Source organism: Diplotaxodon limnothrissa, linkage group LG3 (assembly GCF_057381915.1).
Source record: "Diplotaxodon limnothrissa isolate DT_005_m linkage group LG3, D_limnothrissa_male_GT1.1, whole genome shotgun sequence".
NCBI lineage: Eukaryota > Metazoa > Chordata > Actinopteri > Cichliformes > Cichlidae > Diplotaxodon > Diplotaxodon limnothrissa.
Window position 1 is genome coordinate 29387583 of NC_140598.1, and position 72089 is coordinate 29459671.

General features: G+C 40.5%; 4 protein-coding genes across 4 annotated transcripts; 2 read left to right on the forward strand and 2 right to left on the reverse strand.

The window, feature by feature from the left end:
- Positions 1-6630: 6630 nt before the first annotated feature.
- Positions 6631-17240, forward strand: LOC146635269 (antiviral innate immune response effector IFIT1-like). The gene is made up of 10 exons (XM_085350072.1): positions 6631-6671; positions 6754-6930; positions 7704-7893; positions 7967-8158; positions 8339-8566; positions 14616-14757; positions 14827-14953; positions 15035-15188; positions 16586-16633; positions 17043-17240. Exons 1-10 carry the CDS (start codon positions 6631-6633, stop codon positions 17238-17240), a joined length of 1497 nt encoding a protein of 498 aa, XP_085206198.1.
- A 10871-nt stretch (positions 17241-28111) lies between these two features.
- On the reverse strand, positions 28112-32440 carry LOC146635270 (uncharacterized). Its single transcript, XM_085346646.1, has 3 exons — positions 32264-32440; positions 28959-29315; positions 28112-28720 (listed from the first exon to the last, which is right to left on the reverse strand). The coding sequence occupies exons 1-3, from the start codon at positions 32358-32360 to the stop codon at positions 28299-28301; spliced, it is 876 nt and encodes a 291-aa protein (XP_085202772.1). The 5' UTR covers positions 32361-32440; the 3' UTR covers positions 28112-28298.
- Positions 32441-38649: 6209 nt separating this feature from the next.
- LOC146635271 (coxsackievirus and adenovirus receptor-like) lies at positions 38650-47083 on the reverse strand. Its single transcript, XM_085346335.1, has 3 exons — positions 46988-47083; positions 40488-40826; positions 38650-39325 (listed from the first exon to the last, which is right to left on the reverse strand). Exons 1-3 carry the CDS (start codon positions 47043-47045, stop codon positions 39165-39167), a joined length of 558 nt encoding a protein of 185 aa, XP_085202461.1. The 5' UTR covers positions 47046-47083; the 3' UTR covers positions 38650-39164.
- A 9378-nt stretch (positions 47084-56461) lies between these two features.
- On the forward strand, positions 56462-59961 carry LOC146635272 (uncharacterized). The gene is made up of 3 exons (XM_085346053.1): positions 56462-56649; positions 58380-58727; positions 58966-59961. The coding sequence occupies exons 1-3, from the start codon at positions 56577-56579 to the stop codon at positions 59193-59195; spliced, it is 651 nt and encodes a 216-aa protein (XP_085202179.1). The 5' UTR covers positions 56462-56576; the 3' UTR covers positions 59196-59961.
- The last annotated feature ends 12128 nt before the right edge of the window (positions 59962-72089 follow it).

Consider the following 72089-nt stretch of genomic DNA (forward strand, 5'->3'; position numbering starts at 1 on the left):
GTCCATCGGCGGTGGAGCTGGCCATCCTGGAGTCCCTGAAGAGGCCACACCAGTCTCCAATGGAGCATTTCCTCCTCAGCCTTGTTCCTGCTCTGGAGAGCAGCTGGTCCTTTTTATTCCTGTCTCTCTGTAAATTCTTATATTTTATATATTTATGTTTAATGTTTTTCTGTTTGAGACTTTTAATATTATTTCAAATAAATGTTTATAATGACTAATGTCTCAGTTCTACTACACAGCAAATGTTGGCACACAACTTGACACATGTAGAATTTATTTCATATTATACTAATGACAAAATATACTGATACAGTGGGATGCAGAAGTTTGGGCAACCTTGTTAATAGACATCATTTTCCTGTATAAATCGTTGGTTGTTACAATAAAAAAATGTCAGTTAAATATATCATACAGGAGACACACACAGTGATATTTGAGAAGTGAAAAGAAGTTTACTGGATTTACAGAAAGTGTGCAATAATTGTTTAAACAAAATCAAGCAGGTGCATAAATTTGGGCACCACAAAAAAGAAATGAAATGAATATTTAGTGTATATCAATGTGTGTGTCTCCTATATGATATATGGGGTGCCTTTGTCTGGATGTGCTTCCCATCCAGAGCTGCACAGCACAGAGGAAAGTTCCAGCGCTCCTGGAATCCCTCTGTGATGGACCGCCAGTCTCCAGGTGAAGGCACAGCCATGAAGTCGTCCACTAGACAGTCCCAGATGGACGTCGCTGCCTGGGGGGTGATCTGGCTCACCGTGGACACACCGACTCTGAAACTGAACGCGATGGTCCTGAAGGAGTCCCCGGTGACAAGGAACCTGGACAAAATTGTTCAAAATCAGTATTATGTGTACTGCAGTTACAAAATACATTATTCAAATTCCAAAATACTTTTGTGATGTCAGATATAAATCACAAAACTTAAATCTTACATAAAACATTTTGTAATTATAAGGATAATTACAAAATGTATATTAGATAATATCTAAAACAGTTGTGTTTTGTTTTAACTTTAACATATCATAATTTGATTGGTAGCAACTTTCACAACTACAGTGAGCCAATCACTCATAATTCCTAAACATGTCAATCAGGTAGGAATGAAGTAAAACATTAATAGAAATAAAGAGTTGTGTGTTGACATGTAGCCCTTTCCTTGCTTAAATCATTAATATTTTTGAAAAATTAATCTGTGATAAGATTGCTTATCAAGATAGAACCATGTAACTAGAGATGAACCAAACTGTTCACAGTTTTATCTAACTCTGTTTTAATAAAGGCTGTGACCCCTGCTATAGAGTCTGACAGCTGCAGGGATTATATACAAATATTCAACTATCCCAGAATTAAACCAGGTCTAAATAAAAAGGAGTGAGTATCACTACAAAGGTTAACTCAGTGGTCCTAATGCTACAGTTTGATATCAGCAAACACCGAGCGCATACATTGATGTGACACCACAGCCATGCTATCATTCAAACACTGATAACAGCATAAATCGAATTAAATCGGGACTTGATGAGAGCTTCTGAGTATCACTAGAAATATTATAAAGAGTCGTCTCTGTACCACAGTTTGCTTTCAGTAAACACCGACAGCATTCACTGTTAGCATAGCACATCCATGTTAGCAGTGTATAACTGGATGGATTAGCATATTAGCACAGATATCAATAAAGGACTACCGTATTAAATAGTTTTACTAACCTCAGGCAGACGGACAGGCGCTCTGCAGGTGGGATTGAGCGTCTGTAGTTGGTGTCTAGGCGGGCGATGCTGGGACCGACGAGGGAAAGCAGGTCCTCAAACTGGCCGACGGTTATAGCGCTGGAATCGGCCGTCATCCAGGCGCAGCTCCTGGAGCAAGTGGTGAAACTCACCAAACTGCTCATGCCTCTGTAGGACCTGATGGACCCAGGTACGGCGAGGACGTCTTTTACGCTGCTGCTCTGCTCTCCACAGTACATAGAGAAGGGAGACTCTCTCTTCAAGCGCTAGCTCGATAGCTGCCATCTTGCAAAGATACCGGTCTGGCACAACTCCCCCCCACATTCCTCCCACATTTCCGGTTGACGCGCGATGGATTTTTCTTGGACACGCGTTGAGACGCGAATGTGCACGCGTCAAATTAGGGGCGTTTGGGGCGTTTTATTCGCGTCCATCGCGTTCGGTGTGAACACACCGTTACACAGATGCCAGAAGATGCCAGATGCCTTTCACTTCATGAGGCTCTCAAAGTTGTTAATTAGAACATTTTCAAAGTCTCTGCACATTGGGCAAAAGAAACCTTAATCATATTTAGAGTCTTTTCTCTGCCTAATTAGCCAAATTTCTTTTATTCTGCTCAACTAAAGAAGTGGACGGTACACTTCTGAGATGGGTGAGGTGACTTTTTGTTTGTGTTACATGGTCTCATTGGTCCATTCAGTCCCAGCTGTCACTTGTCCCTTCTTACTTGTCACAGGTTGCACTAACACTTTAACCTCAGGACTCTCACCCTTCAGTTCTTGTGCAGTCAACCTTTTATTTGTTGTTTCACAATCATGCATAGAATCATGCAAAGATAAAAGATGGCGCCGGTCACGACTGCTCCGACCACTTTTTCTTTGTCTTTGTTTTTTAAGTTAGTTTTCAGCATTTCTAAATCGGCAAAATCATCTCCATTGGGTACATTAGGTATGACAGTGACACTCTTGTTTCTATTGGTATACAATGTACTCACAATTCGAAGTTTTTAACTCCGGACCCGAGCTGGCCGAGTGAGATCTTGAGGGAGAACAAAGGGAAGCGGCGGCGGCCTAGAGGGAAGCGAGCCGGCGTCAGGAACAGGCTGAGAGCTTGTGCACACCGCACACCTCTGCCTAGCATCCTGCTCGCCAACGTCCAGTCACTGGAGAACAAGCTTGACGACCTCAGGGCCAGGGTAAAGTTCCAGAGAGACATTCGGGACTGCAATCTCCTCTGCTTCACCGAGACATGGCTGAGCCCAGCGGTGCCGGACCACGCCATCCAGCCGGCCGAGTTCTTCTCGGTTCACCGCATGGACAGGACACGGGACTCGGGGAAGTCAAGGAGAGGCGGCGTGTGTTTAATGGTGAACAACAACTGGTGCAACAGTGCGAACGTTGTTCCTCTCACACGCTCCTGCACACCAAATCTGGAACTACTGTCCATCATGTGTCGTCCTTTTTATCTACCTCGGGAATTTACATCGGTCATTATAAGTGCCGTTTATATTCCACCACAAGCAGACACGGTCACCGCCTTATGCGAGCTGCATGAGGCACTCACACAGCACCAGACACAACACCGGGACGCGGCGCTTATTGTGACGGGGGACTTTAATAGCGCCAACCTCAAACGCGCAGCGCCGAACTTTTATCAACACATCACCTGCCCCACCAGAGGTGAAAGGACACTGGACCACTGCTACACTACGGTCAAGGACGGCTACAAGGCACAATCCCGCCCTCCGTTTGGCAAATCTGATCACGCCGCCATCTTCCTCATGCCAAAATGCAAACAAAGGCTGAAACAGGAAGTTCCGGTTCAGAGGAAGGTCGCGCGCTGGACGGATCAATCGGTGGCCGCGTTACAGGACGCACTCGATGACGCAGACTGGGGCATGTTCAGGAACAGCTCCGATGATGATGTCAACGTGTTTACGGAAGCGGTTGTGGGATTCATCGGGAAACTAGCGGATGATACCGTGGAGACAAAGACTATCACAACGTTTCCCAACCAGAAGCCGTGGGTGGATAAAACCATCCGCGACGCTCTGAGATCCCGCACCGCTGCCTACAACACGGGACTCACGACGGGGGACATGGACCCGTACAAAGCCGCGTCATATAACGTGCGGAGGGCGGTGAAAGAGGCAAAGCAGCGCTACGGGAGGAAACTAGAGTCACAACTCCAACAGAGTGACTCTAGGAGCCTGTGGCGGGGACTAAGGACAATAACGGATTATAAAGCACCAACAACCGGTATGACGAACGCGGCCGTGACTCTGGCAGACGAGCTGAACACTTTCTATGCTCGCTTCGAGGCTGCAGCTAAGGACTCCAACAATGCTAGTGCTAGCGGCGCTAACGGCTGCAGACAGGAAGATACTGCCAGCACCGGAAACGTGCTCGTCATCTCCGAGCATGAAGTAAGGAGAGCCTTCAAGAGAGTGAACACCAGGAAAGCAGCAGGACCAGACGGCATCCCAGGTCGTATCCTAAGAGACTGCGCATACCAGCTAGCTCCTGTGTTCACGGAGATATTCAACATCTCTTTATCTCAGTCGGTGATCCCCACATGCTTCAAAGAGTCCATCATTGTTCCTGTCCCGAAGAAACCCCACCCTGCTTCTCTCAATGACTATCGCCCTGTAGCCCTCACCTCAGTAGTGATGAAGTGCTTTGAACGCCTGGTCAGAGACTTCATCATTTCTTCACTACCAGACACACTGGACCCACTACAGTTCGCTTACCGTCCAAATCGTTCCACAGACGATGCCATCTCTCATCTCCTCCACACATCACTCACTCACTTGGACGCTAGAAGGGGGAATTATGTTAAAATGCTCTTCATAGACTACAGCTCTGCATTTAACACCATAATTCCCTCCACACTCACCACCAAGCTGGAGCATCTGGGACTCAGCTCATCTATGTGTCAGTGGATCTCCAACTTCCTAACTGGCAGACCACAGGCAGTAAGGATGGGTCGACATATCTCAGCCTCCACCACTCTCAGCACTGGAGCCCCCCAGGGGTGTGTTCTGAGCCCCCTGCTGTACTCTTTGTACACATATGACTGTGTGGCCACTACCAGCTCCACCACCATCATCAAGTTTGCTGACGACACCGTCGTGGTGGGCCTGATCTCTGATAACAACGAGACAGCCTACCTGAAGGAGATTAGGAATCTGGAGAACTGGTGCCAGAGGAACAACCTCCTTCTAAACGTCAGTAAGACAAAGGAGCTGATAGTGGACTTCAGCACTAAGCAGGAGAGGAACTACCAGACCCCTGTCATCAACGAGTGCCCAGTGGAGAGAGTGGACAGCTTCAAATACCTCGGAGTTCACATCACGCAGGACCTGTCATGGTCCTGTCACATCAACACCGTGGTGAAAAAGGCCCGTCAGCGTCTCTACCACCTCAGACGCTTGAGAGACTTCCAACTGCCCTCCAAGGTGCTCAGGAACTTTTACTCGTGCACCATAGAGAGCATCCTGACGGGAAACATCTTAACCTGGTTCGGGAACAGCACCATGCAGGACAGACGAGCTCTACAGAGGGTTGTGCGATCAGCTGAGCGCACCATCCGCTCCGAGCTCCCTGACCTGCACTCAATCTACAGCAGGCGGTGCTGGACCAAGGCCAGGAAGATGGTGAAGGACCTCAGCCATCCCAACAACAGACTGTTCTCTCTGTTGAGGTCAGGAAAGCGATTCCGCTCCCTGAAGACCAACACAGAGAGACTGAGGAGGAGCTTCTTCCCGCAGGCGATACGGTCTCTCAATCACACCACCACACAGTACTGACCCACACATACAGTTCTTACACACACTGGACATTCTGGACTTTGTTTTCACTTCATCACTTAAATCACTGCTGCTGTTATTGTGTATATGCTGCTGTTATTGTGTATATATTTATTTATACTTCTTGTGTATTTTGTTCATACATTCTTATATAGTTCTATATTGTGTATTTTGTTGTACAGTTATTTTATTTTCAATTTAATTTATATATTTTATCTTATTCTTTCCCAGTGTGTTGTACAGTTATTTCATTTTTAACCTTAATTTATATTTTATTCCTTCCTAGTTAAATTTACCCTTTTTAATTTTTCATATTTATTTCCTATCTTATTCATAGCCTTTTCCTTTTTGTTTTCTTTAGGTCACGAGCAGTTGTCCAAACATTTCACTACATATCGTACTGTGTATGACTGTGTACGTGACAAATAAAATTTGAATTTGATTTGATTTGATTTGATTTGTACAGTGACTGAACAGTGTCAAGCAAACAATCTCAGTTCCTGGAGAGCAATGCATGGCACTGCACTGAGGAGTGCACAGAGTGCTGCACACTTAGTGCTGCTTGGAATGCACTTCATTCATTCTACTATTGATCCAGCCTAAACCTCCCATCCTTGAGTATCAAAATCCACACAATTTAGCCCTGATTGCTCACAACTACCTGATTGCTCACAACTTGAGTCCGCGTTCATGCTTGCCTTCTTCAGTGCTCACCTCTTCAACAATATTAATTCCAGATCATGAACACTGGTAACTGATGCATCTTCCATCAATAACTAGACATTTTAACACTGGAATGTGATCAAATGAATTGAACAAAAACAAATTGTGTGGTCTCATATCCAAAAATATTTAACAGAACAATATCAAAAATATTCCACAAGTACTAAGTATAGTACTTAGCTGTCCCCCTGTGTTTGTGTCTCACTCCACATCTAAGGTTTCTTCTGGTTCCTCAGTGTGAGATTCAAACCACAGATCTACTTCACATCACTGATTTCATTGGTTGATCACACAAACTGAATTTTTGTCAAGGAGAGGAGCTGGGAGGTGTGGGTGAACTGTCATGAGAGTTTCTGAGTGAGGATGTTTGATCATGTGCTGGTTGTAGTGTGTCAGAGCACTGAGTGAGCCTCGGTTCAGCCAGTCCTGGTTTGATGCTCTCCCTCTGATGCTCCTCACAGCGTTTTCTTTGTGACTCTCTTACAGTGAAGATAGCAGCGCTCTGCTCAGCAGGCTGCAACAGTTGCAGTGTCACTTCACCTGGGATCTGAAGCTGGACGTGGACCTGGAAACCCTGAGCACTCGACTACAGATCGACATAGATTTTCATCAGAGTCAGCATGAGGGAGAGAGTTGCACCTACAGCCTCTTGGCTTATGTCAGGTACAGTTTCTGTAGCTGTCTGATGAAAGAAAAGCTAAAGTGGATTTATTCTGCTCATTCAAATCTCAACACTTTTATTTCTGGGACTCTGCTACAGAAGAGAAGAGCTAACATTAGCCAGAGGACTTCTCACTGAAGTCCGTCTGACCAAAGAGAAATTTGACTGTCAAAGGAAACAGTGGTCAGCATCAGCAGGATTTATATTTGAATGATAGAGAGATAGTTTTGTTTTCAGGATCAGATCCAACCCTGAGCTGTGTTTCTTCTGCTAATGTTACCTATCAGCAGTGCTCCTGCTGCTAACACAGATGAATTTTATTTTATTTAATAACATAACATATTGTCTGGAGTAGATATCGTTCGCTGATTTTCAACTCACTCAGTTAATATTATAAATAAACAATCACCAGATTTATGCAGTTTAGCAAAGCTACAGCTAGAAGAAAAACGTCAGCTTGCTTTAAGTTTACCTCATTATTTCAACCTTAATACAAACATGTAATATGAAGAGAAACATTATTTGAGTATTGGAATAGAGTTTCTGATTCTTTACAAAGCTGGTACTATCTTGATATAATCTGCCTCCTAAAGCTTGTTTGGACTCTTGTTTTTCTGGTGGAAATGCAGTAATTATCTAACCCTGGAGTCATGAACCTCAGATAAAAGCCTTAATGAATCATCAACAAGTGTTAGTTGAACTCTCAGGTCAGTTTCTTGTCAGGTGTTGTAAACACCAGATGTGGAACAGCTGTTGATGACCTGTTGGTCCTCAGGTATCTTCAGGATCAACGAGAGGAAGCGCTGTCACTTTTAAACCAATCAGAGAAGACCATCAGGGAGAGTTACGGTGATGAGAGTGAGAAGCGGCTGATTGTGACATATGGAGACATGGCCTGGCTGAAATATCACGACGGAGACTTTGCACAGTCACAAAGCTACTGTCAGAGAGTCGAGGACATACTGGTATGTAAACCAATCAGATCAAACATGATGATCACTGCTGTTGAACATCTGACGCTTCCTTCTCCCTGTGCAGGTGAAGTATCCCACTGGTTCATCAGGAAGTCTCCTCCCAGAGGTGTATGGCGCTCAAGCCTGGACCTATTTCAAGGTGTCATGGTCTTCTCTCTCCAAAGCCATCGACTGTTTTCATAAAGCACTTGAGGTACAGCGTCATGACACCGAGTGGAACGCCGGCTATGCCATCACTCTCTTTTGCAGAGAACAGGTCAGTTTTATGATAAGAATGAAGAGTATTAACTTATATGGATATTCCTCTATAAAGCACCAAATGATGAGAGTAAACCTTATGGCTCCTCCAGTGTCAGTATGATTCTTAGAAGTTTCACTGGCTAATTCTTTTATTCAAGCGAAATAAACTGCAGACTAACCAGTTTCTCATCTGCAGTGGTTTTTAGGAAATAAACAGGAAGATGAGGAATCCCAGGCCACCAAACAGCTTCGCTTTGCATTGGAGATCAACCCAAATAACGCTGTTCTGCAGTGCATGCTGGCCTTGAAGCTGACGGCTTATAAGAAATACGAAGAGGCTGATGGTTTGGTGAAGAAAGCACTAGAAAATGATCCCGATAACCCTCATGTCATCCGGCACTCGGGAAATTACTTACATAATCGGGTAAGTCTGCAACCTTATGAATGCTATTTCTTCCTACTGGGTCTTTGGCTTAGTAACAACAGATCAAAGCAAAAGTGAAGAAATCCATCTGTAGAGACTCCTTGGTTTCATTTTTCATTTTCTTCATAGAAAATATTGTAACAATATTTACAGTATATCAAGGTACCTGCAGTGTTATACTTAGAAATTCATTCAATGTTAACAACCTGGTAACAGTGGGGAGAGGAGAACGCCAACAGACTCCAACTCAAGGAGAATGGCTGCCTGTCCTGAGGGTAAAGGTACCAGATAATTGAAGTCCAAGATTGTAGTCTGGAAATCTATCTGGAACCGTCCTTTGTGCCATTAGCTTCTGTTTTTACATGTAAAAAACAGAGTAACTGAAGGCACATGACCCAGTACTGTGACAGTAGTAAATAAACAAGCTTTCATTGTAGCTGCTCTCTCTGGTAGAACAACAAAACAAGCTGTTACCACAGCAGGGCCCGTTCTTCGTACCTCGCTAAGTAAGTTAGCTGGATTTGATTGTTGACGATTTCGCGTGATCCTGGATCGTTCGGTTCCCCGAAGCTCATCCGGGACTTGCTGCCATAGCAACAGAGCCGTAAGCGTAAACCTGCTCGGGAGCAGGTTTACTTTATGTAAACAGGATTAGATCGCGGCCACGCAGGTATGTCCGCTTCATTTATACGAAAGCAACAGCGATATTCCACCACTGTTTCACCATAAATAAATAACATCAATGTAACTAAAGATAATGCAGCACTTGATCCTTTTATTGATTTCACACAGATACATACAGGTCATTTCCTAAAAAAGGGAAATGTACTATTAACATTCTATTACATGTATGTGATTATTACAGATGTAATTCATATTTCAGAGTAGTAATTGCAAATTACTTTGTGTAATCAAGATGAGAGACCATGGCTATAAAAGCGAAGGTGGATTTGGGAAGCCTGTCGCAGCCATGTCCTGTCCGTATACGCGAGCAACCCATTGCGGAAGGTGCAAGATTGATAAGGAGAGTCCTCAGAATCCAGCGTATATTGCGGGACAGACAGGATCCTTTAGCTCAGCGCGACAGTGTGCTCATAGAGAGATATCAATATTCCCGTGAGGGTATTATTTACTTAACCAACTTGTTGACGAGGGGGTGCAGGACCACCACCTGTCTTTTTTTGCTCTGCCCTTTTCTTGGTTGCTGTTATGAACAAACAAACAGATTATTTCAGGGTCTCTGTCCAAGAGACTAAAAGCAATATAAGTGATAAATATTACCATTCTGTAGAATATTCTTATATTTCACTTTTACTTGTTCCCATGTTCTAGTGGGTCTAGTGGGTGTTGTGGCTCTAATGTGTAAGGGGATATAATATAACATAATATAATATAATGTAATATAATATTGGATAATATAGTGTAATATAATAAACTTACCCTGCCGCCTACTGGTGTTGGCCAGAGGGGCCGATGGCGCGATATGGCAGCCTGGCTTCTGTCAGTCTGTCCCAGGGCAGCTGTGGCTACAACCGTAGCTGCCTCCACCAGTGTGTGAATGTGAGAGTGACTGAATAGTGGCATTGTCATGCGCTTTGGGTGCCTTGAAAAGCGTTATATAAATCCACTCCATTATTATTGTTATTATTAAATTACTTACGAGTTTAATTTGTCAGCAACTTTCTGCCAGCCCTCTCTCCTTGCTTTTGCAGCCTTTGCAGTGTTCCCTTGCGTTTTAATTAAACTCTGAAACTCCTGAAATCCCTCACTCAAGAGTTCTTGCTCTGCTGCCAAAAAATACCGAGCGCGCTCCTTCGACATTTTCGCCGACCAATCAGAGGGTTGCCGATCAATGTTTCTACTATCGATGCGTAGCCCCTGTTAAGCCACCCAGTGATCTCACATTACTTCATCCAGCTGTACTAATCGTCAACAGCAGGTGTGTTCGGAGAACCGGATTAGCGAGCTCACGGTTAGCGCGATGATTTGGTCTTGGATGTGTCATTTGATCTTGGATGTAGTAAGCAACGTACGAAGAACGGGCCCCTGCAGGAGACATGTTGAGTACATTTCAGATTTGTTCTGTAAACACTGTGTGTAAGAATACCTGCCTTTGCTTCAAGAACAGCAAAAATGGAAAATGAAAAGAGAAGTTTGAATCCATGAGTTAATTTTCTAGTACTGGAATCTGCTGCTCCTATTGGCTCTCGGTTGTTGAGTGGGATACGTGAGTGGTCTTGTATAGTCTTTGTTCGTTGTAATACACAGTACAATCAGACAGAAAGACCTATGACAAAACTTTACTTTCCAGCAATCACATTACGTTAACATTTAGATTTCTGTACTGCTCAGCCTGATTTTCACTGCACATTGGACCTAGTTACCTTGTCTCTAAATCTCACTCCTTGACACTGCTTTCAGTTTGTTGACTTTCACACCTGGTTCTTTGAGGTGTGCTGCTTGCATTTGTAAGATTTTGCTGTGAACAGACAACATGCAGTGAAAGGAGCTCCCCACGCAGGTGAAGCAAGCCTTCCTTAAGACAGTGCTGGAAATTAATCGTACCCACTCAAAAAAATGACACTTTGGGCACAATTTAGATATTGTCACTTACGGGTATACTCACTTTTGTTTCCAACGGTTTAAACATTAATGTCTGTGTGTTGAGTAATTTAGAGTGGAAATCTAATTTATGTTGTTATTAGAGGTGGGACTCGATTAAGAAAATTAATATAATTAATTTGAGGCTTTGTAATTAATTAATTGTGATTAATCACATTTAATCGCACAAGAAAACACACCTTATTCAACCTTGCAACAATTCAACAATATTCAACCTTGCTTTTCCTTCTAGTTAACATTTCACTTGTGATTTTACATTATGTACTTTTATGTTTTATATGTATCTGCTGCTTCTCCTATGCATCAGTGACAGCGATCTGTTTGGTCCTATTTCTATTTACCTCTTTTTTATTCTCTGTGTTTACTTGTTAAGCACATTGGTATACCCCTGGTTTTTAGGTTTGCTTTATAAATAAAGTTTATTATTATTATAAGAAAATTTCCCCCAAAGTGCAACAGTATTTTTTAATTTATAGGGTTTTAGTGAGCGATAAAATCAAATAATAGACATGGACATGAATATTGTAAACTCAAACTCTTAATAACTCTTTTAATTTATGGGGGGGAAAGCATTTAAACTACATTTCAGTTCAAAACAGAGAAGCAAAAATAATACCCCTGGCCAAAATTGGTCAGACTTAAAAATAAAGTGCCATTTTAAGAACTTTAAGCACATTTTCAAAATGGTATTGTCTTTAAATAATAATACAATAAATTCAACATATTTATGATATCATCTTCTTAAAAAATAAGGCAGAAACATAGAAGGCAGAAATCCAAGAAGGCCTATGACTCAATGCCCCACACCTGGATTGCCTGGAACTATACAAGATCAATAGGACCCTTAGAGCTTTCATCAGGAACTCAATGGGAATGTGCCAAACAACACTAGAGGCCAACCTCAAGCCTATAAAACAAGTCACCATCAAGTGCGGGATCTACCAAGGAGATGCTCTGTCCCCACTACTGTTCTGCATAGGCCTGAACCCCTTCAGTGAGATCATTGACTACTGAATTGAGCAATTGTCAGTCACCTCCTGTACATGGATGCCAAGAGTGAACAAGACATTAAATTAACTGATCCACACCACCAGGATATACTGCAATGACATCGGGATGACATCAGCTGCAACCAACCAGTACCTGGAGAGGGTCAGGCAAGTCCTGAGGAGTCAGCTGAACGGTAAGAACAATGTCTGGGATATGAACACCTACAGCCTGCCTGTGATCAGGTACCCTGCTGGCATAATAAGCTGGCCAAATATGGAGATAGAAGCCACTGACATCAAGACAAGGAAGCTCCTGACCATGCATGAAGGGTTTCACCCCAAGTCCAGCACCCTGAGGCTAAACGCTAAGCTGAAGGGAGGCCGGGAACTGGTGAGTGTCAGCACCACAGTCCAGGATGAGACAACGAACATCTATGAAAACATTGTGAAGATGGCCCCAACTGACCACGTGCTCAGTGAATACCTCAGGCATGTGGGTTTTTTTGGTATGGTGAATGTGTTCAAGGTAGACACACGTAATTAATAGGGGTGCAACGATACACAAAATTCACGGTTCGGTTCGGTTCGATACTTTGGTGTCACGGTTCGATATTTTTTCGATACAAAAAAAATGTTCATGCCTTTTTAATTTGTCATTTATTAAGATTATAAATATATATTTTAACTCAAAAGTACAGTTTTTAAATTTAACCCTAACCCTTGTGCGTGTTTTTTATTTTGACAGCGAATGCGCACCTGTGGACCACTTATGTGCAGCCCTGGTTATTTAGCTCATCATATTGCAGCCACAGAAATTATTTTGTCCATGAAACCATAAAGCTGCACTTTCTTTTTGCCTTATAGTCTGATTTGTCATAACTTCTCCGTTTTGTGGTAAGCTTTTCTTTGGCTGTCACTTCTTCACCCTGACCTGTCTTATTTGGCTCAGCAGAACTGAAATGCTTTTACACACTCACTCACATAAGCTCAGCGATTCTCTGCGCGATCAACCTCTCACATGTGTAAGCTGCGGGAGATTTCACTTGTCATGTTTGCATAGTAAGCTAACGATTAATAAGACGATGTCAGAGGAATTGGTGCACAAATTATCATCACTCACAGATCAGTGCTGTCGCTCTCTATACACAGTTCGCATGATTGCAAAGTGAAAGCAAATTCAAACGCGATTTCAATATGTCACATATTGACAGTGGCTCACCGATGCCAATGACATAATTACCCAGCTACATTTCTGAAAGAATGCAAAAGCATTGACATATATTTTTCCTTCCTACAATAGCCCGACGGGCAGGGAAGAGATAGATTTTGGTAGCCTGACTGAAAAAAATCGCTAGCCCCGGGACGTCGGGCTAGCGATATTGCGAGCCCTGTATCTGATTGAGGAATCACTCATCTTTGGAAAAGAGAGTTTATTACAGAGAAATGTCTCTTTCCAAAATAAAAGCTATACTATCCGCTTCTTCTGGGCTATATTCTCAGCAGCATATTAATCCTGTGCTAACAGCTGTCTAAATGACTCGGCTAAAGTTAGTAGCATGCTTGCTTGTTTTTGTCTTTGCACTAGGATGATGTCGGCGTAAATGTGCAGTCATATTCGTTGTGTTCCCACTAGTGCTTTCAGGTTAATCTCGTTGAAATGACCTTAACGCCACAACACGGCAAATCTCCGTTAACGATCACCCCGTGCATGGGGCTAGACGGCCAACACGTTAACGAGCTAACTGCGCTAACACACTAGTTCCCACCCATGTAATTGAGCATTGCATGGCACATCCAACATACTGTTTTACTTTAGTCCATGACTCGCTTACCTTCAGGGTCATACGTCACATGAAAACCAAAATAATTCCAAACGCCAGATCTGAATGAGGGTGGGGGAGGTCCATGTTGTAAGGAGAGCTTAACTTCTGTCTCGCTAGCTTGCCCTGCACTCTTGCTTCTGACTATGCTGTCTGTGTTGAGCGCTCAGTGGATCTGCGCTCGACAGTGCAGCCTAGGCGGAGTAGTCAAATGCAGATTCACTGAGCGCTCCACACAGACAGCATCGTCAGAAGGAAAGTTGATAAAATAAATTACAAATGTTGTATTGTTCGATACATATGCGTACCGAACCGAAAGCACTGTATCGAACGGTTCAATATCGATACGAATATCGTTGCACCCCTAGTAATTAATGCCAGGTGTTGTTGTTTGGAAGGAAGCAAACAGTTTGTGATCGCTACGCTGTTAAATGGCTTTGGAATAACAATTCTAAAAAACAAGATAGGTACGGCTGGAGTTATTGGACTGTAGCAAGTTTCATAAGTTCGTTCATACCAGTCACCCCGCCAACAGACACCTCAGTGGCTTCAAGCGTGGGTGTAGCCTCTCTCTCTACATATATTTGTATCTGATTAGTGTTTTTAAATCTGTTCCAGAATCGACTGGATGAGGCTATTGATGTGCTTAAGCGAGGCCTGAGAAGGGGCGATCAATTACCTTCCTTCACCTGCCAGCTGGCTATGTGCTACAAGCAGAAGAAAATTGCTGAACAGCGCCGCAGGCCCTTCAGCAACAGAGGTACACAGAAATATACAACATGTTATCCTTTAATCAACACAACTCAAATCATCCTTTAATGCTCCACAGAAGAGGTGCGTAAGTGGAGGCGTTGCTGTATTAGTCACCTTGAAGACGCTGTGGAGATGAAACCATCCTTTGTCCGGGCGTGGGCTGAACTGGCACTGTTGTACGCAGAGGAAGGGGATTTGAGCAGGTGCTTGTCTAAACAAAGCTGCACGATTTCCTCCTTTCTTTCCTCTGGGTGTAAATTCCTAAACATCTCGTTGTTTCTCAGGGCTGAGGAGACTTTCCAGCGCTTGGAGAAGCTCTTGGAGGAGTTACCAGAGTTGAAGGAGAAAAGAGTTTGTCAGACTATCCATCAGTACTACGGTGACTTTCATCATTATCACACAAAAAATGAGGCTCAAGCCATCGCTCACTATACCAAGGTAAGTTTCTAGGTGCCAGACTCTGATTGGTCCTCACTGACAAAAAAGTGACGGTGACAGGCAGCTGATTCATCAGAGGGCAAATTACACCAAGGTGAGGCAGCTGCATGTACAGTGTTAGACATGCAGCTGCCTCTTAATATTCCACGGTTCAACTATGGATGGACGGATCTAAAATACAGTATTGGTATCAGTGCGATGCTGATGCTGACCTAAATTACTGGGCCGGATATTGGGTAGAAATTAAAAATGTATCCCGATCCATCAAATATCACAAAAGCACCTCACAAAACTTGCGACATGGTGTAACCCAGGTGGTCCCCTTATCATGTTGGAGCAGTTTGCGTCACGTGATAGAGTGACTGTTGTGTACAAGACCTGTCGGCGGTCTGGAGTCACTTCACACTGAAAGCATTTGGAGCCTCGTTACGTGCTGACAAACCAGAATTTCATCTCCAAGCAAACTATCCCAGAAAAATAAAGCAAGTGTGTAAGTTCATCTCTGAATGTTTGTAAAGCATTCCCACGTTAAGCTTAACAACCGATATATGAAGCTGGGACATCTGTCATTGCTAAGTCTGACCGTACAATGGATAGACTCGAGTTTTACTTTGAAAAGAACTGTGTTGCAGGCTAAACAGTTCTGTGGTTCGAAAGAAAAACAACAACAACAAAACAATGAAAACACTTTTTTCATACGTGTTAAGTTTTGTATAGAAATTACACAAAAGTCAATCTCAGGTTAAATGTGACAGAAACTGTCAGGATGGATGTGTATTTATGTTCAGCTTTAAGTACAAAAGCGTCCATTCTACAACCTGTTTTTTTTTAAGTTGTTGAATTATTTTGTGCTGATATTGCGCTTCTTTTTTTTTCAGAACCAAAGAGTAGTTGAAATCTACATAAAATTGCATTTTAAATTACTTTTCAATATTACTTTAAATACTTTAAAGTTCTGCTAAAGGTTTAAGTAAAAAGCTCAGTATTGCTGATCTGAAGTATTTTGGGTGCAGTGTTTTTTGCATCCAAGTACAATAGATTAGCTTTAGTGTTTTGGCTTTTTAAACATGAGTATGAACTTATACAAAATGCAGCAAATATAAAAAAAAAAAAACAATTTTATTGATTTTAAAATAGACAATATTGGATTCATATCGGTTTCAGCAGATTTTCAAATTTATATCGGTATCAGACTTAAAACAAGAGGTATCGTGCCATCATCATCTCTAGTTTCAACCCAAGAAGAACAATGAAAGAAGAAAAACTAACAGGCCTTGTTTGGAGGGTGGAGGTGTCGGGGCAGTAATGTGAAACATTTCAACGCTCAGATCTACCACATGACCTTAGTATGGAAAGATTTATCTTCCTGATAGTTTTCTGCTGTTTTCTCTCTGCAGGGGCTGCTGATACCACTGAAAAAATATGAGTGGAGACAGTGTGCTAAGGTGAGCACTAGAGACATAACAAAGATTCTGTGTTATATACACTCAGTGTTCTTACCAAACTTATGGGTTGAGCATAACCTCATATCAAACATCCCTTGATTTAAATGATTTGTTCAATACCACCTACTTGTGCACCTGAGGACTGTTTTCAACTTCAACTTGAAAACTACTGGTGACTGTCAGTGGTTCTGTCTTTCACTAGGTCATGTGAGGAGATGTGGCATCCATCCCACATTGGATGACGCACCTGTCATTTCTAAAAATCCTTTAAAACGTTGTTTTTTCAAAAGAAAAGAAGCATAATGACTGTAATGTTTTCTCACACTGAAAACGCTACGTCCAGATGAACAGAATCAACTTCTTTGGAACATAAATTAATCTTTCATTGTTCCTCTATTTTTTCCTGCAGAAACTGAAGCAGATCGCTAAGAGACGTCGGTCAAGGAATCCAGGTGATGGTGAAGCTCTCGCTCTGCTGGGTCAGGTGGCCAGAGCTGAGGGCGACAGCAAGGAAGCTGCTGCGTTTTATGAAGAAGCTCTGACCTATGACAAGGACAATGAAGAGTACCTGTCTGCTCTGTGTGAGCTGCGCCTGGAGCTGCAGTGATCATCCTCTGATTAATCACCATCACTGCAAATAACTAATTCTTAAAATCTTATATCAAGCCAAAAATAATGTGTTATCTTGTTTGTAGAGTGATACACTCAGAGAGAGCAGGATGCAATTAATCTTTTACAACATTTATTTTATCTCTTAGTTTCTTAGTTAGTTCATCTTCTTTTGCAGTTTCATGTGATCAATGCTCAAATAAAGGTTGTTGTATATGTGCTTTAATTCATGTAGTGTAAAGGCTTTGTCTTGGTTTAATATAAGAAAATCCTTCAATAACATTCTTGCTCAGTTGCTCTTGTTTTAAGATATTTTCCCTTAAAGTGAGAAAGAAGTAGAAACATTTTGAGTTTATTTGACATAATAAAGTACTTGGATCAAGTGTTTCAACACTCATTTCAATTGATTTCTCACTTCATTAAATACAAGAGGTTGGAAGTAATGATGTACAAATACTTAGTGTCACAGTGTTTATGCATATTAAACGTGATGTGTGTACTTCCATTCTCTGTCTCACAGTTTTCCTCCTACTGATTAAAAAATGGTAGTAATCTGTATTTTCACATGGGGCAACTTTGATGTGTTTATATGATCACAGAACAAAACATTTCTGGGGGGATGATGTGTGGAGCAGTAAAGTTGTGGATTCTCCGGTGATTTTACAAATTTAACCTGTCAGTATAACAGACAGTGAGTTGTCTGTATGAACCTTATAACTGATGTTAGATTTAAATAATTTAAAATAAAGTTCATGATAGCTGTTGGGAGAAAACTCTGCAAAAAACCCAGGAGAAATAAAGACACAATGAGACAAAGTTACTTTCTTTGCTAAACGTGTACACGGGTGAGCTGCTGCTGAGAACAACCCACGCCATGCACAGTGGCTTGGCATTTTTTATAGGCACAGAGCACAGAGACAGTGAGAACAGGATAAGAAAATAATAAACAGATAAAACAATCTGAAACAATATGTCCTTGCTGGGAAAGTCTGAAAGACACTTCTAAACTACTTATCTGAACACAGCTTGTACATTTAAAAGAAGGTAAAGTTACATAGAATCATTTTTCCTCTAACATATTCCCTCCTGTTTTAACTTATTTTAAATGTTTACAACAGTTGTCTGAAAAGGTCATTGATTAAGTATGTTTAGCAATTTTTTAATTTTTAAATTGTGAACATAGCAAAAATGTAAATCATGTGGTAAACGATAAAAGAAAATAAAACAATAAAAGAATAAAAGAACAAATGAAAATACAGTAAAAAGAAAGAATAAAAGTAATAATAAAGAAAAATAATAAAACGAAAACTACAAAAAATAAAAGAATAAAAACCTTATGTTGTACCTGCATAACCTACTAACGCGTTAATCAGTGCATGATCACTTGACAAGTCACTTTTAGTCACCACGTCATTTATTAGCAGCTATTACAAGTTCTCCTCTAACAGAATTGCAACGGGATGCTGTTCTTCTTGAGGCACGACAACATAAGTCGTCATTGTAGTTGTTATCATCTTTGAAATCATTACTCTTAGACATGGCACCACACACAACACTAGTATGAGCAGTGCTACCATGATGAAACCTAGAAAGACAAACGGCTTTGCTGCAGCAGCCAACCACGAGCCGCCAAATAGCCAGTCCAGCCAGCCTAGTGGTGTAGCTGCTCCAGATGTGTGGTCAGTGACATATTTCTGCAGAACGGTCAAATTCTGCAAAGCTTCGTAAATGTCTCCTCCAGCTTCGTATCCTTCAGGGATAAACGTGCAACATGTCTCCCCGATCAGCTTGCAAACTCCTCCTTGTTATGCTGCTAGCAGATCTAGAGTCAGTCTGTTCTTCAGCACCATCGTTCTGATGGCCTTCCGCTCCTCTGCTAAGGCCGGTCCCAGGGTCTTTGTCAATGTTGATGTGTCATAGCAGAGCATATCGGTTGATCTCCACATGTTCCCGCACCTCGGCAACTCCAATGCCGGGGATCAAGCTCTGTAAGAATTTCACTCCTCCTCCCCAGATGCGAAACTCTGGTTCCTTTACTGCTTGGTGCCGTCCGTGCACATCCTGTCTGGTATTGAGTCTTTGTTTTTAGTGGCATTCGGTAACTGTAGTTAGAGCGACAGTTGATGCTCATCAGCGTCGTGTTTTTGGCACAGGTTGTGTTGGTTGAACAGGCCATACACTTCCTCTCATTCCTCGGTGGGCAGAAAGTGTATATGTATCTACATAGGTGAGTAGGCAGCTCCCCCACTGCCCGCGATCCATTGTTCATCACACATACTGGCAGTTGCGCTGCGTTCAGTTTGTTCAGTAGAATTACATCAGGCAGCGGGTCTGAGACTTGGGGCCAGGTCAGTAGGTTGATCTGTCCGGAACAGTTCACATTCGTGAGTGACAATTTCCTCCAGGTTGCGTTTGCAGGGATGCTGTAGTTGGCCTTGGACCAAAGAGTACCGTAGCCTGGATGAGTTGCCAGACCCAACAGACACCAACTGCGATCTTCAGGTATGCTGTATGGCCATAGGCCAGACGTCTGCGAGGATAGGGGCATATGGGCACATGCATAGCAGTCAGTTTTATTATTCAAGTGAGCGATAGTGTTCATAAACTGCCACCAGAAATTAGTGGCGTAGCCATGGGGAAACTTGGTGTGCTTTCCTTTGTCGTACAGTGTCTGCCTTTTCTTCATATGGCGTGACTTGTTGTCCCTCACGGAAACAAAGATGAGGAGCCCGGCCAGGGTCAAGCCCGCTGCAGTGATAAGCAGCCAACACCTCATGACAGCAGAACACACCCTCCTGTTGAGAGTAGAACTCTCGGCCAGAAAGGCTGATCCCTCCACCGAGCAGGATCACAACAATTGGGCGAGCCTGTGTCGGCTGAGTTTAGATGGCTTCACTTACTCTCCTGCAGTGGCTCTGATGGATCCAAGATGGTCGTTCCGCTATTTTGCAAGCGGTAGGTGTAGTGAGAAGAACTTGGTATGGTCCCTTCTACCTTGGTGAGCTCCAGTTTTTCCTTTGGAGCACCTTGATCAGAACCCAGTCACCAGGCTGTAATCTGCAAGACACTTGATAGACATCATTACGTTCTTCGTTATTTACAATCATCTCTTTATTTTCCAACAACTTAGACATACATTTTGCTAGTGTGGTTTCTCTGATTGATTTGTCTATTGGTTCACTGGTGATGGGCAGTGGGAATGGCCTACCATGAATGATTTCAAATGGAGTTAGTTTCTGGGAGCCCTGCATTAAACGCATCCACATTTTCACTAAACCCAAACATTCAGGCCACGGCCTTCCTGTTTCTGCCATGCACTTTCTGAGCCTTTGTTTTATAGTGCCGTTAGTTCTCTCTACAAGGCCAGCACTTTGTGGGTGATACGCACAATGGTGTTTTATGCTGAAACCGAGTGCTTCAGAGACCTTGGTGATGACATCATTTACAAAATGAGTGCCGTTGTCTGATCGTATCAAAGCTGGGATGCCATATGTGGGTATGAAGTGATTGCACAGACATTTTGCTACTGAAATTGCATCTGCCCTTTTCACTGGGTAGATTTCTGGCCACTTTGAGAATACATCTATAACCACTAGGGCGTATTTTTACCCTTGGCATTCATTTAGCTCAATAAAGTCCATATGGATTGTGTGAAAAAGATAAGGTGGTGTGGGAAAACAGCCTCTTTTTGGTCTTAGGTTTCCCTGAGCATTATATTTTTGACACGTCATGCACGTTCTGACAACTTGTTTTGCTGAGGTTTCAAAATTTACAGTGTAGAAATGTGAGTTGACAATACTAGTCATTCCCCCCGTTGACAAATGCGTTGAGCCATGTGTCACTAATGCTGCTGTTTTGTGGGGAGATTTTGGCAACACTGGCTTGCCATAGCACATCATTAGATCGTTCTCAGAACTGCGCCGTGTTGTAGCCATTTTTTTCTGTTCGGCTGTGCTTGCTGCTTTTGTTCATTTTTCAACACATCAATCATTCCTCTGTTTTGCCAAATTTTTCAAAATGATGCACAGCAGAGAAAACATACTGGCTGTCTGTATGTATGTTTATTCGCTTATCTTTGTGCATCTCACATGCGCGTATCACATCTATCAGCTCAGCGCTCTGTGCAGAACATAAAGAAGAAAGTGGTTTTGCTTCTATCATCTTACTGTCTGTGGTCACTGCGTAACCTACACAATTCCGGCCTGTGCTGTAAGGTCAAACGCTGTTCTCCTAGCTTCCACACTTGCTGATCATAAGGTGGATCTGGGCCTGGAGTTTGTTTAAATCTCAGAGTGTTGTGATACTCGGTTGGTTTCTGGAAAGTGGATGTGGCGGGTGTGTGTTGACGGGCCACATCGTGTAGTGCTTTTAGCTCTGGCAAAGCGAGAGTCCAGTAATAATGTGGAACACCGTAGCCTTGAGAGAGACACACGCGGCTACTGTTTTCTGTGTTAGTGCTATCTGGCTCTGGTGGGGTGTCATTTAGCATGCACTCAGCAGTCATGCCATTCTTTTCTGGTATTACACCTATCTTAAGTTTTGTCAGAGCGTCTCTACCTAGCAAATTTACTGGACACGACGGGTCATATGCATTTAATAAAGCACCTGCGGCCACTTGCTGTATGTACTAGTTCTAAAGGGGCAGTTAATTGTTCTACAGTTGTGTGGCCTGAAGCTGACTTTACAACTAATTTGTCCTTTGAAAACTGTAAGTTCTTAAGTGGCTGCCTCAAAACTGTTTTGCATTATTTCTCTGTGGCCTACTCCTACAATCTCGTGTGAAGTGACCTTCCTCTCCACGGTTCTAGCAGGCGTTGTCTCTATTTTATCTGCTGTCTCTGCGTGGCTGTCTACAGCCTTGGTGTCTGTGACCTTGCTTGCCTCTCTGTTCCTGATAGCCACCTGAAAATGAGTCTCTTAGTCTATTGTCAACACGTCAGCCTTATTTTTAAGTTACAGAATGCTTCTTCTTTTTTCTCTTCTCTATAGATGCAACACTATATTTTCACTTAAGGCATTTTTAGATAATTTCTAGTTTTTCAAACAATTCATGCATCTCACACATTTCAAACTTTGAAGTTAGGGTTGTTTCCCATTTATACATATATATATATATATATTTAAACTTTGCATTGCTCATAGCTCACAGCTCTAAACCTAGGCATTTTTCAATCATATGCCTAATCACTATGTGTCACTGTGATTCTCAAGTATTGTCACAAGTTCGTTTAAATTCGTTTCCAAAACCAACAAAATAATCAAACAAAAACAAAAAACAAACACGTGTCAGGACACAAAAGAAAAAAGAAAAAAATGCTGCCACCCGAACAAGGCAGAAGTCTGCATATGTTGGCTTTTAATAGCATGCAGCTTCTGCTCTAAAAGAAACAAATAAATAAAAATAAAAGAAAATGTGTAACATGCTCATCAGCTTAGCAGTGTCTACATATTTAATTCAGCTTCTCAATCCTGTAGTTTTAGCTGTTGTCTACAGGGTTTTGCTTATTGGTTGTTATTATAGGTGTGCTCTATATCTCAGCAATGTGTCATTCTAGAATGATAGGTTTCAAGCTGGTCAAGTGCCTCTATGCACTTCATTAGTTTAGTTATTCTCTGTATTGTCTTCATCCCACATGTCACTACACTGAGTTTCAGCAAACCTTAAGCTTGATGCAGACTACTGTTTAACAATTATCCACCTCACATCATAACCGACTAAGGTGCCTCTTCATATTAATATTATGTCATTGTTAATATTATCCTCTTTGTCTTATATAACAGCAATAGCATATTATAATATTTTATTAGTGTGTACCACTATACTACTACTGAGCCAATTTGATAGTTAGGATCATCTTATTCAGCAAACAGATAATTTAGAATTCATCCAATCTGCACAGATTTGCTTTTCCTCTCAACACGTTTGTGCCTACTGTAACAGCGGATATGTAAAGCTAGCTCATATTCACGTAACATACCGTATAAACCTTTTATTTTGGCAACTTCCTGTGTGACCGGAAGTAGAATGGTGTAACGGTGAACAACTTGATGTATAAAAAGACGAAAAAAAAACCCGGAAAACTCATGCTAACGGAGAAAAAGGGAGAGAGGACTATTGTTATATTGTACAAATATGAATTGTTCCAGCTCTTACGTTTGTTCGCTGTCTGATACACTGCAATAAATAATAAAGGTCATTCAACAACCCTCAGTTCTGGCCGTCTCAGTTCGACTGGATGCCACACCTACTTTTTTAGACCGATCTTCTGTTTGCCTCATATCAGACCCAACCTGCGGTCACATTTGTTCTCTCTGTTGCATGGCGGACCAGGCAGGTCTATTATAATGTATTATTTATATTTTATTTTGTATCCATCAAGGGCTTCAGGTGATCTGCAGTTTCACCATTTCCCAAGGTGGAGACAGTTACCTTTTCACACACTGTCCTTGGCTGAACAATGACACAGCCTTAATATACCTTATTTATTTTATTAAAATATTTTCGTGTGAATTATTTGCTTTATATTCATTTTATACATTCTGGGCATGGTCATCATGCCAACTGTGTTTCATTGTTAAGCTGTTTGGGATTCAGGAGCTTTCATTGATTATTATAAGTTATAATGAATTTTTCAATAAAGAAAAATGCGAGAAAAAGAAAGTAAAACATTAAGTTTTGTTTTATAAGAACAAAGTTTGTGTGTGTGTGTGTGTGTGGGGGGGGGGGGGGGGGGGTTCAGTTGGGAAAATATTTGTGATTGTAACTGAAGATAATTTAATTACTCATAATGAAGATTTGATGATTATTTAATAATGTAGTCCATCTGAACCACACAACGTACACAATGTATGTGTGTATCTGAAGGAATAATAAGAAGTTGTAATGTAACACACACGTGTCGTGAGGGCAGATTTCCATTCATGGGGCCATCTGCTGCATTTGTTCATGTGATATTACTCAGCCAGCGGAAAAGAGATTCCTATGCCTTTGTTTTCCCTCAACAGTATGTGGTCTTTCTGTCATTCACACACAGAAACTAATAGTTAAATAAAAAAAATTAAACTTAGTAAACCCATACTGGCACTCAACAATATCAAACAAAAAATCTAAACTTGCACAAGTAAATCCACCTTAGAAGCCACTTGAAATGAAATGATGTGTTACATTCTACACTGCTATGCTTGTGCAGGTTTGGCCTCCAGTATGAATCCATGGTCAAGAAAACTGTAATGGGACTTGTAACAGCTGTTGAAATGCTGGCGTTTCACCACTAGGGGGAGCTTTTGTGATGCTAATGTCATTAATAAAACCAGAGTGGTGAATCAGAGGAGTGTCTCTCGGCATTCAGCATTTAATTGCATTTTTTGTTATTCAAACTTAAAACTGTTTGCTCCTGCCATTCAGCAGGAGCGGGAGGTAAACAAGAGAAGAGCTATCTGCTGTTGCCATTAAACAAACCTAGATAACTCACTTAAATATTATGATCTCAAATACTCGGAGGCTAAGTGTATGAGGAGAGTGGACTCAGCAGGCAGTGGATCAGAACCACAGATCTCTGATTAAAACAGACCCTGTACTGTGGCCTGATTTGAATTTCAAATGTGCAAACAAAGTTTCTCCTCTGCTGTTATCTCTCATCTTATCTGTGTACTCTCTCCTTTGTGTGATGGCTCTGCACAGTCAGAGCAAATAAACCAAAGAAGTTTAACTGAGGCTGTTTCAGATTGAGGGGATTGGTGATTGTAAGTTATCTCTAGCTCTCTTTTGAAGAGGAGAGATGTTTATTTATGGACTTCTACTATTTATGTGAGAAATGCTCTTCAATCATATTTAATAAAAACAGAGTGGTAAATCAGAGGAGGAGCATCTCTTTCTTTTTTTTCCCTCTTTCTGCGTTGCATATATTCTTGAGCATCAGTCATAGTGCTTATTTGGCCTCATCATTATTTTTAGCCTGACATGTGCTACAGGTATGCAGTATTCATCATGCAAATGACACATTCACTTGATATCAACACCACATTATTACAAACAACAGCAACAGCATCACACACACACTGTAATGCATTGACTGCTTTCCTGCAGGGAGTTTCCCTTCTACACTGTTTCTTAGTTTACGTTAAAAAACAACTAGAACATGTGCAGTACAATTTCTTCCCTTGTTCAGTTCATTCACTTCTCTATTGTCTCGACAAAGGAAAACTTTCATTTAGTTAATGGATAAGAAATGGAAATCCAGTCTTCCTAATAACACAGCTGCCGTGCAAACAGACTCACATTCAAACTGCCGTCACTTTGTTTCTGAATGAAAAACATGCTGCATTTGTGTTGGTGTTTGTGTTTTATTCTCAGTCATTACAAAACTACATTATTTGGCTGATAACATTTTAAACAAAGTTGGTGATAACAAGCAGCTGAACCAGCGCTGAGGTTTCAGCATGATGCTGTGTTTATTTAGAAGCACTGCCGACAATTATTGTTCTCAGAAAAATGTCTAACTGCATAATTAAACAATTAAACCATACTAGGTATGGTTCCTACGCGCAAATTTTCATGTATTTATGTATTTAGTTCAGGTTCAACATTGAAATCAGGCGAAACAGTATCAAAGGTTAAAATGCTTTAATAAGTCATAAATCACGGAGGAAACCTCGTAATACGAGAAAACAAACAAGCCCATGAACAACTGTACTCTGATCCACTTCATATGCTTCATAAGCAGGTGTGATGCAGCAGTGTCATGAAGGTTTATTTATTTACAATGTTTGAATGTTCAGGCATCTCTTGCTGAATCACTGAATTTGTAGTATTATTAATTCATATTTGGGATACAGGAGTTATTATAAGTCATTCTGAAAAAGGCTCTATGAGAGAAAAATAAAGTAAAGCTGTTATGTAGAGGCTAAGCCTGGGTTTGAAGTCAGTGAGGTGTTTGATGGGCTGACGCGATGTTATTGTTGTGAATGAAAGTTGTTGTATGGGGAAAGTCCAGCCATACTGATCTTATGAGCTCAAGCATTTATTGCTTACCATGTCACAGTTCATCATCCAATATAAATCAGCATAGCCGTCACAAACAGGACCAACAACAGCCTGATTTAATGTTCCTACCTTAAATACAATTATTTACAAAGAAAACAAAAGAAAGTCACACATAAGTTGATAAAGAAAGGACGAAAATGGAGAAAGTTAGTTTCGTTTTACAAGAAATGAGGGAGGGTTGGGCTCCACCTACTCTGTAGCAATTTGTCAGAACTGATTCACTTTTTTTTTTCAGTTGACAAAAGAAAAAATAAATAAACAAGTGAGCTCATGCTACACATGCTATCAAAGAACATTCAAATAAGACTGACTGACTCACAGCCCTGATCCCACATTTAGTTTTTTAAACCATTTTATCGAGTTACTGAGCTCATGAGTTGCTGCTTGTAAAACAAATTACAGGAAAACAAAAGAACAGGTTCAAACTGGTAACGCAAACCATTGTTAAAACTGACCTGACCACATTTTTAACATCCACAGTTTTCCTTCAGGCTGTTAAATGTTCTTTGGATTCTTAAAGACTTGAATAATGAGCTTGTTTTAAAACAAACAAACAAAAACGATTACACTTGCATGTGATGTCTGTTGTGTCTTAAAACTGCTTCCTCAAACTGAACAGTGGTTTTAATGAACCTGAACACAAACCACAACACTGGCTTGTTAGGAGTTGTGCAGGTTACATTTTAATTGCATTTTCTCTGTATCGTGGTTAAAGGTCAATATTCAGGTTTATTAGCAGCTTTGAATGGATTGAATCATGATGTAAAGTTACGGCTTCACTTAGCCTACACGTCTAACCTGCATGAGATCTCAAATATATTATTAATACATAATTTATTCTCACCAGATAATTATAATATGACAGTCTAAAAAAGTTATATTCATTGTATTAAGAAAATGTTTGTCCTTGCCATTGTTGAGCAAGTTTGACTAGTGTGATCACTGATGTTGTTCCAGGTATAATTAAACTGTGTGGGCACAGCTGTCACTCCTGTGTAGTGTGCACACTGAGTACGATCCTCTTTCTCTGTAGAAACCTAGACACTTAGCATGTGAGACATTAGTGTGTTATCACTTCCCTTATAAAAGACCAGAAAAAGATGAAGACACAGACATTTTGTTGGGGCTGAGCTGAAATAAAAATTCAGTCACTTTAGATCAAAAGATCTTTACTTTTCTTTAAAGAACATGAAAGATTTGAAAAGCAGAGCTTACAAAGTTTCAACACCTGGACATTATTAATAACACACATGAAACACTGAGAATTAACTTTGACATCATTTATTTCTTCATTATTTGAGCATTTCTGATCAATTACATTATGATCTTTTCTGATCTGCTTCTGGCAGCTGAGAATCCCTGAAAAATGTGTCATGGTCTGTTTGTATTCTGCTCTTATAATTTCTGAAAATTATGTGTAATAATGTATCAATACAATAAAGAAACAGAAACAAACTAATGAGAACATTTAATAACAATGAATGTCTAATGTTACTGATCACAGTGTTACCTCTGTGATGAAGAGGCACCTGTCAGACTAGTTGATCTGTTTTCTATAAAAACAATGAAATGACAGTAAATAGATTTTCATGTATCCAGTGCTAAAGCTGAAATAGACTGATTCAATTTTCTACTGAAGCTTCATTAACTAATAGCAGAAGGAACATTAGTTGGACATTTTGTAATGAGGCAAATAAATAGGTTATAAAGCATGAGGTAGATAAAATAGTACTGCAGTAATCTGAAAGCTCAACTGTCAGATTTTAGTTATGAAACATTTCATTAGCTTATAATATAAATATAGCTTAAGACCAGCTTTTGTTCGGTACAAAGAGAAGGTGAAAAAATTGTTTCAGGTTTAAAAATAAGTCACACCAAAAACTGACAGACCAGCTTCCAGCCCAGGGTCTCCTCCTGTCTGAGCTGCAGGTGAGACACAGGTGTGAGGTGTCAGCTGTCAGGTAGGTGATGAGTGAAGAACAGAACAGAATCCATTTCCTCTTCAAACTGCTGTCAGACATTATCTACTGCACTCTGATGTTTCTCTCTGGAAGCAGTCCTGCTGTTTCCTGAGGAGTCAGCAAGTGTCAGAGTGACATCAGGGATCCTTCTGGAGTGTCCGTGACAGTTGTTTGCTTCCAGGTCATTTCTGTCATTGTATTCAGCAGCAGGAGATTCAGAGTTTAGAAAACTCTCAGACATTTCAGTCTGTGGTTCAGTGGGAGGATGGTGTGAGTCCTGATTACATTTTTTATGTTTTCTATAGATCAAAAATAGAACAACAGCAGCAGAAAACACCACAGCAGCAACTGAAAGACCAATGACGAGTCCAAAAGATCCATCCTCCTTCCCTCCATCCTCCTTCCCTGCCTCCTTCCCTGCCTCCTTCCCTCCATCCTCCTTCCCTCCATCCTCTGTGTGTCCTCCTGTCTGACCTGCAGGTGAGAAACAGGTGTGAGGTGTCAGCTGTCAGGTAGGTGATGAGTGAAGAACAGAACAGAATCCATTTCCTCTTCAAACTGCTGTCAGACATTATCTACTGCACTCTGATCACATCACTCAGACCAGCTGCTTTCTACAAAGTCTCATCAACAACATCTTTAGAAACAAACATCAACAACCAGGAAGCAGCTTCACCTCTGATCACACACACACTCAACTCTACTCACTCACCTGGAGGATCAACAACATGAAGGTAGATGACTCTGATGGGGGGAGTCTTCAGATTTGCTCTCTTCCTGCGGTTTGTTCTTTGTACAACACGACACTCGTATGTTCCAGTGTCATTAATCGTCACATCCTTCAGAATCAGAGACACGTCTCCATCCTTCATCTGTCTGTCCTGCAGATCCACCCGGTTCTTAAAAGATGGATGCTGGTGATCTGGATCCAGCTGCTTATCCCGGTACATTAGGACACTTTCTTTGCCCAGGTCAGCTCTGCTCCACTCTACCACTATGATGGGGATGTTGTTGTCTCGAGCTCGACACGGCAGAGTGACGTTCTGTCCAGCTGTGATGTTTTTCTGGTCTGAAAGAGAGAAAGTGACACAAAGCAGAGAGGTTAAAGGGATCAAAGTACAATTACTAACTTCTGGAGCTTTGAAATCACAATCATAGAAACAATTAGGTTCAAAACTAAAGTGACCACTTTGCTTTTTTTTGGTGGGGGGGTGAAAAAAAACCCCACTTGTTCACACTTTTACTAAATAGTAGTAGTAAATAGTAGTAAGTAAACTAGAAGTAACTACAACACAAATATCACAAAATAGAAGTGTTGTAAACATACTACAGTCAAACTCCTGCTTTAACAAATAAAGGATGGGCTGTTCGCTTTAGTTCCTAGCACCTCTCTGCTTTGCTGTCACCCTGGGAGATAACTACATCAGTCAGCTATGTGCAAGGTCTGCTGGGTAATGTAGTTCCAATAAGATATAGGGCCTTTGCTACACAACAAACATAATAACTGTTCGATGGCACAAACCTTCTGCAGCCAAATATGAATAAGACTGAGGTAGTTGTCATTGGCCGCTGTGTATGCAGCGCACTCACAAACACACCTGAGCTCCTGATCTATAAAACTGGACCAATAATGTAAAATCCTCACAGTCATTTCTGATAACAACCTCGACTTAAGTAAGCATGAACAAATCTAGTAATCTGCTTTCATCTTCTCTAGATTAGATCACTGTAATGGCTGAGTGCATAGCAAAGTCAGCGGCCCCATGTGAGGGGGGAAGGTTCGAAGGTATAGTGTCACGGCCAGGAGGGTCACCTGAACGCTGATCAGCGGTTTCTATCTTTCTCTCTCTGCTCCTTTCTGTCACCGGGGCAGAACTCATTGTGGGTTCACGCCCTCGGCCCTTGGAGAAAGGAAACACCTGAGCCTCACCAAGGTGATCAGCATATAAGCCAGAAGATGACTGCTGTTCTTTGCTGGATCGTTGTCTGCTACGCGTTAGTGAACGTCAAGCCACAGCAAGTTAAGTGGAGTGTTTCTTTGTACTTTGTATTTACCAACGTCTCCCTGTCTACAGACTTCCTGGATTCTTCCCAGTGTCATTCCCGAGTGGCGAGTGTTGGAGAGAGAGCCTGCCGTCATGTGTGTGTGGATTGTTTGGATTGCGCGTGCCTCCCCCTGGATTTCCCTGGAGCCTCGTCCCCACCCCGTTGTACATAACACTTCTCCTGCACCTTCTGTACCTGGTGGACTTGTAAATAAAACTTTCTTGCGTGCGAATGATCCTGGAGTTCTGCGATTGAGTCCTCCACGTCAAAACCGTAAAATACTGTATAGGCTCATGTGATGTGTTGAGGAATTTTCTTTGTGAGTTTGGTCAAGGTATAAAAGGATCAGGGCGGTTGCCCATCAGGGAAAGAAACCTTCTCTTCCCTCAGCCTGATTTGTATAAATCCTTTTTCTGTCACCTCTCTTCGTTCGTCTCTTCTCCGACGCCTTTCACTTTCTCGCTTAAATAAATAAATAAAACCTGCACAGAAAAGGAACTGATGTGTTTCTGTAACTCATTATACACATGCTTTTCAACAACAACGTTCGCACAAACTACGGTGCAAGAAAATCATACAGAAACATAAAAGTCCACAGATTACACAACTCCAACTTTGTGTTTCATCGCACCTAGTGTTGTGTGACGTTTCATATCGACACTGCTCTTGATAAACCACAGAATACGGCGCCATCTTAAATCACTCGAAATGTGTCACATGACAACCATCTTACAGGTGGTTTAAGATGGCGCCATCTTAAACCACCTGTGTTTGTCTTTTTTCCTCTTTATAAGGGAACAAAAACAACAACAAGTGTAAACAAATCAACTTAGTGGCTGGAACATGACAGAAAATATAAAAGGAAAACTAATGAATAATTAAAAACATGACTATGTAAGAATTATCACTGATTTGCATGAAATTGTTCAAAAACTGTTTGGCTGCTTTTTAATTTTCCAGTTCTTTGATTGTGGTGCTGTATGGTAAAAGTTGTTGACATAAGTGGTTGTTAATCTCTCTGTCTCGATATGAACTTTTGTCAGGGGCAGCAGTGGTTTTCCGTGTTTCATTGTCCGATGAAGAGAAATGCCGCACAACAAACAACAACACTGCAATTCTGCAGTGCTTGAAACCTTTTTTTTTTAATCTTTTCTATTTTCATATTAACCTTAAAATTGAGTTTCTTTTTCCCAGTTGTGAGCTGTAAGTCTCCGTCCCTGAGAATATCAGATTCAGATCCCTCTTAAAAACATATTGTTTATAAACAGACATTTTCTGTGTCTCCCCTTTGCTGTTTTTGTGTTATAAGCATTTAAATGTAATGTAATAATTTTACACCTGCTCATTACCGTGTCCACGTTTAACGAATAATGTGGGCACAGTTAACGTCACCCGTGTCCACGTTGCGGTAGCGTACGACAAACTCAAATCAGCAACAGAATTGAGGTTTATGATTTTTTTTTTTACATAATTGTTAATATGCATGATGGTGTTCATATCTGCTCTATGACCATTTGAATTGCTTTTAATTTTATTCTGTATTTTAAAACCTTTGACAGCTGGTGTGATATTAAAACCGAACGTTGAACCCTCGATTGTAATATAAAATGTATATCAACATAATAATTTAATCAATTTAAATTAATCAATTTACCTAAGTGACCTTTTTTCTACATGATGTTTTTCCGTTATCACTGCTTAGATGTTTGAGTTTATGTGTGGTTGCTTCTCTGTTTTGTGAAATGTTTTGCTTTTGAACAACGATGTCGTTAATAATGATATTATTAATAATATTGTTAACATCATCAACAACAGCAATAATAATAATAGTAATGATAATAATAATAAAAACAATTTGTTTTAAAAAGGTAGCCCTAGAAGTATGTATACTGTTACGACCACATGTCATCATCACTGGTTAAACACGCAAAGTGCTCAGTTTACATAAGCCTGAACATTTGCTAAGTTTACCTTTATGGACGAATGCCTGCAGTACTCCAAACAGCAGAGCCCAGAGCAGTCCAATACGAAGAATATCCATCATACTTTCTCTGCCTCGATAAACCATCAAAGATCTGTGTATCACGGAGAGTGACAATCAGTGTTGTCTGTAAAGCCAAACTTGTCCTTAATGTGGACAGCTCACAAACCACTGTTTACAAACTAAATGGGCCTCGTCTGATATATGTAGCTTTGATCAGGAGCAATTGGATTGGCCCATTGTTTTCATGGGACTGCCCATCTGTGTTGTCATAGAGTGTGAATATGCATTAACCGGTCGGTCGAGTTTGTTCTGTTGTTCCTTTGTAAGCAGCCACGGGGAAAAGGAAAGTTGGAGTGAAGTAACACAGAGCAGTGAAGAGAAACTGAGTCTTAGAAACAATGAAGCGTCCACTGCAGCTTCTGCCTCGGCTTTTCCTAAATATTGATCTATGAAGTTGTTGTTTTGTTATTTGCTGATTGTCTTTAGATGACATAGTAGGTCGGTAGCTACTACCTGTCACAGGTCCCAGCTAAATTCACAGCAGAGCACAGTTGAAGGTTCAACGTTCAGGTTCACCAGCTTTAACCAGGCGTCCCTGTTTGCCTCACATTAGCTGTGAAGCTCGCACTGTGAACTAAGCAGGTCAAAATAAAAGGAAAACAGTGACAATGAAAACAATTTAAACAATTTAAACACGACCTCACCATTAATCTCCCTCCATCGTCCGTGGAGGGACGCAGTTGTTCCACTGTCTCCTTTAGCTCCATTTAAAGGTCTTCAGTACATTTCAAATATATAATCTCCAAATCTAAAGGTATGAAAAAGCACTGAGGGTGCTTATTGAGCCACTGCGGAAAGTCCCCAAAGTGAAAGCAACAGCTGTGTTACAGCTTATATGTTCTGGAGGAGTGGTTCGGCTGTCACACCCAGGCTTCCTGAAACGAAGCGTCTAAGCAGAGCAAATAAAACAACAACCACAGGTGTAGATCATGAGCTCAATATGACAGATTTGTTGAAATAAACAAGTCTTTAAAATAAAACCAAGTTTTCCTTTTCTATGAGCATAAAACAAAATATTAACGTCACATTGAGGTCACTGAGTGAGTTTCATTTTGAATGCTTATCAAAGGAAGGACAGAGATGGTCCCGCCCAGCAAGCAGTTTGTTGATCAGCGGCAAATTCCAACAGTTATTCTGTGATATTAATGCTTAAATTAAATGCAGAGAAAAGGCTCGAACTTTGGACGAAGGTCAAAGGTCTGGTTAAAACACTCACACTGCTCGTATAAACAGGACACGGTGGGTTTAAAAACACACGGTGTGGAGAGTAAGGAGAAACACGCAAACATTTGTTCATAGTCCTGATACGTACACAGTAAACACATCTGTACTTGACTGGAATGCAGTTCAGCTGCTGTGTGAAGAGAATGATCACAGTCAGTGTTTCATGGAATAGACTGGTTAGAGCTTCACTTCCATTCAACAGATCTCTATGTATACGTCCTCCCTGTGTTTGTACAAACACATTCACATATTTTTGCATATAATCTGGAGTCTTCAGTCTTCACAATGACACAGCTGCCCTGCGAGCAGACTCACATTGAAACTGCTGTCACTTTGTTTCTGAATGACATGACAAAATGCTGCAATCCACATAGATATAAAATACAGTATGTCTGATAAAATTGTGTACTCTCTCCTTTGTGTGATGGCTCTGCACAGTCAGAGCAAATAAACCAAAGAAGTTTAACTGAGGCTGTTTCAGATTGAGGGGATTTGTGATTGTAAGTTATCTCTAGCTGTGTTTTGAAGAGGAGAGATGTTTATTTATGGACTTCTACTATTTATGTGAGAAACGCTCTTCAATCATATTTAATAAAAACAGAGTGGTGAATCAGAGGAGGCGCGTCTCTCAGCATTCATCAGCACTGCCCCACACACACACACACACACACACACACACACACACACACACACACACACACAGTATGTAATCCTGTCTCATCATGTCTGGAATGCAGTTCAACCATTTCTTAGAAAACCATGAGAGTTTATGATGTTTCATAACAACACATGTTGGCACTGACTGATTTGTAGTTTGAGTGTCCTGTTTTACTCTCAGTCATTACAAACATTTTAAACAAAGTTGCTGATAACGAACAGCTCACCTAGTTCTGAGTTTTCAGCATGATGCTGTGTACTGCATAACAAATTAAAGAATAACATTTTATAAAAAATACTGTTTATTAAAACAAAAAATAATTACTTCTTTTTTGTAAATAAACAGGTATTTGTATGGTTCTTATGCACAGATTTTCGTTTATTTATTTATTTCAGGTTCAAAATGTATAAAATGATATTATTGACTGACAGTACATCCCATGCAGATTTAGTTCCTTAAAGAAAAGCAAACAAATAATTTCAACACACTGTAATAACCAAACATGTGTTTGGATAAACATGTGTTTGGTTATTGGCAGCAAGGACTGGGTTGATTATAATGTAGAGGACAGAGTGTGTAAAGTAACACAGTTATAAAGATAAATGGAACGACTTGTTCTGCAAGTATTTTAAATGTAACCCCTTCATAACTCATATTGACTGCAGGCTATTTACCAATACAAGCAAATACATTAGCCATAAAAACACAGATAAACACTGGAAGTGACTTATTGGCTAACACAGAAACCTGGAACACATCATTATTGTGTTATTGAACACAAACAGGAATCCCAGCCATATACAACACTGAACACAAAAATGCAAAAATAAAGGATATTACTGAAAATCTCCTTTAATTGCCAATGCAAAGCATGTATGTGCAGCTGTGTGTGCCTCTTGGACCACATGCAGAGTAACATTACTTTCAGCTGTATCTGTAGCTCTGTATAGTCTAGTTCTGACACACAATGCCATGGTTGTGCTCTCAGATAAATTCTGGTGCATGTGACCATCAAAATCTACCTCGAACAGCACTTTATATTTTATGCCACTTTTAGCAAAATCTTATTTCTTTTAATTACATATTTTAGGCAAGTTTTTAATAAATGCTACATTTTTTATTATCTTATTCAATACATTTTTAACCCTTTTCAAGAAATATATGAACTAAAATATACATGAATCTAACACAGAAACATAAAAACCTTTATTCAAAGGAGCTTGTGAACTGAGAACCTTCACAGACAAAAACCTTTATTGAACTGTCTCAGGGACAGTTACGGGTTGGCTTGATGAGCCACTGAACACCAGGAGTGAGGAGCAGATGTGGTAAGAAGACAGTTTGACCTTATGACAAAATCAGGTTTAAAACCCTTTTGTCCCCTATAACTTTGACACCATTTTTAGCTTTTTAACAGTCACTTAATGTATCTGGCAATCTTCTTTAACACCTGAGCACAGAAAGAGGGCGATGTAAGAGTCATTCCATCTTTTTTTTTTTTTTTTTTAATAGTCACTCTGTAAGTGTGCACATTGCCCTAGAGAAGTCATTTAATTCAGGTTAAGTTTAAAATACACTGAGAGGCAGTTATCAGGGTTAGGTTTGGGTTAGAGGCGTTTAAGGTCAGGGTCTTTAATCGGACTACCCAGTGCGTGTAGACACAACAACCAGTTGCATGAGACAAGCTATTAATGCCCTCTTAATTGTGTTGCTAAATTTATTTTCATGCACAAGAAAAATTACATCTGTACTTGTGAAGTTGTTAAACCTCTTAGTACATTTTAAACACAACCTATATTATAAAACTACTCCAAGACACTGGCCTTTGGAGGGGGGAGGGGGGAATGAAAACTTGGGTTCATTATTTTAATAGATAATATTCTGAGATATTCATGCCTCAAAAATTGAAAGGTGGACAGAACATTTTTCAAATAGTTCTATTTGATATATGAAGGTAAAATCTCACAGAAATCACTATATACATGTATATACATTGTCACGCCTTGAAACACACAATTTTGAGCCAAGTATGATATGGTTCAGCAGAAGTTCCACAATGATTTGAGGTACAGTGACCCATAACATAAGACTCTGATGTGAACCCTTTTTTTGTTTTACCTTTTCATAATGTGTTTCCATGCAGAGGAAGATGGTGTAGGCCGTTAGGCTAGCCAGACAGCCCTCCAGGTAGGACTTCCCCCCGAGTTTTTCTGCTTCTGCATACAGGTTGTTTAGCGTCTGAATGGTCTCTTCAAACTGCTGCTCATCGATCTGAAACCACAGGAGCAGTTTTAAAAACATAAACTTAAAGCAGTCAGGAAACAACCATGGCATGGAGGTTAACTCTGTACATACCCTTGACTCAAGCTCTGAAGGGAACTTGGTCTGGAACTTGCATATGGTGCCTGAGCTGTAGTCTCTTTGGATGAACACCTTGGATGAACACAGCTGGTTGCTGGAGGTCCTGTAAGCTGTGGGTCTACACAAAGAATTTACTCTTATGCATATTAATTTAAGACAAATGTACAAAAGATAAAAGAATATAAACATCTTTATTAAAACAATCACAGCAAAACATAAAAAGTCTGTACACCATCACCCCGCAAACATACAAACATACAGAACATTATAGCTTGATTCATGATACATTACATTGTGACACACAACTCTAATCTTACATATCATTTGATGCTCAGTTAAACTGTCAAATGCAAAAACACATGATTGTGGGATTTTTATAAAATATCTACATACATCATATAAATGCTGTCACTTTTAATTCAGTATTTGTCAGAAGGGTTTGTTGGGCAAAGGTAGCAATGCACTGACAAACAAACAAACCACTGACTAACAAAGATGTGTAAGACTGAAATAACAATGCACAACAAACCACTGATTTTGGCTTATTCAGGTAACTTCTGGGTTTTCTGTACTACACAGGTAGTTTGCTTCTTACTGGGGTAAATCGCCATGGTAACATATGCTGTGCGAAATCAGCATCACAGGTGAGAGTAGGAGGGTCTAAATTTAAATTTTTAAGCAGAACTTTACTCCCTGATCTTCATTTTCTTTTTGCAGCAAACAATTTTACACCTTTTTATTGTTCTTAACAATCAAAAACCGGACACCTGCACTGTACTTGCTGGCTTCATATCAAATTTCAATTTCAATTTTGTTGTTATATTTAAAATGCATCTGAAAGGATAAAAACTAAAACTTCCAGGAGGAGATTATGTTCTTGATGTCAGCTTCAAACGGTCTGGAAGCTCCACGTTTCCACTGATTCTTTTATTTACAGCAGCTTGTTAAGCCACACATTAGCCATGACAGTCCTGGTTTGGTGACTCTACAAATAAGAATCAAGTATAATAATATGTATACATTTTATAAATCACCAAATGAATACACACACACTCCCATGACCGTGCACAGTTTGTGCTCCATTCACTGGATTTAGTAAAGTCAGGCTTAACCTGATCCTGACAGTTTTAGATTTTATTCTTTCAGCTGTTTAAGTGTTTGAGAGTAAAGATTAAATAGAAAAACAGACATTAGGCTTAGTCTATGTACAAGTTTGATATGAGGTCAAGTACAGGAGTCCTGTTTTAGAATAAGATATTGATGATTTTATAATAATGAAATTGTAAAATTGTTTTGCTGCCAACAGCTACTAACTTGCATCTAAGTATTTATATTCAATACTGAAAGTCAACAGGGAAACACAAAGACATCACACACTTATTGAAACTCTTCAGACCTTCTTACTCTCGCCTTCCGTTTGACAAAGTATCAGGGCAACATTAAGAAAACATATTTTTAAATTGTTCATTTTGAGAATATAATTAAAGTGTAGAGATTACAGTTGTTCTTTCAAGTTAAACTTCTGCCAGGCTCCTATTCCTTCTGTATGTACTGTTGACACTGTTCAGCAGTGTTTTGATTGTACATACATCCTCTTCAGTGCACGAGGGTGTAACCATTGGTATCCTTCTGAAGGACATTCCACTTACTGATCTACACACAGCATTTTGTGGAGGCTACAGCAGCTGTGGCAGTTTTTTGACTTGAAATGACAGCTTTAATCTTTGCATATAAACTTTATTCTGAAAATGAACAATAATTTGTTTTTCTTAATGTGGCCCTGATACTTTGTCGTACTCCTCAGAGATCTGAGAGATCTTCCTGGAATGGTGTCGCCACTTTCCAGAGAACTAATTGGTTAGTAGGAGATTTCATAGCTGCTGAACTGCTCAGTCTAAACTGTAGTGGGTGCCAGCTTGTCCTGGTTCAGAGGGCATTAACAGGTTTTCACAATGCAATTCTCACTCACTCCATTTGCCTCTTTAGCTTATCTGAGTTTTTTTTTGGTTTTGTTCTGGGGTTTTTTGGGTTTTCTTTTGTTTTGTTTTGTTTTTTTTTTGGGGGGGGGGGGGGGGAGGGGGGTACTTCCTGGAAGTAAAAATCTTTTGCAAAATCATACTTTGGACTGGGTGCCAAAGCATGATCTTTAATGTCAAAACCGTCACCCAAATTTACATTAGATTTCAGGGTTTTTCATATGTTAAATGGATCCTAGAGGGTCCCATAACTTATACTGTATAATTATTTAATAAATCACTCATATTAACACTCTAAACTACTGAGATTTGTTTTTGTAATCTAACAGCAGGCATGCATAGAAAGCCTTGAACAAAATAAAATAAAACAATGTGCAAGGTGTGCAGTGCTATCCACAGCAGCCTTGTTGATATTTTCTGATCACTAACACAGAAATTTAAGTTTCATCTGTGATTAAAAGTTGAAAAAGCGAGATTCTGCATGCAGTCCTAATAAAATTGCAGCTTTTCAAACACATTCACATCTTTATGGAACAGCAGAACCTCCAATCATTCAGGAGTACGCAGACCTCAGGCATTTTATATCAGCTGTTTAACATTTGCTGTTAGCTACATATAATTTCTATGCTGTTTTCTGTGGATACGTATGCAAATAACAGTAATTATTATAAGGAAAGCAAAAACTAAAATAATTATTATGACAGGAAGAAATTTATCCCTGTCTCTTCCATCCTTGTCTCCTCCATCCTTGGTGTCTTCATCTGTGAAACCTGCAGAGTAGAAACAGGTGTGAGGAATCTAACCACCGAGTATGCTGAAAATATTTCATCTTTCACATTTTCAAACAGTTATATAGCTGCTGGGAGTAATGCAGAACAATCAGAATAATATATATTGATTGTATCTGCTTGACAATTTTACAGCATATTCAGCAGCTAACAGGAGCAAAGAACAGCATCCAGGAGCATAAGACTACACTGGCTGCAGAAAGTATTATTTTCTCTCTCAAACTGCTGCAGCTGCATTTATTATCGACTGACACAACATGATTCAAAACAAAAAGCTACTTCCATTTCACCCAACTTGCTCCAGTTTCCAACTTCAAACTCTTCGTCCTATCTGACACTCTTTCGCCTCTCATATGCGACGGCAGCTAAGGTGAATTTATTTTGTTCTTCTCCTGAGTTTCTTAAACATATTTATTTTAAGGAAATTAACAAATGACTCTCAATTATGTCCTTGGATGACCTTTGAACTTCTTAATTAACAATTGCCCGTACTCCATTTCTCTTTCTGACTACACCACAGTAGAAAAGTTTGAATCCACCTCCAGTGCACCTGGCCTTGCTTTCCTTTCACCTGGTCTCCTACCCACACACTATATCTACCGTCCTTCTCTCCATCATATCACCCTACTCTCTATCGTTACCTGTCATAGTCCCTACACTCATCTCCACACTCTTGCCTTTCCTTCTTTCTCACTGCCTCCTAACACACCATCCCCTCATCTCTTCCTTTGTCTTTGGCCAACAGTTGCACAGTTTCATCCTTTTGGCCAACAAGCACCAGGGGCAGTCAGTGTTAACCCAGACTGATCCAGTGTGGTAAGCTCATTTGCGATGATTTACACGTTTGATTTGTCAAATATTGTATGTCTTGACCCTCCCCATGTATCTGAGCTTGACACTGGCACTAGAAGTACACTGGACTGTGTCCTCCCCATGTCTACGTTCACCATGCAGACTCTAATAAGCAACAAGTTATCAGACAGAGCTGGTGCAATAAGTTTAAATGACCTTGTAGTTCACTGTGCAGTTTCCCACCATCAAGAGGCTAAGCTAAGGAGTAGTTCACTGCTGACACCCTAACAAACAAACACAGAATCACACACAGATCGGACCCTGCGAGTCGAACATCTATCTACAAACTCACCTGAGGTGGTGACTGTGAGGTTGACAGAGTGCTTAGTCTCAGTCACGACACCTTCTGTGTTCCTGACTGTAATCTCACACTCGTATGTTCCCGTGTCGCTGGTGCTGACGTTCTTCAGAATCACTGAAACATCTCCGTCCTTCATGGTTGGATCTCTCAGCTCCACTCGGCCTTTGAAGAACTGATGCTGGTAGTTTTCATATGGACGCTGGTTTCGGAAGAAGAACACATAGGTGTCTGACTTGAGATCAGATCTTCTCCACTCCAGCAGGATGATGACATCACCTCTGGGACTCTGACACTGAAGAATGGAATCTTCCCCAGGCCTCACTTTGAGCTCTGTGGGATATAAACACAAAGAGAACAGAAAAAAACAAATATCGGTAACATGTTACTGCACATCTTTGAGATGTACTGTGTAGATCACAGTGTTAATGTACTGGCTTAATTATGAAAGCTTTGTTTCCTGACTGAAATATTTCTGACCTTTGATGTTTGAAATCCTCTGCTATTGTTTGCTATACTGCTTTAGCATTTTGAACATGACAGCTCTCCTCCACTTATTCTGTCAATAATGCTTTCTCCTGAAAGCCACTCAAACCTGCGACCGTATGTAAAAAGAAGCAACTCTGTCAAAGACTTTAAAGATTAATGTATGAAGAAAGCCAGTAAGAATGTGCATGTTGCTCTAAACACTAAGCTATAGTTTTAAGAAAGTTTTCACTTTTTAAGGAAATTCTTTTTTTCCTCAGAGGTGAGGGTACAAATTAGAGGTTTATATTATGACTATTTTTGTCATATAAAAATGGTGGTGGCATTAGCATTCACACTTTTATGGTTTTCATACATTTTCAAGCAAACATATAAAAAAGGAGAGAAAAATCAACATGAACTATAATTTTACTAATTTTTGACATAAAAATTACATACTAGCCAAAGCTTTAACTTTCATTTAATAAGACCTTCTCTGTAGGATGGACAGTGATACGTGCACTGAAGAACAAATTTAGTGATATCCATGATAGTCTTCCCCTGGCTGACTAGTTCTGTGCAATACTGCAAATTTTTATACTGATTTTTATACTGACCAAGTAAAAACAGGGCCAGTACTGCTAATTATAATACCAATAATTGTAACCTATAAAGAGGGTGTAACAGAATGATGGACCCAACCACATAGCTTACACTTTACCCTTTTTATTCAGTTGCTAGATGTCCTAACACACTTGGCCGCAGCTTTTCAGCTGCCAACCTCAAACACACAACAACAACCTCAGGGCAGGTCTTATGAAGGAGAGGTGTGAGAACTGATGAAGGTCCAGTCTCTCTGTTACCACGCCCCGCCACAGATGGCTTATGTAGGGTAGAGCAGTGTGTCATGATTTATGAGCACACATTTTAATGACCACTAAATCGCTAATTTTGACTTCCTACTTAAACACAAGAAAGCAGATATTTCGGCTTTTCATGTATTTCGTGAAACTGGGCTTTTTTGGAGAACTGGAATTTAAATGTGCCTTTCTCTAAAGCACTGTGGGTAAACTTATGTAAATGTTTTACGGGCTATGGATAAAATAGATGTGACAACCAACACAAATAGGTTCAGACATTTTTCATATTGTATGTTTGAGCTATCTTTTAGTGGTCAAAATACTAAACTTAGAAGAGAAACAAAGTATCCTATTACCAATATCGATAGCAATACCATGACTGGAATTGGAACTATGGATATTTGGATCAGTCCGCCTATCTCTACCAATCATGGCTCAATTATAAATAGTACCTGTGACCTATTTCTCACAGGTATGTGGAAAATGGAATTAATGTATTTCTTTCCTCTAGTACTCTGATCCTAGCATTTGTGAACCAGATTAGTTTCCCCTGCTGGTTGTAAGCAAGATTACAGTGTAAGGTCTGTAATTTGGATTTTAGCAGAGTGGACCTGGTGAAGTCTTTTTCCTGTTGTTCTTATAGTCTCACCTGCTGCTATCATTGTTAGGTTAGTATGCTTTATGCCTGATGTGTTATTTGACTTCAAAAAAAAATCTGTTAACATTCACACACAAGATCAATAAGCCCCCTGAAGAGGAGGGAACACTTTTACATCATATCTATCATATGGCATCATTCATAACCTGTGCTGTTCCAAAAGTATTTCTTTGTTCTGACTTTGAGTCACACTTTGAGAAAATCATATTGATCTCAAAAACCAACAAAAAAAACCAGCTAAACATTTTGATCTACTGCTGCCATAAATGCAGTAAGACTGAAAAGAAAACTTATCCCAGTTTATTGTTTAACTTTATTTCAGCAATTACTTGTAACTGTTACAATTCATTATAGAGGAAAAGGGACATGCCATTTAGTTATGAACAATCACCTTCATTATAAACCCACTCTTGCATTTTTAGCCTCTTTTTATTGCCTGTAACGCTTTCTGTACAAATGTACTTGAGTATCTTGCAGATTTCAAGATGTAACTGAGGTTTCAAGCGAAAAAAAACAACAGTTTAAAAAAATCGTTATTAAATACAGAGTGCCAACACTCCAGGTTTGCAGGAAGTTTTCAGTAACTCAGGATCAAATAAATCACATTTCAACCACTGTTTGAAAAATCTTTACTAACAAACATCTACAAAGAGTAGGTGAAAATATACATGCTTACAGTTTGCAAGGACTGGAGGATGTCTTTGCGCAGAGAAATACTCAGTACCTTTTGAATTCTTGTTCGCCTAATCAACGCCAGGCTTTGAGAAACTCTTACCGCGGGAAGCAAAATCTGTCCTACCGAGCTGCGCAGCTCAGAAACATTTTTGGCCTTTAACTCGTGGTTTCTCCCTCAGCTGGAACCACAGGTTCCTGGCGCTAAGCCGCGCTGCTAATCCACATTCACGTGCACCTTGACAATAAAAAAAAAAACATAACAAATAATAGCGGCAGGAAAAAAAAAGATGAATCCAAGCAAAACTGCCCCCCAAACATATACATATATAAATATATATGTAATAAGAATTTAACAAGATAAACTCGAAGACATTAAAACATACCCTTTGTGCTGCCTGTCTGCACTGTACCTGGACGTCTTCATGTTTCTGCTTCCTCCTGGCTGAAGAGTTGTAAAAAGTTATTATTACTTCTGTAGTTAAATATCTGCTTCATTACCAAATATTATTAACTGTCAGTGACAGTTAATGGTGGAGAAGTTTTTCAAACCATTCCTTTAGGACAGCAATGTCACACTCATTTTAGATCATCAGCTACATACACCCCACTTTGATCTTAGGGGAGCCAGACCAGTAAATTGGCATGATAAATGTGTAAAACTGAAGCAAATGAAATCTAGTAGTGAGTTTTAGTGAGTTTTTAAAAAAGTGCTTTATTTCTTCTTTAAGAAAAAAACTACTAAAACAATATGAAAACACCTCACTGCTGGAAAATTGTGCATGAAGTTTTAAAAGTAAAAACTATTATTCTGCACAAAGTGTTTGATATCAGCATAAAAAATATTAAAATTACTGCAAAAAGTAAAGGTTGAGCTACTTGATACTTTGAATACTTTGTATTCTGTTTCATGCATATTGAGTTTTAATTTTAATTATATAGTGTGAAATCACAACAACAATTAGATCAAGGGACTTTATATTTATAGAGAGAAAACCCCAACAATCATATGACCCCCTGTGAGGAAGCACTTTAGTGACAGTGGGAAGGAAAAACTCCCTTTTAACAGGAAGAAACCTCCAGCAGAACCAGGCTCAGGATTCAAGGTCACCTGCTCCAGTTCTAACTATATGCTTTAGCAAAAAGGAAAGTTTGAAACTGTCTGTCTCCCAAATCCAAACTGGAAGCTGGTTCCACAGAAGAGGGGCCTGAAAACTGAAGGCTCTGCCTCCCATTCTACTTTTAAATACTCTAGGAACAACAAGTAGGCCTGCAGAGCGAGAGCGAAGTGCTCTAATAGGGTGATATGGTACTACAAGGTCATTAAGATAAGATGGGACCTGATTATTTAAGACCTTGTATGTGAGGAGCAGGATTTTGATTTCTGGATTTAACAGGAAGCCAATGAAGGGAAGCCAAAACAGGAGAAATATGCTCTCTCTTTCTAGTCCCTGTCACGGTTGTAGAATGTCCAGCATCATATTCAGTTAATCATGTTTGAAGTGACTGTCCTGTGAGGCCATTGCTGGAGTGGAGCAGACAGCAAACATGCTACCTCTGCTCGATCGTTAAAACAGCTTCAGTTATACTTTGTTACGTTTTACACACACACACACACACACACACACACACACACACACACACACACACACACACACACACACACACAGGCAAGGTACTCTTTGTTTGTATGTAGACGTCATATGTTAATGAACCTATGTATATTCATGTAACCTCAATAAAAGATAAAACAGCAGTATTATGGGGGAGCGGACGAGAGTCTGACGGACCCATATGGAAAAGAAATAGTAAAAACATATATGATTTACTCATGAAAGTGGCCACTTTCTCATTACTTTCATATTTTTTTTTAGTAAGTATACAAAACATACAAGTTTCATTATATAATTTTTCAAGGGATCTTATTTCTGTTTTCACTCTTGTATGCTTTTCATACAAGTTTCATACAAGACAGATTAAAAACTTTATAAGATTTATATATATCTTTTCCATATGGGGAGGTCAAGTGGTGGAACGACACTTGGCTCCAGGCAGGTCTCCCTCATGCATGAGTAACACGAAGAACTTTGCCTACTTGGTGTTCAATGCTTTTGCTGTGTTTTTAAATTGTCTCGTTCCAGCGGTGGGCCTGTGCTAGACAGACCCAACAGTCTGAAAATACTTTATAGGTAACCAGTCCGGTAAAGTAACAGCTATGATAATCAATAACAATAATCATTATGTGATACCCACTAATGTGTGATCACATTTATGTGAATTAATTTAAGTAATTTCACTTTCAATGTAAGTGATATTTCCATTTGGAAATGCCCTAAATAACTACAGTAATTTTAACAGGAAACTTGGTAACTACCCTGGCATATTTGTAGCGGACGCTTCATTTTTGTACCAGTAGGTGGCAGTGTGAGACCATGGTTTGGCCTGTTGTTAGCAGCCTGACGCGCATGCCACGTCTCCCTGTCTGATCATTTCTTTCCTGTTTACAGGTTCGTATCGTGCCCGAAAGAGAATATAATAGCAATCACATCCATTATATAGCATAGACTAACCATTACGGTTGGAAAGTGAAAGCGTACAACATTGTGTAGTACAGTAAATTACACTTTTGTAAGTATTTGTTTACGGCTTTAGCAGCATGCTAAGGTTAGCATGTTAGTTTGGGTCGCACACCTCCTATGCTCTGTGATGTTAGTGATCGGCTCCACCGTTATTCTGTATTGTTTTAGTATCTTGTTTCTGCCATAAAGTGTTTCCGTGAATTCAGTGCACATGTCAAGATGGTGCTGATTATACCATTCTTTCAAGCTATTTGAGATTTATAGATTTGTCCTGTTGGAATTCATTATGAACCACGTTTTACAAGAAAATTGGTCATGTCTATAACATTGGAATGTGTTATGGAGAATGTGTGTGTGAGCTATGTTAAGAATAAGTAAATACACAGTTGTAATACTGTAAAAGTAATGAAAGGAGTGCATAATTGTGAATTTGAATAAATAATGGCAGAGTATTCAGGAAACGGCAAGCCACGTCTCCCTGTCTAATCATTTCTTTCCTGTTTACAGGACACATATATAGCTGTCTACAGGTGCTGCCACCCGGTACCTGTAACAATTACAGTCTCCAGATGTCTAGTTGCTTGTTTTTGTGTTTGTGTAAATTAGAGGTGTTTTCACAGTGGCTCTTCCATTCACACAGCCACCACAGTTCAACTTGTTTTTTCATTAGCTGCTGTAAGATAGCCGCACATGGTCTTCCCTCCCTCTCTGCAGCCTGCACATGTCTGCACAGCCAGAGCAACGTGACAACATCATAACAAAAACAGAGCAGAGGACAAGAGGTGGAGCTAGTGTATGTGCCATAGGAGTCAGTGTTTACACACACTTGATAAAAACAGGGAAGTACTAGTTTCGACGAATAAAACTTATGCGTTGTTGACGAGCTAACCCTTCAGATCAAACTATGATCATGAATGTATTTCTCTGACAATCTGCAGAAACAGCTGTCTAACAATCTTCTCAAATAACACCGTAAAAACTGCATCTGTTTGAAACTACATAACAAAACCTGCAAACTGTTTCACTTATGATTAAGACACACAGAGCTTCACCTGCTCTAGGTTATTTTGCATTGTACATCAAACATGTCCTAAACTCGCTGACATTTTATTCCACTCATACTAAAACACGCACCAACTGCTTCCGTTTTATCCTGCAAACACTGCAACATGCACGATTACAATGTTTACATTCCCGTTTTAAAAACCCCCAAAAAAACCACAGTCGTCTTTTTCATCTTACCGTATGATGACCACTCACCTTCTAATCCACAACCTACAAAGATCGGAAGGGACAGGAAAAAAGCATTAGACCACATGTCTGCAGGAAAGTTGCACAAGTGTTGATCTGCACCAACTGAGTCTGAATCTGTTTGCTTTGATACTTAAACATGTGTGTGTGTGTGTGGGGGGGGAGTCCTACCTCATGTGACAAATATGGCCAATGTGATTGGCTGTGCCTTTCAGGGAGCTTTGTTTAGTTTTAGCAGCGGCAACCCTGCGCTGCGAGGACCTGCAAGGGAACAGTCTGTCTATTCTCTGTCCTCACTCTGGACACTTGCAGTTGTCACACTTGGAAATCAAATGTGTGAGTGGGTGTTCACAGACGCGGACTACAGCTTTCTTGGCTGCTGCCTCAAAGGACATTGTGCGCTGTCTATCTTGCGTGCTGCACAATACTGTTTATTATTTAGTATCTACTGATATCTACTGCTAGCTAGTTTATTGTGATGGTGCCCTCTTTTTTATTATGTTGCTCTTTGTTGTTTGCTTTCTCTTCTGTTTTTTTTCTCCATACAGGTGACCCAGGTGTTTTGTTTTTGTTTGTTTGTTTGTTTTGTCTTTCTCTCCCCCCCCCCCCCCCCCCCCCCCCCTTCTCACCGTCTCTTCTCCCCTTTGGTTTTCTTTCTCTCCCTCTCTTTCTTTCATTCTTTCTCCCTGTCCTATCCCCCAGTCATGTCTGTCCCGTTTGTAGCAACTGAAAATAAAATAAATTCATAATTATAATAAAGGTCAATCAAATGGACCAATATGGCAAGGCCATGATTAAAAGAAAAAAAAAAGGGAAATCAAATGTGTGATAAGCTGCAGGATTCAAACACAAGTGTAATTTATAAATACATTTTCATACTTTTATTCCACAATCAGAGAGAAAGAAAAAGAGAGAGAGTGCAGGACAGACAGACAGGTGACAGTCTCAGGTGTATACACTGCTACAAACAGGAGGATTTAGTGTGTGTGTTATTACGAGTGCTAAACAAGAAGAGTTCCAGATGGTGCAGTGGACACATGTGTGACTGCTGTGATTAAAGCATCTTTCTTTCAGCTTAACGAGTGAACCGTCAGCTCGTTCAAACACACGTTAAAGTCTGTTTGGCTCAACACCACCGAACAGAGGCAGCAATATAACATAGCTAACATTAACAGTGCAGTGAATCCTGCTTGTGCCGTGATATTCAGGACTGCAAACCGAGCAGCATCACTGACTTTCAGCTTGTTGTGTTTGTGGATATATGACTGACTTTAATTATCCATAAAATCATCACATTCTCTGTGTGGCCAACAGTAATGTTTTAATGTTCTTCATTATTAAACATTTGCACATAAATAAGTGACATAATATTCAGTACTTACTTTTTAAACTTTACTCTTCGGCTGCTGCATTCCAAGCAGCCTTTGAATTGGGACAGCCTTCGTCGCGTCACTGTGACGTAATCGACCTTAAAATGCGGCCTTGGGATACAGCCATGGAGTTGGATACCGGCGGAAAACACCTGCAAAGATAGAACAACAACAACAACCGCACTCATATATATTCAAATAATTTAAAAAAAAAAGTTAATTTACCTGTTACTAACACACACCAAATCCGGTCATTGGTATTGCGTTGTTGTGTGGGACACCAGTAGTCCATGTCTGTTGCTGTAACAGTAGTTCATGTTTAGAATAAAAAAACTATGTAACCAACATATAAAAAATCCCAGCTCACTGACTTGATCGGGGCAATAGTGCCTAAAGTGTTGCATAATTTTGCTGAGAGATCTTTTACTTTGTGGTAATCTTAGATGAGTAGTTTTATGGACAAAACCCACCAGGTCATTCAGTGTTCCCTTAGTGCAAATGTATCAGAGATGTTGGTGCAGTATAACTGAAGTAATGATGTTAAGTCCTTAAAGTCATATTCTTTTATTGTCATGACTCTATTTGAAGCTATTTTTATTTTTGTATGATACCTGATTTATATGGAATATGACTGAAGTAAACTAAAGCCTAAAATACTTAGTCAGTCATTTGTTTAATAGTAACTTAACATTATATAATTCACATATAAAACTATGAAATTGTAATTTTAAATAGTTTAAAAGCATGTAGAAAAAGCTGGGTAGGACATTCTGTGACAAACCACTGGTTTGTATTTATGGGAGGGGGTGTTACGGCCTCCTGATACTGCCCTTGTGTGGGCGTGGTGTTTTTCTCCGCCTCCTCCTCTCTTGCTCCACCCCTGTCTCTCTCTTGCTCTTCTCTCTCCCCAGGACACAGCTGCTGCTCATTGGACTCATTTACCACCTGGGCCCAGTCAGCAATCACCTCTCTGAGGTCATATAAGCTGTGTGTATGTATGTGGGCCCCTGGAAGTGCCTCCTCGTGGTGTGGAGTTTTTGTTGTGTTCTTTGTTGTTGCAACCTTTTTTCCTTTTTCCAAGTGTTATTGGTAAAACGGCGTTGCCGGCTCTTTATGTTAAGATTATCTATAATAAAGACTATTTTATTTACTAAAAACACCAGTCTGTCTTCCTTTCCTGCTTTTCTGGACTCATTTGTTACTGGTCCCCTGACTCGCAGGCCTAGACCCCTTTGGGGGGACGTAACAATAGCATATGTAGGCAAGTATATTTCTCCTTTTTTATTAACAAGCAAAGACAAAAAAGGGAAAAAAAGAAACGGGGTGGGGTTTGGTGGTTGAATTATCCGTCCCCACCAATGCCAAAACCAAATCTACACCCTTGACGAGGACCACTGTAAAGTCAGTGCTTCAACACTCACAGACTTGGCAATTTGGCAATTACCATATTTCTTAGTACTTATAATTAAGAAAGCCCAAGTACCAAAATCTACTTCTTGACAGGCAAAAACAATGAAATGAAAATAAACATGTTTTATGTAACTGCTCTTAGAGTTTGTTTTCCCTCTGCATACAGCTAAGGTCAAAACAGTTAAGATGCATTCATGATGTTAAAAATGCATCATCTTTACATTTTTTTTTAAAACTCTGAAGCATATCTATGGGTCAGAACAGCTTTGAAAACATCAGCCTCCCTCTTTCTCCATAAGAAACATTTTAAGGTTTAAAATCAGATTTTAATTTGATAGAGAATTTATTAGTTGCTTTTCTTTAAATCATTTTTCTATTTAAAAAAAAAAAATCAAGTGAGCCACCCTGTTGGTGTTTTCATTCTTTTTTGTTCATTGCTCTAACACACCTCATGAGTCATATCTCAGCTTGAAACTAAAATGTTAGAGACCTTTTTCCCTCTACAACTACTGCAGAGAAACCACAGACCCCCTAAATGGTGCTACTGAGAGGAAGGAGGAGGGTTTAAGTGCTGCAGTGGAACAACAACAATCTCACACCTCTGTGAGGCACGATGGGACAAACAGCTCTTCTGTGGCTGCTCCGTAAGTAACACGTGCTGCCTTTAAATGTTTTTTGTTTTTTGTTTTTTTTGCTGCCTTTAAATGTTAATGTGTTTCTTGAAGTAAACCTAGTAAAGAGTGGCACTGAGATAAAGCAAAATATATTTACTTTTCCTTACTTACAGAGGTGTTTTAATAATCCACAGAGACGTACATGTGACCAACTAAGGTGTTTTAATTCAGCCTATTTCTGTTGATTTTAGAGGTTTAAAGTTTAACTTAATTGAATTAATTAAAAGTTGAGGCTTTCCATTCAGTGATGCAGACTGCAGTGAGAAGTGTCAAAGGGCATTTTCACATATTCACCCAAAGCACACTGCTCATACAAACTGAGATTTGGTGTTTAAAGCAAGAAAAGAAAAAAAAAATACTAAAAGATGACGAATTGTTTTGTTTTCTCATCAGTTCCAAGGTTTCTGCTTTGCCACACAACAAACCAAGGTTAGTGAATTTATTCTGTGACAAACTAACCAACACAAGCTGAGCAATAAGGACCAAAACTAGAGCTAGAATAGAAACCGATTACACCCAGATGTGTCTGCTATGGAGGTCAAAACAGCTTTAATTTGTTTCAGACGGATTGAACTGAGCTGAACTAGAGCTACATCAAGACAACAAAATCTACAATTGGTAGATTTTGTTGTCTTGGTAAACTACCAATGTATAGTTTTTTTTTAACAAATAGAATCTTTAAGGAATAATTATTTATATATTACAGTGCCAGACTGTGGAACTTTCTCTGAGCTTGAGATCTGTGGACTCAGTCATCGCTTTTAAAAAACAGCTAAAAATTCATCTTTTAAAACTTGCTTTTGGTTGATTTTTGTTTTTATGTTTTAGCGTCTGTGAAGCACTTTATGATTTTATCTTGAAAGGTGCTATATGAATAAAATTTTACTTATTACTTTACTTACTTTATGTTTTTGTTCAAAAATATAAATTCTCTCACAGCTCGTCTGACTGTGAGTCCCAGCAGCTCTCAGTTCTTTAAAGGAGACTTTGTGTCTCTGAGCTGTGAGGAGGACGACAGCTCTGCTGGATGGACTCTGAGGAGAAACACAAGCACAGAAACCCAAGCTGAGTGTGACAAGTGGGGAAAACCAGCTGGTTCTTCATGTAACAACAGTGTTTTCCCATGGGACAGTGGAGTTTACTGGTGTGAGTCCAGAGAGGGTCCCATCAGTAACATGGTTAACCTGACAGTCACTGGTAAGCTGAGTGTGTGGAGTTAGTGTTGATGAAGCTGTGTGTAAATGGATGAAATGCTGTAGTTTGTCTCTGTGTTGAGGTGGATCAGTGATCCTGCAGAGTCCTGTCCTCCCTGTGATGGAGGGAGATGACGTCACTCTGCTCTGTAAAACAAAGACCACTCCCTCCAACCTCCCAGCTGCTTTCTATAAAGATGGCTCCCTCATCAGGAAGCAGCCTACAGGTCACATGACCATCCAGCATGTTTCCAGGTCTGATGAAGGCCTCTACAAGTGTGACATCAGCGGTCATGGAGAGTCTCCATCCAGCTGGATCACTGTCACAGGTAAAATTTAGCTTTCTTTCAAAAATATTAGACCCAAAGTGATTCAAACTGGCCACAAAGATTTGCGTTTCTCTTTAATTACAGGTTTGTCCAACTCTGCGCCTCCTTCATCAGCCTCCAGTACCTCCATCCACTTCTCCTCGTTTTTCTCTCCTCCTCCTCAACGATCCTCTCCTCCTCTCTCTGTGATGGTGTCTATTCCCTCCATATTTGGGCTGCTGCTGGTTGTGCTGGTTGTACTGGTGAGACGCTGTGTTCGGAGGAAAGCTGAAGGTAAGACACACATTCTGGTCAGACTCTGGGAGATTTGGGTAATGGGTGTTAAACAATTTTAAAGGGACATTTCACTTCAAAATCAAATCTACAGTTTTTGTCTACTGAGTGCCACAAAGCTGACATATGAAACATTAAACAGCTCAAACTAAAATTTCAAAATGGATACAAACCAAACACATGTAGGGATGATTATAAGGTGACATGTTTTTTTTTTTGTTTTTTTTTTTTTGGGGGGGGGGGGGGGGGGGGGGTTTAAGAGTCACATGACTGCTGAAATGTTGCTGCCTTTGTGAGGACCTTTGCAATTTTAAATCAAAGTTAAATTAGGTTAGCAACTGTACACAAGTTTACTTCAGCATTTCACATTATTTAATATATTTAAAAATGTAACATTTAATAAATTTGAAAGGTATACAGTTTAGTTGTTTTCCTGTGTGTGAACTGTGATGCTACATATGAGACTTTGTGGTCAAAGAGTTTCGATGTGAGGAACATGTGCCGCTGTCCAGTTTCCTGTTTTCTGACTTAAAAAAGAAAAAAAGAAACCCTTTTACATGGTGTTACTATTTATATTGCTATAAAACATTATCAGCTGATTTATAAATCTGAATGTTCCAAATGTTGGAATTGCAGCAGTATCAGTTCTGTTATAAGTGAAATCTTTGGATTTGGTTTTGCAGATAGAGATCGTCCAGCAGCAGCCATCTACTCATCAGTGACAAGAACAGTAGCAGACGACCGATACGGGTCAAAGAGGACGAAAGGTACAGAAAGTTTATGGCTAGATTCATTTCAAGGCAGAGAGGCCCACAGGATATTGGAATATTGAAAAATAAAGCTTCAAAACACTGATGTTGAAACAGCTGTTGTCTCGCTTCACAAACGATCCTGTCATATCTGTCTGAATCAGATTTCAAATGATTAGAAGGAATAACATGACAATACATTTGAACATTTTACTGGTAAACAGACAAAATGTTGCAACACTTTTATGTGTGGACGTTGATTCTTAGAATGAAGAATGTATTGCTTTTGTATTGAAATTTGAATCAATAACATGTGAATCATTTGGAAGTTTGTGGCTGCCATAACTGGACCATCCACCACGTATCAGTGGTCTGTCTTTGAGGTTTGGAAGCTTCGAATCTTTTTTCTGTACAGTCAGGAAGAAGTCTCAGAAGCTTTTTTCTGAACTCCTTTTATTTCTCACATTAAACCGGACCTGTCCTGGTTACATCCATCTGCATATTTTCATTCTTGTGTTCTGTTAGCGTAGCTTTGCATGATTCAGATGTTAAAGTAACCATTGGTGCAAACCCTCGGCTCATCCTCTTGGTTTTTTTTAGCATCCACTCAGGCATTCTTCTGTGAGAACTGAAAGTTTGTGTAACTTGATGTTTAGGTCAATGCTTACAATAGCTAGTTAGCGCTTTGATATCCAAATAAGTCCACAAGATTTTCTTTGAAAAGATTAATGAAGAACTATCAGTGTAAAACTGTGAAAAAAACCCCACCAAAATCGAAACTAATATTACTTTATATACATTACAATAATAGACTCTTCATGATGCAACAAATTTATGTTACTGATAAAGTAAAGCAGACAAACTGCTAGCTTATTGGGGGTAACGCCTTCAAATCAGCTAATTTCTGATAAACCAAAATAAAAATATAAGAAAACCAACAAAAATAGGAAATAATGTCATAACTAGGCAGAAATAATACATCAACTATTTACAGACAAATGTGTACATTAAAATCTGGTGAGATAATCAACTATTTAAATTACAACATCTTTTATCAAAGACAGCACACAGTCCTGATAACATGATACCAACCAGCTAAAGTTTATCCACTCATGTTGAGCAGAAACATTTGGTTTTCTGTGCAGCATTTGAACACAGAACAGTTCAGCTCTGTGATGAGGCCGTACTCAGGATCAGGTACAAATTTACTCCAAAGCCTTTTATTTCATATTGCTTGGATTATTTGGTTTCACGGCTTAGCAACAGCTTTCTTTACATGATGCATTGTTTTGACACATGAGCAGCTTTGTGGTCATTAAGCTTCCTGTTTTTGAAAAGTAAACTCAGCAGAGGTGTTAAAGTCACCTCAGGTTAAAGGGAGGATGTGCCATGTCCTCATGTTTGCAGCTCTAATTCATGAAAACTCCATTTTTATCTCATCCTAAAAAATGAGTTTCATGTGAGTCACATGACTTTGTTTTGTTTTGCAGAGACTGATCCACCTGCAGTTTATTCATCAACAGCTGACGTCAGTTATGGAGAAATCACCGTCAGGACAAACAGCAGGCACAGAGGTACAGCTGCTCAGGTTTGATACTTGCTCCAAAAGTGTGCTCACATGAAGCTGGTTATCGGCTCCACAAGTCAGACTGTCTACATAACAGAAGATAAATTATAACATTAGAAAAATATGAAGAGGTTAAACACATGAGACACAAAGCTACTGGAGAGAAATCTGGGTCTGAGAGGAAAAGTATTTTATGTAAATACAGTTTTAAAAAAAATTGTGTGTCACTGTGAAAGTGGTGTAATCATGTGTGAGTGATCATTAAGACTAGAATAATATTATTACAGGACAGAGAGGAGAGGTGGAAAGAGAAACAGTTTGCCTCCTGACATCTAAACTTTCTGTAATCTGTGTGTTTGTGTTCAGATCTTCCACCAGAGCCAGCCGTCATCTACTCCTCACTGAAGCCGAGCCACACACCTTCACCACAGTTTAACTAGTGTGACCAGTGAAGTCTAGCTGGCTGCCGAACACAACCCTGCTCCCCTCTCTATATTAGTATTTATTTAATCATATTCTCTGTGTGTTTAGTCATACAGCTGCACTGAACCAATGATGAAGTGGAAATAAAACATTTTTTATATTAAGCGGTTCCCCCCATGCTGATGCAACATCAGAGATTCAAAAAGTCTCTTACCTGAAGCAGAATGAACAAAGTTCAGTCTGAAAGTCTGCAGAGCTCATTTCTGTAAACAGCTGCAGCACATTAGCATACACCACTCTTTTATTTTATTCTTTAGCTGATCTGAACCTCACCAAGAATCATTAAGGAGTGTAGGAATGTCATTTCTGCTTTAACAGACTGAGCATCCTCTCTGCTGAAATGCAAACAGGAGAGGTAGCAGGTATCTTGTCCCCAAAGCATAATTTCAAACTGGTGCTGATGAAATATGCAATGTGACATAACTGCATCAAAACTACCGCTGGACTTTATCATTAGAGGCACTGTCGCAAAGCAACAATCACACAATGTTTTGTTACACGTGCACCAGAGTTCATGACACGCTTCGATTTTTGGGCCACTTTTAAATAAACTTACGACATGGTGCAGTGTGGCAGACATCAGTTTCCTCAGCTGATATCTTTCTAACAGAAGCAGTGACGTGCACAGACTGATCCTGATGAAAAACTTGTAGATTTAGTTATTATTTTCAAGTTGGGCACCTAGTTGTTTTTCTTTTCTCTTTATTCATGCTCATAATAAGTCTTCAGTCTGTGCTGTAAATATGTTGCAATAATCCACTGCTGTGAAGAAACATAGGAATGTCAGACTGGGCTCCCGACTGTTTAACGGAAATTAAACCTCCACCTCTCAGCTGCTACATGTCTCTTCTAATGGAAAATCTGCTGAGCGTCATGTTAACAAATGATAGCCGTACAGTAACTTTTATGCTTATTGTAGCTGTTAGCTAAAAAAGCTAATTTAGCATAGTTTGCCCTGAATTCAGCTTTGACAAACAAATATGATCGACTGTTTCTAGTAGAATTCCAAAGTTGTCATCTTGTACCCTCTCAGAGTACCCCCTCTGTATGCTTGCAGTAGGGAAACATGCAAAACGGTGCCCAAACCTTTGTGTTTTAGCTTTATTTATGTCTTACACAGCATCCCAACTCTTTAGCTAACTTAATAACTTTAGCTAAAGTTAAGCTGCGTTTTCTCTGCTTTCCTGGTCCACGCATAAATGCAAAAACGAATTTTTCAAAATTATCCACCGAGATTTTTAAAAACCCTTTGGTTTTTAAAAGTTTCAGTTTTCAGCGACCGAAAAGACTGTTTACGTGCGTGACGTAGAAGGTATCAAGCAACCCCCAACCTCCAGTCAGATGATAGTCCCACCCTCTCCCTGTCTTGGCGGAAATAAAAAGAAACACGCACTTTCTTTCCTTCTTTCATTCAAACTTTACCTCTAGATGCAAGTGTATGTAAAAATCTGAATTCGCACAGTAGATTCGCAGATTAAAAACTAATTTGGAACACCATTTATAGAAAACAGAAAACAAAACTGTGTGATCGGCAAATCTATGCGCTGGGAATGTCTGTTTGGATAACTGCGTCACACTTGTGGATTTTGTTTTGTGTCTTCCTCCTGGAGTGTACTTCTGCAGGTGAGATGTGCTAATAATGCTTTCGATTATGCTGAGCGAGTTCTTACTTGATGACATGTTTTTAATGAGTTTTTGCTGCTTTTATTAGTGAGCACTTACTTGACATATTTTACCTACATAACCCGCCAGGTGGTTACTGACGTCTATTCATTCATTTGCTGATCAGAGAATAAAAATAATCACGTATCAATGCGTCCATTCAAATAGTTATGATGCTTCCCGTGGAGAGAACAGAAACTATGTCCATGGCTGTTCTTTTCTCCTAATCTTAAGGTACTTCATTATTCCTTTATTACGCAGTTTAGCACAGGATGCACAGCAACGCAACGCCCCCTGCTGGACATGGAATAGAATAAAATAGGATAGAATAAACTTTTATTATCCCACAAATGAGAAATTTATAGTCGTAGAAAGTAGTCCTAGTCGCGCGCACACACACACTTACACTGATAAGCACTCACTCATCCCCCCTCCCTTTCCAACGCCTTCGATGCTTGTGCCCTATAGCAGTCTTATAGCAGTATAGGATAGCAGTCAACTGGACCAGCACAGATGCTGCAGGACCGGATGCGCTGTCTACACCGGCTCTCTCTTACCCTTTACCCGCCCCTGTAGCTTGTCTTGTGTTTCTATGGTGTATTGATAGTCATGTGCTTTTTGTGCTGAGGTGTTTTTTCTGTTATCAAACTGTTCTCCCACTAGGAGCTCAGTCTGAGTGGAGTTTTTTTTCTCCTCCTCTTACCTCATCTAGTGTATTTTCGTTGTTTTTTTCCTATCAGCCTACCTTCTGACATGTCTGCCCAATGTGATGTTTGTGTAAAGTTGGTCAGAAGGTTCCTTTGTAAGTGCGCATGCGCCATTAGCGTGCTGCCTGCTGTAACCCTAATTTCCCTCGGGATGAATAAAGTATTCTGATTCTGATTATATACATAAGCAACCGAAATTCATATACACAGATAAAAATGTAGGTAGATTTGTACACAAGTGTGGGTGGTATATAAATGCTCCTGGTGAACTATACAGTGTACAAACAAGCTGTTAACAAGCAATTACAAAACATCAGCTTAGCTTAGACAACATCCTCTCTCCCCAACCTGCTCCATGGACTTCAGTGGACAGTCCAGGACAGAGAGTCCTGTTCACCCCGAAGGATCTCAGCCACCGTAGCAGGTGAAGACAACTTAGACCCTTTTTGTAAAGTGTATTTGTGTTCGTGGACCAGTCCAGTTTGTTATTGAGGTGAACACCCAGGTATTTGTACTCCAAACCCTGGATGTTCACTGGTGTAATAGAGAGTGTCAGTCACCAGCTCCTTTATCTTGCTGGCATTGATGCAAACATGGTTCTGTTCACATCAGTTGACAAAGTCACTGATGACACTTCCTATTCTTAATACATCCTGTATTAAGAATAGGAAGTAGATGTAAAACTATGATGATGATGATAATAATAATAAATGTTTATTTTTATTATTATTAATAAATATTTTCATAATAATAATGGATTGCATTTATATAGCGCTTTTCGAGAGCCTCAAAGCACTTTTACAATTCCTCTATTTATTCACTCTCACATTCACACACTGGTGGAGGCAGCTACATTGAATAACATTTAATACTTGTGTGATGGTTTGACCAGTGTGCATATCTCCAGTGTCTTCTGATTGGCTGCTTTAGAAGTGAACAGTTATACTTGGATCCATCTCTGCTCTGTGTTGTTTCCTCTTTCAGACCAGAAAAACATCACAGCTGAGTCTGGACAAGACGTCACTCTGACATGTCGAGCTCAAAACAACGACTTCAAGCTTGTAGAGTGGAGCAGAACTGACCAGAGCAGAGCTGAACATGTCTTTTCGTGCCGGATTGTTACGAAAGGACACTTTGCTCCAGTTGAGCAGCATCCATCTTTTAAGAACCGGGTGGATCTGCAGGACAGACAGATGAAGGATGGAGACGTGTCTTTGATTCTGAAGAATGTGATGATTAATGACACTGGAACATACAACTGCTGTGTTGTTGTGGGATCACTATCATGTGAACCCATCAACAGCATCTACCTTCATGTTGTTGATCCTCCAGGTGAGTGAGTAGAGCTGAGTGTGTGTGTGATCAGAGGTGAAGCTGCTTCCTGGTTGTTGATGTTTGTTTCTAAAGATGTTGTTGATGAGACTTTGTAGAAAGCAGCTGGTCTGAGTGATGTGATCAGAGTGCAGTAGATAATGTCTGACAGCAGTTTGAAGAGGAAATGGATTCTGTTCTGTTCTTCACTCATCACCTACCTGACAGCTGACACCTCACACCTGTTTCTCACCTGCAGGTCAGACAGGAGGACAAAAGAAGGATGAAGACAACAAAGATGGAGGAAAGGAGGACAGAAGGAAGGAGGATGGACCTTTTGGACTGATAGTTGGTCTCTCAGTTTCTGCTCTGCTTCTTGTTGCTGCTGTTGTTGTTTTGATCTACAGAAAACATAAGAAGCAGAACCGGGATTCATACCAGCCTCCTGTTGAAATGAAAAATCTCAGAGCATTTCCAGATGAGCTCTGAGTAGGGATGGGTATCGAAAACCGGTTCTTGTTGAGAACCGGTTCCCACTGTTTCAATTCCTTGGAATTGTTTGCCATTTTTGCAAACGATTCCCTTATCGATTCCAGTCGCCCCGAATGACGTCACCACGTTGCGGAGCGTCATTTACCTGGCAGGAAACACGGCGCCTAAGCGGCTCAAACGCTCAAAAGTTTGATTATACTTTATGAGAACCGATGACAACAGGGCAACTTGCAAAGTAGATATTTCATTTAAGGGAGGAAACACTACGAATATGCAAAAGCATTTGCTCACAAAACACGCGATGACACGCGTTTTTAATTCCGCTCCGGACTCGTGACTCTCAACCCAGCAGCAGCGGTAACGTTTGCACGTCCTCTCCCGTTAATGCGGCAGGTAAATAATCAACTAACAGTGCATATTATGTTAGCGCGATCTGCCTTATTACAAGACCTGCCATTACTGTACATGTACATGTACTCTGTCTGTCTCTCTCATCATGGTCACCTATAGGTGACCATGATGAGAGAGACAGACAGAGTCTGGCTCAGATGCTGGCAGTTCTCGCTGCAGTCTACCCGTAGCGTCTCCTTTCAGGCCAGGATAGACGAATGTCACCGAGCAGTGTCTAAGTTTGTGGTAAAAGGCTTGCACCCATTTGCCACAGCAGATGCCCCGATTTTTGGTAAGTGAATGTGTTTAATTGTAGGCAGGGACATTACTGGATATTCTTGTGTAATTGCCACAGAACAATTTATGTTATACTTTGTTATTGCTACAGAAGAATATTTATTTTATTATTTTACATTTACAATTTTGTTTCCTGGGGACCCTGTGACACCCCATTGAAGAGCCGTAGGCTGGATCTCTTAAGATCTCACTGTTGGGTTTGTAAGGCCACGTTACTCCTAAATTTCTATCTTGTTCAAAGAGAAGATATAAAACAAAGTTCTAAGCTAATCGACCTTAGTGTTCTCCTTTTTAAAAAAAAAAAAAAAAGAATCGATAAGAGAATCGATAAAGAATCGAATCGTTAAACAGAATCGAAAATGGAATCGGAATCGTTAAAATCTTATCAATACCCATCCCTAGCTCTGAGTCTCCTTCTGTTGCTCCAAATTCCCAGCGTGTCACTCAGCACAGGAACAAACAGATGGCCTGAGGACGTGTTTATCATGAAACGTGTGCTAAATTTCTTTTTCAGGGTTTTTATTTATTTATTTCTGTGACTGAAAAACTGACTGAAATTCTGGATTCTCTTCTGTTCTTTACTCACCACCTTCTTCTCACCTGCAGGTCCTCCTGGAGGACATGGAGGGTTTGTGGGACTGGTAATAATAATAATGGATTGGATTTATATAGCGCTTTTCAAGGCACCCAAAGCGCTTTACAATTCCACTATTCATTCACTCTCACATTCACACACTGGTGGAGGCAGCTACAGTTGTAGCCACAGCTGCCCTGGGGCAGACTGACAGAAGCCAGGCTGCCATATCGCGCCATCGGCCCCTCTGGCCAACACCAGTAGGCGGTAGGGTAAAGTGTCTTGCCCAAGGACACAACGACCAGGCCAGAGAGCCCAGGGATTGAACCGGCGCCCTTCCGGTTACAGATATGCTTCCCAACCCCCTGAGCCATGGTAGTGAGTCTGTCAGTTTTGGTGTGTTTGTTCTTGTACCTAATGATTTGATCTGTAAAAGAAGAAAATGAAATGGTGCTGAATATGTGATTCCTGCTTCTCAGAGATCCTGTTAAAGTCTAAAGACATTGGGAGGGTTTCACACTGTTTGGAGCAGGGAAACAGGTACTAATGGTGCAATACTGACAGATGTGTTTGTGGATATGAACACATGAACATACCTCAGGTTCATATCTGCAAATTTAGGTCCCAGGACACAAACTTTATATTTACTGCTTTTAAAGAGTGAAAAATGTTACATTTGGACATCTGTGGGGTTGGTGATGGAGGGAATCATTTAACAGCTCGCAGGTTTACACTTATGAATAAAAAATGCATCACTTTAAGAATTAAATCTATTACATTAGATGAGGATGAAGGTTTGGGATAAAATTGTTTACACTCTTTAAGCTCTGTTTCTTAGTTGTCATGGTGATGCATCCTGGCAATGTTACAGACATGAAAAATATCTCAGAGTGAAACACTTTAGTTACAGTCAACATGACTGTAACTAAAGTGTCATTTTTATAACTCCCTCTTTATAACTGTCTTTACTATGTAATGTTTCCTAAATTTACACAAACAGGGATTTTAGACTGCAAAAGGCAATTTTGTGCAGCTAAAAATGACAAATTTTGTTTTATGAAAACTGAAGTTAATGCAGCAGTGACTGGAAAATGACCTGTTCTACAAAATAGACCATCTCAGTACCACTGACTTTATGGTAGTTTTCAAATTTATTTATTTCCTTCAGCAGGTACTTGAACTTCCTTCAGTGGAAAATTGAAACAGTGTTACAAAAACTTGTGTTTTACGTTTCCTATTTGTGAAACTTTGTTTTTTGGTGTAAATCAACAATTTAAACAAACTAAGTAATTTATGCTTTTTTTTTTCTCTGGGTTTAGTGTTTTGCAAGATTATGAATGCATAAATGCTGTGATCTGTATTAAAAAATACTGTTGCTGTCTGTGCATGTGCCAAGTCAGCCACGAAATCCTGAAGGTATCAGAGTAAAAAAAGCTGGTTTAGATTTAGTTTGTTTCTCACCTCTCCTCCAGGAGCTGCTGAAACAGTCCAGGTGTCTTTTTTCTGCTCAGTTTCTGGAGGAAATTGTGCAAGGAAGGAGGAATGTTGTGCGACATGTGTTGATTTGATCACTTACAGCAGTTTCTCTCATGTACTGTCTGTGTTCACCTGTTTACATTTTCTGTGAAAGATACATCAACCACTGCCGACTTACGGGGTTCAGCCTGGTGCAGAACTTTCCCCTCATTTGTTCCCTGGTTTAATTCTGTTATTTGTTTGATTTTAATCTCCCCGTGAATCTGATGCACTGAGCCACTGAAGTGGAGAAGCAAAGAAATAAAAAACTGGACTGTTGACTGTTTAACAGAGATTTATTTTTGCACTTTCTCACTGATTCCTGCTGAATCAGCACCAAAGAACACACAGCAAACCCTCTGAGCTTTGCTTCAGGTCATCGTGTTATTCATAATCAGAGCGATCAGTGAGAAAAATCTGATGTGTGTTTACTTAAACTCAGTAAAAGGCTTCTCCTCACTTATGTACATCTTCTAAACCAGAGTGCGTATAGCACACGCTGGATGCTGACATTTATCAAACTGTGATGTCTGTTATCAGAGGATCATTCTGATAACACAAACCCCTCCAGTGTGTCTGAGGCCCACTGAGGAGCTCAGAAAGGACACAAGGAGAGAGGAGTCAAGGAAACAGTCTCAACAGAACGAGACATCAGCGTCTCAGAGCTTCATTTTAAACTGTGGTAGTTAAATAACATTAAATTACAACTACAAACACTCCAGAACTATCATATAAATGAGAAATTCTTCAGCATGAAGCACTGAGATTGATTTTCAGGTAACAGGCAGGAAGACGGAGACCAGGAGGCACAAATTAGAAAGAGTCCTCAGTTTTCCCACCCCTGAGCAACAAGAGCCAATCAAACAGAAGCAGGAAACATATTAGCCTGTTTAAGCCTGACCACTACACTTTTCATAGTGAATATAAATCTGTTATAAAAATGTGGAATTTGATCTATGTTGTTGTCTGAATGAGGTTGTAAACAGCAGAGAAAAAGAAAAAGATCATTTTACAGAAATGAAACAGGATAAATCCCAAAAAGTTGATTCTGTTCATCTGGACGTTTCAGTGGGAAAAACACTCATCCAAGTGACTTCTGCAGTGAAACAGGATATAAATAAAAGGGATGAGTTCTTCAAAGAGTCCTCCTTCCAGGCCTCCTTCTGACACACTGCTCTCCTCTACATAAGCAGCCTTTAGAAGTTAAATCTATCAGTTAAAAAACTACAACCAACAGGTGGCAGCACACCACCTTTCTCCTCAGTAATACCCCACGATAACAGCCACAAAAAGGCCAATACTCCACTTTAAGACCTGTTTCTGTTTGCTCAGTTGTTTAAAAAACACAGAGGACCAAATACAGATTTAACAGCCTCCAACTGTTCTTCTGCTACTCCATCACAGAGTGCTCCACCTCCATCAGTCTGTTCTGAATTTTGTTTTAACGTCTTTCAGACCAGAAAACCATCACAGCTGATTGTGGATGCCACTTTAACACGTTGAGCTCAAAACAACAGGATGGATGTGTCCTTGTATATGAGATGAGCATTTGGATCCAGAAAACCAGCATCCAAGTTTCTTTGATTCAGAGCTAGTGGTGCCACGTGATGCTGTGAAGGCTGAATCTGAGCCTGTGGGTGCTGCAAAGCTTCTTTTAATAAGGAATACGATTTTTTTTCTCTGTATGTATTATTGTAGGGTCTACTTTCCAATATAACACACCTTGAGGTGACTGTTGTTATGATTTGATGCTGTATAAATAAAAAACTGACACATTGAATGTATAAGAGAACACGGCAGGAAGTCTGCTGAGATCTGAAAACAGTCCAGAGGTGGCCGAGGTGATGATCTTGAATGCGAGATGAGCCGAGAAGGTTTCTGATCTTTACATATCCAGTTCAGAACTTTTCACAACTCATATAATAATGGAATATAACCATTATAATAAAGATTTGTATGTGTTTTAAATAAATATTATGGCTACACTATGATCACAAATTAGATTTAAAAGTGCAAAATAAAAGCTTAAAGGAGTTAATAAAGTGCTTAATTAGCTGTGAGACCCTGTTAACTGTGACCCCTATTTTAATGCACTGTCTGAACTGATTTACTCTACGTCTGTGTCCTCCACCTCTCTACTTGCTAAAAGCTCCACTACGCTCACCTGCTGTTCTCCACCTGCCGCCTGTTCTCATCGTAAAATCAGGCTCTGCAGAAAAGTGCACAGAATACATTTCAGATCAGCTCTTTAATGTTCATAAGAGTCACTGTGTTTTGATGATTACGGTTTTGAATAAATAAAGCAACACAGACAATAACAAGAAACATCTGCAACAATAACTATAACTAAAAAGTATGTTTCCTTGTCTCTTCTATCCTTGCCTCCTCTGTCCTTGTTATTATCTTCAGTGCATCAGAAGACAAAGCTCCGGTTAGCTCTGAGCTCACAATCCTCCACTGAGAAGAGAGTGAAATTCAAGGTCACATGACTGAAACTGTCATGTGGACCAAAGTTAATTATATGTCATGAATAACAACAATATCATGTTTACATTTAGGATGTACTTGTGAAGTTTACTATAGATAATGAAAACTACACACTCAAATTAGGTGTGAAAAACCTAACTTGAAATTGAGCACAAACAATCTACTGAGAACGTTTATGAACAATAAAAGTCCCACTTCAGTGATCACAGTCCAGCCTTTGGTTTAAAATTTATTCTAATATAAGATAATATGGTAATGCTATAGACATAATAATAAAGGTAATGTTTATGGATGGTGGCATCCTCTTCTAGATTTGTAGACTTTTAACAGTGAAACAGCCACATGTTCAGTCTCCACTAATAAAGTAAACAGATAAGTAAACCTGGTTCAGGCTGTGGTTGCCTTTCTTGTCCTACAAGCATAGACTGAACTTTAGGAGTTCATCTATGTCACAGAAAAATAAAGTTTACTGTCAAAAATCTTTATTGTTGAAAACTCACAAACAACTGATAAGATGCCTGATTTAAAAGCTTTTATCAGATATGAAGAGATACACATCAGACTGTCCTCACTGATTTCTCTGTGAATGATTGTTTCCATTTGTGTGTTTGTTCTTTAACGCTTGTTCAGCTCCATTACAGCAAGAAGACAAGAATTCAGTTTAGACTAAACATATGTATCAGCGCTAAAACTGACCTTAAAAATTAAACACATTCAAAACTTCTGACGGCGTCAGTTTATCAAGTCAAATGTCACAAATGCAAATGTAGACCAGTTTACTATAAGACACCTGGTTATCCACTGAGGGAAGTTCATTTGGCTCCTGTTAGCACAAAAAATAATGAACGTTAGCTCAACATTTATTACAACAGCAACAACAAACTTTATTGATATAGCACATTTAACAACCAGGGGTAGGCCAAAGTGCTGAACATACAAGAGGCTCAGATATAATAATAGAGACAGATGAAAAGTACCAAACATGCTCGCAGGTTGATGCCGTTAAAAACACCAAAACAAAATAAATACAAATAAAAGCATAACAGAACAATATGTGTAACAGATAAAAGAGTCAATGAACATTTAAAAATAATTAGTAGTTAAGAATAGGACGATTAAATAAATAGGTTTTTAACTGCGAATTGAAGGATTGAATGGAATCGGACTTACGGATCGTAATGGGGAGGTTATTCCACAAATCGGGTGCAGCCAAGGTAAACATGTGGTCACCTCTAGTCTTCAGTCGGGATCTCGACGGTACAAAAGTGACTGGGAAGATGATCTTAGTACCCTAGCAGGGGTGTATGATCTACGTAGTTCATTGAGGTAACTTGGCGCTATATTGTTAATAGTTCTAAAGGTGAGCAGCAGGATTTTGAATTGAATGTGATACTTAACGGGAAGCCAATGCAGGTCAGCAAGGATGGGGGTAAAAGAGACACGCTGCCCGGTACCAGTAAGGAGACGAGCCGCCGCATTCTGAACAATTTGCAGTCTATGGAGAAGAGCAGAGTTAAGACCAAAGTAAAGGGAGTTGCAGTAATCCAACCTAGATGTCACAAAGGCCCCTCCAGGTCCCTATGAGGGACATAATGTCTGGCCTTGCAAATAAGACGCAATTGATGGAAGCAGAATTTGACAACAGAAGACACTTGTTTGTCAAATTTAAATGAGCTATCCAAAAAACACACCTAGGTCACTAACAAGGAACCAAAGGCGTCACGGAGTTGGCCGCGAGGGATATTACTGTCATTTTGGTTTTCCTGTTATTTAAGCTAAGGGAGTTACCAGAGAGCCAATCTTTGACCTCACACACACACTCACAAAAACAGTGCACAGACATGGAACGATCATCAGTTAATTCAAAATAGATCTGTATGTCACTGGCATAACAATGATGTTGTACTTCTCAAAGATTGCGCCTAAGAGAAGCATATACAGTGAGAAGAGCAGGGGACCAAGGACAGATCCTTGAGGCACGCCGCAGAAGACAGGTGCAGCAGAGGAAATAATAAGGCCCCAAATTGATTGAGAAAGACGAAAGAAAAGTATGACATAAAAGATGGTCACATCCATGAAAGAAGCAATTTTACTCTCAGCATTAATCTGCATGAATCTGACAGCTCGGGTTACAGGATACCTTCAAATACTTTCAAAACATGAACATGAGTTAACAAACTTTTCCTTTCACAGAGTAAAACCACAGCATGGCTTAGCTCAGCACTTCAGAGTAATCAGAGGATCACACAATCTTAAAGGTGGAAACTTCTGATTTCACCTTTAACATTAAACACTTCATAACAGCAGAGAAAAATAATCACTGCTTCTGTGTCCAATAAATAAATCATGTAACATAATTGTATGTTCTCTCAGGGTGCTCTACAACCACATCAGACACTTCTGGACCTCAGTTTAACCTCTGAGATTACACAGTAACAGAATCTGACAAAATTCACATGTTCATTTAGTCAGAGCAACTTTCAGAGACACGTGACTGAAACTGATGTCCTGTATGAGAGCCCTTATGTAGCAATAATGAAACGCTTTGTTGTGGTCATATTTAAAGCTGAATCTGCAGGGATGCCATGACATGTGTGTACTGCTACAGTAAACTGGTTTGTCTGAAGACAAAGAGAAAAAAGCCAAGAGCTTCTTCTTTTTAGGCTTGCTGTTGTTCAGGCGGAGCAAGTGAGGAATTCTTGTTTTTCAATTTTCCAGAGATCGCAAAAGCAGCTATAAGAACACAAAACACACCAAAAGCTGACAGACCAGGACGTCCTCTATTGACTCTGTCCTCCTTCCCTCCATCCTCCTTCCCTCCATCCTCCTTCCCTCCATCCTCTGTGTGTCCTCCTGGCTGATCTGCAGGTGAGAAACAGGTGTGAGGTGTCAGCTGTCAGGTAGGTGATGAGTGAAGAACAGAACAGAATCAGAATCAGAATCAGAATGGGTTTATTGCCAGATGTTGAGGTTTACAACATTAGGAAATTGCTGCGGAGCTTCAGTGCAGACAATAAGAATTAAAGTGCTATGTAGAAAGAAAGATATGTGCATGAGATATACATGAGATATATACATGAGAATAAGAATTATGAGTGCTACGTAGAAAGATATATACATGAGTGCAGGTGGTGATCAGTGCCAAACATGAAATGATGCAGTGACACAGCGTAGGGTCATGTGTTAGTGGCGGGGACAGTCATGTGGTTATTGTTCATGTGTCCAACAGCAGAGGGGAAGAAAATGTTCTTATGGTGAGAGGTTCTGGTGCGAATGGACCGGAGCCTCCTGCCTGAGGGGAGCAGGTCAAACAGACTGTGTCCAGGGTGAGAAGGGTCAGCTGAGATCCGGGCTGCACGCCGCAGTGTCCTGGAGGTGTACAGGTCCTGCAGAGATGGGAGTCTGCAGCCAATCACCTTCTCAGCAGAGCGCACAACACGCTGCAGTCTCTGTTTGTCCCTGATAGTGGCTCCAGCGTACCACACGGTGATGGAGGAGGTGAGGATGGACTCGATGATTGCAGTGTAGAATTGCATCATCGTCCGTGTTGGCAGGTTGAATTTCTTCAGCTGCCTCAGGAAGTACATCCTCTGCTGGGCTTTCTTGATGACGGAGGTGATGGTGGGCTCCCACTTCAGGTCCTGGGTGATGGTGGTACCCAGGAAGCGGAATGAGTCCACAGAGGTGATGGGGGTGTCAGTCAGGATGATGGGGGGGAGTGGGGCTGTGTGCTTCCTGAAGTCCACAATAATCTCCACTGTCTTCTGGGCATTCAGCACCAGGTTGTTGTGGCTGCACCAAGACACCAGACGTTCAACCTCCCTCCTGTAGGCAGACTCGTCCCCGTCCGAGATGAGCCCAATGACGGTGGTGTCATCTGCGAACTTGATTAGCTTGACAGACTGGTGGGTGGAGGTGCAGCAGTTGGTGTACAGGGAGAAGAGCAGAGGAGAAAGAACACAGCCCTGAGGGGAGCCGGTGCTGATGGTCCAGGAGTCCAAGACATTCTTTCCCAGCCTCACGTGCTGCTTCCTGTCCGTCAGGAAGTCAGTGATCCACCGGCAGATGGGATCAGGCACATTCATCTGGGAAAGCTTGTCTCGGAGATGGTCTGGAAGGATGGTGTTGAAGGCAGAGCTGAAGTCCACAAACAGGATCCTGGCGTAGGTTCCTGGGGAGTCCAGATGCTGCAGGATGAAGTGTAGGGCCATGTTGATGCCGTCATCTACAGACCTGTTGGCTCTGTATGCAAACTGCAGGGGGTCCAGGAGGGGGGCCGTGAGGGTCTTGAGATGGGAGAGAACTAGGCGCTCAAAAGACTTCATGACCACAGATGTCAGAGCCACGGGTCTGTAGTCATTTAGTCCAGTGATCCTAGGTTTCTTGGGGACAGGGATTATGGTAGAGGACTTGAAGCAGGCAGGCACATGACATGCCTGCAGTGAGGAGTTGAAAATGCCAGAAAACACTGGGGCCAGCTCGTTTGCACAGTGTCTGAGGGTGGCAGGAGACACACCGTCTGGGCCGGGAGCTTTCCGAGCATTCAGACTCCTAAACTGCTTCCTCACATCTGCTTCATGAATATGAAGAGTTGTGGTCGGAGGAGGTGGTGTGAAATCCTCTTTTGTGTGGGGTGAGGGGGCGGGTGTTGCAGGTGAACAGTTTGAAGGTGGTGATGGCTCTATGGAGGGGGGAGAGGTGGGGGAATTAGTGTCCAAATTGCCTCTATTGTTGGGGCCGTTGGAGGTGTGAAGGCTGCCTGATGGCTCGTCAAAACGGCAGTAGAAGTCGTTAAGGGAGTTGGCTAAGAGCAAGTCATCAGTGGAGTGGGGGGTTTTAGGCTTGTAGTTTGTAATATTCCTAAAACCTTTCCACACAGAGGCCGAGTCATTCTCTGAGATCTGCTGCTGCATCTTCTCAGAGTGCTGATGTTTGGCAATGTCCACTTCTTTAGTGAACCTGTACTTGGCCTCTCTGTAGCAGTCCCTGTCTCCGCTTCTGAACGCCTTACTCTTTTCCAGCCACAGCTTTTTGAGTTTAGGAGTAAACCAGGGTTTATCATTGTTATAACTCACCCTGGTGCGTGATGGCACAATGCTGTCCTCACAGAAGTGGATATAGGAGGTGACAGTGTCCGTAAACTCGTCCAAGCTGTTAGAAGCAGCCTTCATTGTGTCCCAGTCTGTAGACTCCAAACACGTGCGAAGCTCCTCCACAGCCTCGTTGCTCCACAGTTTTTTAGTCCTCACGACAGGTTTGGAGAGCTTCAGCCTCTGTCTGTACGCGGGGATTAGGTGGATCATGACGTGGTCAGAAAGTCCGAGTGAAGCGCGGGGCACCGCGCGATAGGCCCCGCTGATCGTACTGTAACAGTGGTCTAATGTTCTCTCCTCTCTGGTCGGGCATTTAATATGCTGCTTATATTTTGGAAGCTCATGGCTCAGATTGGCTTTGTTAAAGTCCCCAAGAGCAATGATGAGAGAGTCCGGGAATGTCCGCTCCGTGTGGAGAATCTGCTCCGCGAGTGCGCACTGAGCTGCCTGCGCATCTGCGTCTGGCGGGATGTAAACAGCGGCCAGGATGAATGAAGCAAACTCCCGCGGAGAATAAAACGGTTTGCAGTGAATAAAAAGATATTCCAGAGAGGGAGAGCAGTGCTGAGCAATCACTGTTACATCTGTGCACCAGCCACTATTGATGTAGAAGCAGACACCTCCACCTTTGGTTTTACCGGAGAGAGCGGCCTGCCGGTCCGCGCGCAGCAGATGAAAGCCCTCCATTTCCTCTTCAAACTGCTGTCAGACATTATCTACTGCACTCTGATCACATCACTCAGACCAGCTGCTTTCTACAAAGTCTCATCAACAACATCTTTACAAAGAAACATCAACAACCAGGAAGCAGCTTCACCTCTGATCACACACACACTCAACTCTACTCACTCACCTGGAGGAACAACAACACTCAGGTTGATGATGTTGATGGGGTTGTTCTTCAACACAGCTCTTTTCCCACGGTTGTTTCCTCTCTGGAGGACACGACACTCGTATGTTCCACTATCATTAATCGTCACATCCTTCAGAATCAGAGACACGTCTCCATCCTTCATCTGTCTGTCCTGCAGATCCACCCGGTTCTTAAAAGATGGATGCTGGTTGTCTGGAACAAACAGATCATCCCTGTACAAAAGGACATATTCTGATCCCAGGTCAGCTCTGCTCCAATCTGCAACTATGATGTTGTAGTTTGGAGCTTGACATGGCAGAATGACGTTCTGTCCAGCTGTGGTGTTTATGTCTGAAAAAGAGGAAACAAAATGAGAAGTTAACAACATCGACAGCATCGCTCACTTCTGGAGCAGAAACCACTGATTCCTGCAGAGCCACAGGCAGTACAGCTCACACAGCATGCTGAAATTTAACACAGTGCGGTTTTGTGATATAAATTACAAGGTGACTCTTTCCCTAGATGCCACTTGTCAACTCAATACACACGCCATTCATCACAATAAACACGGGTGTCTGCTCAATAAAAGATGATGATGCAGAATTGTTTTATCTCACTTAAAAAACAAACAAACAAACAAACATCTTTTATCTTTATTAGTAAGTTACAGGTCACAAAAGCTTACATGCATTTGAACCAGAACACAAAAATGTACACATTATTTAAAAGGATCAGTATGAAAATAGAAACAGGCCAGAGTTGATCAATAGTTTGTCTTCAACAGGTTGTAAGAGTGCATGTGCAGGATGAGCTAACAGATGATCTGTTTCACTCTGAGTGTGTCAAAACTTGAACACACATGGTGTAAATATATATTTATAATATTTAAAATTCCAGATTCACAGTAGTTATTATCACAGCACAGTGAAAAAAATTCTCAACAGTGATCGTGTTGTGAGACAGTGTTTTGGGGTTTTTTTTTGCTCTGTGGTCAAATTTGTCAGGCTACAGTTTTGTGTTCGTGTGCCTTCCTGTGGAACATTCATAACCCCTAAGTTCTGTGCGGCTGCTGTATTTGCAGCAGAGCAGCAGTTCTTTGCTGCGGTCTCCTCTCCTCTCTCTCTCTGGGGAAAAGGGGGGAAGTTTCCTTGAGTTCACATCAGCACTGTTCTTTTTGTTTCACAGCCAGAATCTCCAGAAATTGTGCCAATGTTTTTAACTACTTAATAATAATAAGCTGACAGAAGTTTTGATAAACAGCACAGTCCCATTTAAGGAAACTTGAACTTTATTTACTTTTTCTTGCCTGAAATTCTCACTGAGGGCTCATATTGTCTTTATGCCTGGTCTAGAAGTCAATTTAATTTTTAATGGATATGAAATCTGAAACTATAACATCTGGAATTTGTTCCCATATCACTCAAATGTAAGCACATATGACACATGACCATCCCTTAGAGAAATGCACCCAAACTACTCCATACATTACAACAAGCATGCAGCTACACAGCTTACCTTCATATGCACAGACCAGCAGCAGCATGTAGAGGACTGTACTACAACACAACTGCAACATAGTCGGGCTGTCTGTGTGCAGATGGCACAATGAAAATATAAATCCAAGGTCCGAAGACACCGGCTATCAGGACAGACGCTCTCTGTTAACATCCAAGTCATTTAAG

Excerpts from the sequence above, each read along its gene's own strand:
- LOC146635270 (XM_085346646.1), bottom strand. The coding sequence starts at position 32,360 with ATGGTTTATCGAGGCAGAGAAAGTATGATGGATATTCTTCGTATTGGA. Across the intron at positions 29,316-32,263 it reads GCAGGCATTCGTCCATAAAG|ACCAGAAAAACATCACAGCT; the intron begins GTAAACTTAGCA and ends TCTCTCTTTCAG. Across the intron at positions 28,721-28,958 it reads TCATGTTGTTGATCCTCCAG|GTCAGACAGGAGGACACACA; the intron begins GTGAGTGAGTAG and ends TCTCACCTGCAG.
- LOC146635272 (XM_085346053.1), top strand. The coding sequence starts at position 56,577 with ATGTCTGTTTGGATAACTGCGTCACACTTGTGGATTTTGTTTTGTGTC. Across the intron at positions 56,650-58,379 it reads CCTGGAGTGTACTTCTGCAG|ACCAGAAAAACATCACAGCT; the intron begins GTGAGATGTGCT and ends TTCCTCTTTCAG. Across the intron at positions 58,728-58,965 it reads TCATGTTGTTGATCCTCCAG|GTCAGACAGGAGGACAAAAG; the intron begins GTGAGTGAGTAG and ends TCTCACCTGCAG.
- LOC146635271 (XM_085346335.1), bottom strand. The coding sequence starts at position 47,045 with ATGTGGTCTAATGCTTTTTTCCTGTCCCTTCCGATCTTTGTAGGTTGT. Across the intron at positions 40,827-46,987 it reads TGTAGGTTGTGGATTAGAAG|AGCTCAAAGTGAGGCCTGGG; the intron begins GTGAGTGGTCAT and ends TATATCCCACAG. Across the intron at positions 39,326-40,487 it reads CCTCACAGTCACCACCTCAG|GTTTCACAGATGAAGACACC; the intron begins GTGAGTTTGTAG and ends TCTACTCTGCAG.
- LOC146635269 (XM_085350072.1), top strand. The coding sequence starts at position 6,631 with ATGTTTGATCATGTGCTGGTTGTAGTGTGTCAGAGCACTGA. Across the intron at positions 8,159-8,338 it reads CTCTCTTTTGCAGAGAACAG|TGGTTTTTAGGAAATAAACA; the intron begins GTCAGTTTTATG and ends TCTCATCTGCAG. Across the intron at positions 14,758-14,826 it reads CAGGCCCTTCAGCAACAGAG|AAGAGGTGCGTAAGTGGAGG; the intron begins GTACACAGAAAT and ends AATGCTCCACAG.